The 72,089-nt window shown below is 49.3% G+C and overlaps 1 long non-coding RNA gene across 1 annotated transcript; it reads right to left on the reverse strand.

Annotated features, from left to right (window-relative positions):
• Window positions 1-34,680: 34,680 nt before the first annotated feature.
• Window positions 34,681-35,948, reverse strand: LOC144167923 (uncharacterized). The gene is made up of 2 exons (XR_013322148.1): window positions 35,826-35,948; window positions 34,681-35,027 (listed from the first exon to the last, which is right to left on the reverse strand). It is a non-coding gene; the product is annotated as an uncharacterized LOC144167923 (long non-coding RNA).
• Window positions 35,949-72,089: the final 36,141 nt, after the last annotated feature.

A 72,089-nucleotide genomic window follows, 5' to 3' on the forward strand; every position in this document is an offset into this window, starting at 1 on the left:
CAGGGCCTCCTTGGGGTGCGGGACCCACTGGAGGCCTGGGAAATGGACTTTTCGGCGGCGTCGAGGATGTGCGCCGTGATGAGTTGGGCGGCTTCCTCAACGTGTAGGTGTTTTATGGATGTGTGGTCTAGTTGAGATGTTTGTGTGAATGTGCTCCAGTTTGCTTGTGATTCATTAAACCTTTTATGGGAAGATGGACTGCTCGGGCCTATACCTATATACGTTAACGGGACACTGAAGTGATATGTAAACATTGCGGGATTACTAGCGCAAATTGTAGTCCGGAGTCCCCAGGCCATGTTTCGACCACTCTAGGCGCGTTAACGCGATTTTATTTAGTAGAATAATCAATTCGAAAATGCTGTCCTCCTCTCTTTACGCTCGCCCATTTTCTGTGGCGCTTTTCGTGTGACGTCAGGAGGGGATGAGCTGGCAATTGGCTGCGCCACGGCTGCGCTACTGCATGGCTCCCCGGCCGACAGAGTCAGTCGGCCCAGAGTTTCGTCCGCCGGCCGCCGGCGGGTCGTCGCAATCAAGGATGTTAAAAAAAATTGCTTGGTCGCAATTCGTTCGCTTAGTTGAAACGAAGCCAGGACACGTTTGTGAATGGAAGAATGTGCCTTTCTTTACTTGGTTTGTTTGTACACTGTATCTAGGTCCAAGTCAAGGTCGCTTCACACAAGCGCTGCACAAGCGCACATGCGACGCTTCGCTGACTTGTACGCCAGTAGGAAAATATAAGGCCTCTTGAAGGCGGGAGAAGAGTCAGCGAAATCAATATAGGTATTAAGGAAATAAAATCAACTGATATTTTAACCGTACAGCGTAAAACTAGGGCGCGGGAAGCACTTTTTTGCGCTGGGCGAACAAGCACAGCTGTCAGCAGCACGACTACGCATCTGCGAACGCTTTTCCGTCTACGAAATGCAATTGCTAGACGTGAGCTACTGTGGAAACTCGGGCGACGCTTACTGCACGATCGCAGTACAGCAAATAGTCACCTAAGCTGCTTGAAATGCCAAAACTAAATAAAAGTGTAAACCGGTTGTACAATATATACCCTATATTAGCAAGGCCGTCGCGTCCCGCTCCGTGGCTCAGCGGTCTGGGGCGCTAGGTATGTCACCGCAAATGTTTTGCGAGTCACGAGTTCGAATCCCCGCGGAAACGTGCTTTTTTTTTGTAAGTTAACTTTTTTGTTTTCCGCCGATGTTTTCTATATTGAGTTCACCTTTTTTTGGTCCGCAACGTTCATGGCTACACGAACTAGTTCACAAAACGCGCGCAGGCTGGAACTGGCGCGCTAGCGAGTTCTCGTTGGCGTGTTGTTGCCATAAGCACCGACTGCTTGCAGGCAGTGGGCACAGGCCAGAATGAACAGACCCTTGGCCTGGTGCGAACACGCTTTTTACGATACAGGCATGAGGGAGGCAAGCTCCAAATATGGGGGAAAAGCGCATGACATTTGGGCGTCTGCGGGTACGCGGAGGGCGTTCATGCACTGCGTAGGTCTCGGCTAGTGAATGCTACGACTACAAGCCGTCCTGGGAGGCTTATCTTGTGCATTTTACAGCCGACAACATGGCAGAAGCGCGGTACGATGATTACTGAGATATTGAGAATGCCCATCCAACAAAGCCATTGGTTATGTTTTACAGAACCGAAACCGAAACTTGTGTGATTGCTAACCTTGGGCATCGTCCAATCACGGCGCCCCTCCTCCCAACGTCACAGCCTTAGTTGGTGCGGCCGCCGCAAACCGCGCATGGTAGTTTTTCTTCTTTCGCAGTTTGTAAAATAATTACCGATTTGTCAACCGGATAAACGATGAAAAGTGTGCTAATTTGAGCCAGTCTACGCAGTGCAAGCAAAAACGGGAGCTTGACAAATTCACTTCAGTGTCCCTTTAATGAAGTGCGGAAATGGTCACTACCATATGGGTCTGTGGCCACACCCCACTCAAGACATGGAAAGAGAACTGCGGAACCAATTGCCAAGTCAAGATGCGAGTATGTATTGTGTCCTAAGTTATGGCATGTAGGCTGTTTTTTGTTGAAAAGGCATGCTCCGGAGGATGTAAGAAACTTCTCTATCAGGCAACCTCGGGCATCCGATCTGGAGGAGCCCCAAAGAGAGTTGTGCGCATTAAGGTCGCCTGTTAGTATGTATGGTTCGGGCAGCTGGTCAACCAGTGCCTCGAAATCAGAGCTCAGAAGTGTATGATCAGGAGGAATGTAAATGGAGCATACCGTTACCAACCTATTAAATATTATTGTTCGAATTGCTACAGCCTCAAGGATGGTGTTCAGAGTGACAGGGTGGCATGCTAATGATTTCCGGGCGATAATGGCCACACCTCCTGAAGAGTGGGTGGAGCCAACCCTGTCCTTTCTGAATACCATGTACGTATTTAAGAAATTTGTTTGTTTAGAATTGAGGTGGGTTTCCTGGAGACACATGATACTTGGCTGACTACTGGCATGCAGAATTTCATACACATCGTCAAGATTTTTAAGGAGGCCTCTGCAGTTTCATTGGATGATGTTTTCTGTTCCCATTATTTAAATTTAAGAATGACTGGAGTGTGTGTGTTCGTGTGTGTTCATGTGTCGTCTTTCGGGGGTGTTACTCTTGGATTAGGCTTTTTAGGCTTTTCTACTGGCTGTGCCGTCGGAGGCCGCTCCTTGCGCTGCGTTGCAGGCAGGAACGGCGCGACGTCCATTTCGTCATCAGATGTCCTGGGGGTGCCCGTCGAACCGGGCCCCCCGGACATGGTCCCCCTTCGGGAGCCCTTCGTTTGATCCGTCACCACCGCGGGCGTCGGGGACGCCAGAAGTGGCACGGGCGGTGCGGTGACGGTGAGAGCCGATGCGGGGCCCCCGATGTCCATCCCCTCGACACCCTCCAACGCACTGGAGGACGGGGAGGAAGCGGCGGGAGCGGCACCGGTCCCAACGGAAGAGGTTGGCACCACAACCGCTGCTGCCTCAGCAAGCGGCGTGGTGGCGGTTTGGGCTGCCTGAGGCAACCCAGGGGGTGGGGGGGGCCGGGAAGGGACCAGGTCAGACTCGCTGAACTGGGTCCCTGTGGAAACCAGACGCCGCTCCGCCCCCCGGCGAGCTGCGTCGGCGTATCTCCCCAGGGGGAATGAGGCGAACCTCTTTCGCGCCTCTGGGAAGGGGATGTCCTCAGTTACCTTGATGTTGATTATCTTTTTTTTCAGTTTGAAATTTTTCGCACTTGCGGGAGTAGGCTGCTTGCGCCCCCCCCCCCCCCCCCCCCCCCCCGCAGTTCACACAAGAGAGGGTGCCGGATGGACAGTTGTCGCTCGGATGGTCATGCGACGCGCATTTTGCACACGTCGTTCGGCCACGGAAAGAGTTTGTACCATGCCCGAACCTCTAGCACTTAAAACAGCGCCGCGGGTTCGGGATGTAGGGACGGATGGAGCAGCGGATAAAACCGGCACTTATGTGTTGTGTAAGAACTGCGCGGTAGAAAGTCAAGATAATGTGTTTGGTGGGAATCTCCTTGTCGTCTCTGCGGATAGTGATGCGTCTCACGGCAGTGACGCCCTGATCCTTCAAGCCGGCAAGGAGATCCGCATCCGTTTCGTTCAAGAGATCCGTCTCGGATATCACACCTTGCGAGCTGTTGAGGCTCCGATGGAGTGTGACCCTGATGTCTAGATCAGCCAGTCTAGTCTGAGCTAGAAGCTTCGTGGACTGCTGCTTGTCATTTACCTTGATTAGAAGTTCACCAGACCTTTGTTTTTTGCACTATATAATTTTCCTATTATGGCTTCAAGATATTTTGCGATCAAGAAGACTGGCTGATATGCAAGAGGGTATGTTGGATTGAGGGACTCCATGACAAGAAATCGAGAGTAATGATCTGGTTCAGGAAATGTCAAAGATGGCAATGAAGGAAAAGATACTTCGGTACGGCCCCTTTTCAGGGACCGATTACGGTTGGGGGGGGGGAGGTTGTAATTACCATAGGGCATAGTATAAAAGCAGGGAGACTGGGGTACTTTCTTCTTTGACCTTACCCTGGTAGTCAAAGAGGTCCCGGAGCTCCCTGCCTGGTAGACAGGAAGGGAGCCCATCGGCCGGAGCTTGACCAAGGCTCCGACGGCCACCGTTAGAGGTTTCTACCCTTCTTAAAAACACATCACCACGGTAGGTCACAGCTTATGTTGGGGGGCTCGGGGTCCGCGGTATCGCCAGTACCGTCACCAAGATTACTCAAGGTGCCCCGTGCGGGGTGGTAGTAGTAGTAGTAGAATCTTTTTTTTTTAAATGCAGAGCATTTCAGTAACTCACGATGTCACCCGCGTTGGCGTCCGTAGTCCGCACCGCACCCCTCCCTACTATATATAAAAAAGAAATACTATCCGGCGCCAGGTTTCGATCCCTCGACCCTGCGGGCGGAACGCGATGTGCATTGTGCGCTTACCACTGCGCCACAAAGCCAACACAGAATTGGAGGCTACGGACGCGCCTTATATCCTTGACTCATTCAAATTACTGCTGACGAGCGCTCTCTCGTCAGCAGTTGCCACAAGTGCAACAGCATTAACGTAACGCAGACTACTTAACGTCGTGCGCCCCCGGAAATGCTCTGCATTTGATCGTGCCCCTCGCGAGGGGGATGTTTCAATGCGTCTTCCTACTGGCCAGTACACTCGTCGCCATCTGTCGGATGTTGTGCGAACCCTTTGCGGCTGATGGCGCGCGATTTGAAACGACATTTGCATATGATCAAACTGAAAGGCTCTCCAAGAAAAACAAATACCATGGCCAGAGTTTCTGCAGTGGATGTAGTTTTTTGGTTCCTATTGGTCTCGTCTCCGGCACCCAAAGGTCGTTTTTGCAAATTTGTTGCTTATTAATTAAACACCACCCTCCTTTCAGTTACCATCCACAGTAGTAAGGATTTCGTTTGATATTATTTTCCCCAAAAATGCTAAGCTTCTCCCGCCTAACACAATAACATTCTCCTGGCTCAGCCGTGCGAATACCCATCCCACGTGGGCATTGAAACTGACGCTTCGAAAAAAGACGAAAAGGTTGGGGCGGGTATTTTCTCTCCGACTTTGAACTGTCCTTTTCATTGCGATTACCAGATTTCATCCCCATTTTTTTTTTAATTTACAGACACATTTATAGTTTATAGCAGGCTGGCTGCTGCGGACGCCGACGCACGGGTGACATCGGGAGTTATACCAGGAGGCGGACTCTTAGCCTTCAACCCAGCGTCCGGGCTAATTGCGACTCATGCGGCATATTCTCCCCTGGTGAGCCTGGGGAAACATTACTGCGTTGTTGTTGCCCTAGCAACGCCACCGCCATGTTGGCCTTGAAGGCGTTATAATTGCCATAGCAACAATGCGAGGGCGCGCAGTTTGCGTGGGGGAGAGGTAACGCTCTCCCCTCTCATGCCGGTTGGATTCCTTCCCCCTTCCCCGTGTCCCCCCCATTCCCACCCGGCAACCGCCGCCGCCACCACGCTGCCTCCAACGGGCAAGCCTCGCCGGCCTCGCTCCGCCGGCACGAAGCCACGCCGCTTGAGAAGTAACGACGCCAGCTCGAATATCACTTGAACACTTTATTCGCGTTACGTGCGCGAACGCGACGTGCGGCGAGAAACACCGATGACCAATACAACACAAAAAAGGTCGTCTGTCTTCAAGCACAGCACACGCACAACACGAGTCCTATCCTTCAGCTCAGCTTCACGTACGGCATACGAACGACGTTCTCACCTTTTGCTAACAGCACTCAGCCTTCGCGTTACGATTCATCCTGGTGTTCTTGGCGTCCCTTTTGTAGCACCGTAATATCCGAGGGAGCACATACTAGAAATCGCCCACTACAGAGACGCGCGTCGGCCTCGCTGCTCGCCGTGCGGAAGCAGCAACTGCGGTAACCGTTATCCGTTATCGCGCGTGCGCGCCCCCAGCGCGCCGGAGAGAAGCGGAAAGAAAAAAAAATGAGAGGAGGAGTGTTCCCCCAGCGCCACTGCCTCTAGGCGCGCAATAACAGAACCGAAACTAGAAAAAGTAGCGTTGGCCTGGTTACACAGGTTATAAAAATGCTCTGTATTTAAAAGGACAAAAACTTTCCATCACCACCGCTAAATAAAGTCATTGCCAGCCACAACTCAACAGTTATAAATGAACTGCTTTGCAATTTTGTTTGTCCTTCTTACTAGGCCATCGTTTAGCGACAATGGTAGACTCAAATAGGACAACATTCATGCATTTACTGTGTATTATTTGCTTTATTTTGATAAATATGTCAACATAATTTGTAACCGCGCATTTTACTTTTATTTTATTTGTGCTCAGAATTGTAGAAGTAGTAAACAAACGCATTTGAAACGCCTTTCTTTGGGTATGTTTGTACGATTTCAAACGCCATAACTCTGATTGGTACACGTGGAAGTACGTGAAGCAACACGGGTAGAGCAGAGCGCGAACGCCTCTAACCACAGAATGCGGGTATAGCTCGGTCAACCGTGGAACACGCGCAATTGGCCGAACGCGATGCAAGGGAGGGTAAACGGCGCGCTTTGTGAACACCCACTGATCAGAGTTCGGCCGCTACGGCGCTCTTCGCCGAGCTGAACCAACAATTAGACGAACGTGGAATAACCAACTGCCTAATTAGCATGGCTATCTTGGAATGTGGATCCGCAGCACGTTATGGGTCTGCTGGAAAGTCGTGTTTGGCATCGTGGCGATATCCTTGACCGCTAGTAGGCCTCCTGCGCTGCCCAGGGGGCGCTGCGCAAGCGGCTTCTGGGCAGTACTTCCGGGTAGTACAAAGCTGCGCGGGTCCCATATATGATCCCGTGTTGACAGAAGCAAAATGAGCTGGACGCTCCCGATTATTTTGCGACGTGGTCACCAGCTCGTCCCCGACGCGTCCGATCTGTTTCAGCGATCAACTTGGCATTAGGGGAAAAAGCTTTGCAGCGCTAAACACGTTTACAGCTCCGACGAAAGTGCCAGGACCGTGACGACGTCTGCTACTCGCAGGTTCACCGATCGGTGGTCGCACGAAGTGAAATTTTAAGTGAAATTTCTAGTTTAAACTAATACTCTAGGTGACAAAGTCTTCTCAAAAACAGCCGATAAAATAAGAAGAGTGACGCAATCGGCGATGATCGCGCTTTAAAAAAAAACTCCCAAGCATTTCCCCGAGGGTGAACATGGTTAAGTGCGAATGCACGGGGTGATGCTATGAGGGGGAGTTAAGTTAAAATCCGTTGGCATTCGCCCGTGAGCGCGCGCGAGCCGACCCACGGAGGTCTGGCAGCTTATCGCTGCATATATAGGGGTACGCCGCGCCGAGCGCGCCGAGCCAGGTGGCTGAGAGAGGAGGCGAGCGCAAGGGGAGAGGGACAGCGGCGCACGGCAGCTGCAGCCGAGCGAGGGGGAGAGGAGAGAGTGTGACGTCACGGTGGAGAGAGAGGCGCGCGGCAGCTGCTGGGGAGAGGAGGCGCGCTGTGACGTCATACCATGACGTCACGGCGCGAGGAGCGGTGAGGGGAGCGGCGTGCACCCGCGCAGCCACGGCGAGGAGGCGGAGCGAGTGCGGTCACGTGGTGAAGTGACGTCACCGCGCCGTTGCTACCGACGCTCCTCTCCGCTCCACGCCGTTGCTAGGGAGAGGAGGACTGCGGACGCCGCCGCCGCCGGCGGTGGAAGGTTTGGGGTCGCTTATAAAGTGCATTCGCACTTAAAAGTCAGGAGTCCGGCGGACCGCAGGCTCGCCTGCTGCGGTGCGCCGCTCGTAATCTTTTGTGTACCTGCACACTATGCGTGTACTTTCATTAAACAGTGCTCGTTTGCGTCGCCGTTACGAATACATGGTGCAGCGTTAGCTTGCCGTTTTGTTGCGTGTGTCACTGACAAAATTCCGCGACAGTCAGAAGCGTGAAATCTGTTTTGCGATTCCGAAATGAGTGGCCGTAAAACAAAGTGGTCGGGCTTTCCTTGTTTGCTCTCACTTTACTTAATTACGCTCTCGCAGCATGCATTCCCAGTTCGCACTTAATAGCCTAGAATGAGGGTCAGCAACGGCCGAGTTCCATGCAGCCGACACCGCGGAGGGCTGGACGGCAAATCGGGTGGGAGGGGGAGGGGGGCTTTGAATGCAAACAGAAAAAAATTAGCGAATTTCTAATAATATTTGACAATAATCTGGCGAAGTGTGAAGATGGGGGGGGGGGGGGCAATTCAACTGGAGGACGCCAATTATCTGTTCTTGTCTGGCTGTCTAACTCATTTGAAGTCGAAACTGGCGTGTCGGCGTTCAGATTCGACGACCCCTGCACTAGAAAACCAACACAGTCAGTGATGATCGTATGTAAATATTTGGGGCCCCGCGCCGTGTATGCGGCTGTGTTATGGGATGTTATAGAAGTAAACATCTCTGCAGGCAGCGGGCGTGTGATTTGGTGCATGTTTTGCGTCCTTTAATAGCGCTTAATTTGTTCATTTGGTGCTATTGCCCCACCTACTCGCTAGTATACATGTACCCTGCCGTTCGTAAATCGTGCGGCGTAAAACGTTACGCAAGAATCATTTAGTTTGCGAAAATACGAAACAAAATTTCCACTCATTTCAAAGGCGGTGCCAGGCCAGCAGTGTCAGCTGAGTCGGCTGCACAATTTTTGCGTTCGCTTGCATGCTCCCGCTGAAGCAACCTTTTGCAGTTACCTCAGGATATAGGATGAGCAGCGCTCCATGTTTATGCTACTCGTGAACTTTCCTTTGTCGACCGCACGTAAGAAGAAAAATGGGCCCATCTCCCCGCGAGGGGGACTCGAGTGAATGCGTCGCATAGGGGGTGGGTGTATTGCGTTAACGTTTAGTGTTTGGGGAGTTGGTGGTAGTGCATGCGTTGTATCAGCAGCTTCTTGACGTAGTTTGAATGAGTCAACGATATAAGGCGCGTTCGTAGCCTCCCATTCTGTGTCGGCTTTGTGGCGCAGTGGGTAGAGCACCATGTACATTGCGTTCCGCCCGCAGGGTCGAGGGATCGAAACCAGGCGCCGGATAGTGTTTTTTTTTGGAATTGGGTAAAAAGTGGTTTAATTCAGGGAAAGTCCTGATATGATAATGCCGTATGTGTTCTAGAATTTTGCACGATATACTAATTAGTGAAATAAGTCTGTAGTCCAAGGGGTTAGAATTGTTACCCTGCTTGGGTACTGGCACCACATATCCCGCCTCCCAATCACTGGGTAGGGTAGAGCATTGCAAGGACTGTGTGAAGATGTAAGACAAGATTATAGAAGAATACGTTACAGCGCCCTTTAAAAATTGAGCGGGAATTCCATCAGTTCCAGGTACTGAATTCGTCATATTATTAATGAGCGATTCAATTCCAAGCCAGTCAATAGCAATGAAATCCATTGGCGGGAAATACACATTGTAAGTGCTGGGGAAAACGGTACAAGGATTATTGCCAAATGAGACAGTAAATGCATCCTGTAAAGCTTTGCAACACTGGTTAGAAGGAATAGCAGTACCTTGTTCATGGCATAGGTTGTGTAGTTTTTGTTTAGAGCCATTAATTAAATTTCAGAATTTACGCGGGTTAGTTTGAAGCAAAGAAGGCAAGGTGGTTGCGAAAAACTTCGTTTTGTTCTCTTTAAGTGTCCGTTTGTACTCAAAAACAGCGATATTACAAGCGGATCATCTGTTTGCCGTATCTGTCAACACAGCGCGCCGGTACAGGCGCTTTTTCTTGTTGCGGAGCCTGTTTAAGTTGGAGGTAAACCACGGAGACTCGAAATTAGAAGGTATGGTACGGGCGCGTTTGAATTTGTCTATCAGTGATAATGCTTTGGTTTTGAATGCATTCCAGTTCTCTTCTACTGTGTGATTTTCTAAACTGCTGGTGAAAGAACCTATAAACGCTTCCAAGTTCTACATGGATGGCAGCAAAATCACCCCCTGCATAATCTGTTATTATCGTTGTGGTTTGTTCTTTACGACGAAATTTGGTACTATAAGTAAATCGGAGTACACAATGGTCACTTAGACTACTTAGGCAGGTCACACGTGAAATGGTGTCGGGGGTAGTGGTGAGGATTAGGTCAAGCGCATTGGAAGAAGTAGGCGTAACGCGTGTAGATTTTGTTAACAATTGGGTTAGGTTGATATCCTCACAAAGGCTAATGAACCTTGTGCCTTCAGATGAACGAGCCACAGGTGGGTTACTAGTTCCCTTCCAGGAAATATCCGCAAAGTTAAAATCACCAGGGACAAAGATTGGCGAGGCGAGATATCGAATGACTAAACTGTGTAACGCGTCGTACAATGTGTCGCAAAACGTGGATGAGGAATTTGGCGGGCGATAGCAAGAACATAAAACCACTTCTTTGTGGCCGAAACGAACGCCTGCGCAAACAAGCTAGAGATGGCATCTTATGGGAATGATATGAGAATGCAATTGTGCAGATCAAGACGCCACCGCCGACTCTTGTCTCGCGTTTGGATCTGTAATATCTGTGCTGTTTGAAAAATCTCACTATCTTTTACTTTGCTTGACAACCATGTATCCGTGAGAATTACAATGTCTGCGGCACAGTCATCGATTACGGAAGAAAGATCGTCGCGCTTTTTCAAAACGCATCGGACATTGGTCAATACAACTGACTCTTACGTTTACAGTACTACCAGCATTATTACGATGTGATTGCTAGACAGTCGAAGGGCTAATAGACGCTCCGAGAGAACTTGACACCTGGAAATCAGAAGGTTCAGTGACCTGGCTAATGTCGAACACTTTATCAGTCTTTGAACAGTAGGCGAAATATTTTGTTAATATGGAGCTTGTTATACCGGAGCGAGTATTGCTGACCGCTCGCTTTGCCGTAGTCCAGAAGCTTTTTTTTTTTTAATTGCGCGTAGATTTGCAAAACTCCTCCCCAATCCATATACCCGTACCTTTTAGTTTGCTTTTGCTAGAAAAAATTTGGTTTCTAACCTTTGAAGATAAAAATTTCACAGTTATAAGCTGGCATTTGGTTTCCATGTAATTGCCCAGTCTATGCGCCCATGCAATGCTGTCCGGGGGTATTTCAACCTCAAGTATGGAGGGCGCGAAATTTGTAATTGCTTCTTCAGATTCTACCCATGATTCTGTCTAAGTGTCAGCCAAACCATAAAATATCAGATTTTTCTGCGAGACCGATCCTCTTGGTCGTCTAATCGGGAATTCATCTCTAGGCTCTCGCTCTGCACGGCTTGCGCGACCGCTTGCTGAAGCTCAGTACTGTTAGACTTTTCAATCAGGCTAACACGGGATTCAACGTTAACTAGCCTCGTGGTGATGTCTTGAACACTTTTTTTTAGCTTTACTTGACCGGACTTAAGACCATACAGCGTGCGTTTTAACTCGTCATGACTCGAGTCAGCCTGCTTATTGATGTCCTTAACTACCGTCGCCAGCTCTTCTGATAGTGTGTTGCCGCTGATTTGCTTGTTAGGCCCAGGATTGAGCTCGACATCCCCACATAAGACTAATAGCTTCATAGTATCCACACAATCATAAATAATCATGCATAACACTGGTGGGCATGGGAAGAGAAACAGCCACAGATTGTTTGACCGTTTACAATGATAGGATGTAGCAGTGCCCACCTGTAAGATGAAATAAAACGAATTTTGGAGAGGCTGCATTTCTGCGTCTCTCCATGCCCATGCAGTATTCGGAACTATATATAAGAACAATATTGGGTAAAATAATACCTTACGTAGTTGAAAGTAATACGAATAGTATTAGGCAGATTCCCCAGAAAGTTTACATGCAGTCCACGCATGAGCATTCCGCCTTATTTTGCAGATCCCCAGGTGCATGGTCAAAATTAATCAGGAGTCCTCCTTTACGGAGCGCCTCACTTCCCAGGTGTAGCTTCGGCCCACAACCAATCAATTATTCCGCCTTAAGGCCCAACCACACGCACGCGTAAAACCGACGTTCTCGCGCAACGACGTGAACCGGCGTAAGCGCGTAAGGAACCGGCGCACTCCGGCGTACGCGGAATGCAATGGTACGCGCTTGTTACGCCCAAGTCAGAGCCCGCCAGATATCGACGCAAACTTTCGGGCGCACGGTGTTGACGTACACCTCTGGCGGTGATGTTATCGGCGGTCAGGTCGCATAACAAGACAGGGAATTGATAAATAAGCTAACTTCACTATTAATTATGCGATAAAACGAAGTAATTTGTAAAATACGGGGCCCAAACAACCGGACAAAACACGCGAAGCAACGAGCAACTTTGGGAGCAAGGCAGTTTTACGCAAATGTAGCGGAAGGGTTTTGTGCCTGCCAAGTATGCATACTAATCCTTAACGTTTTTTTAATGTCCCAAGAACTGTTTTAGTTGTTTTTGTATTAAATATACGTATTTTTGTGAGAATAGGCATTATTTGCTTTATTTGAGTTAAAATGTAATTGAACTAGTCGCCACAAAGCTGAGTCCGAAGTAGTCGAGCCACACTGCGCGACGGCGATATGTGGTTACTCGCCCTCTCCGACGTCGTTCGGCCGGCGTAAAGGCAGCGGCGTATGCCGCCGCAGGCGTACGTCGTTGCGCGAGTACGTCGGTTTTACCCGTGCATGTGGCTGGGCCTTTATTGGGTTACCACGTAGTGGTAACGTAGATAAACACGTCCACGGCTTCAATTACTTCGAACGCTTGGCGCTATAACACTAGGTTGTTGTCAGTTTTCAGTTTTGCCCACAAGCTTGTCGAACAGCGCCAGCTGCGAGTGCACTTCAAGAAGCCATAAAGACAAAATGCAGGTTTCGTTATACTGCGGAGCGCAAGGACGCACGTGTCGTTTCCCGGACACGGTGGCCGCTATTTTGATGGAGGCGCAAAACGAAAACGCCATTGTGTTCGCGATTTCGGCGCACGTTAAAGTTCCCCAGGCGGCCAAACTTAATCCCGAGCCCTCCACTATCCTCATCGCCTGTGTTGCGTCGGCGCGTTAAACCTAATAATCCAAATGCAAGTCTGGTTTACTCGAAAGAGTGTATCGTTGGGAGAACACTGACACCACTTCTACCGCAAGCTTCGCACAAACAAGCTATATAATGAGGAAAACAGAGAATAGGCGTACGACTAATCAGCTGCGTTGCCGCACTGAACCAATGACGCATTACGGGCGGCTTGCTGCTGCTGATGCCGACAAAATCCAACGCAAATTAATCAAGGAATACAAGCTTGCAAACCAAGCTCTTTGGCCTCAAATTTAGTGCATATTCATTTTATAGCAGTAATAATGCTGGGGTAAACAATGGGAGACATGAACGAACACGTAAACATAGAAGCGTTAGTGTGGCGCTATGACGGCCGGCGCTGAAACAGCCGTAGAGTGCGTTGAGCTTGTCTTACACGACAACGGCCAACTTACATAAGCAACACTGCCACTTACGTGACGTTGTTTGTCGACTCATACCCAATGTTTCACGAAACGATTATCATCAATCGTAGTAAAATACGGCAGGTAAACAACTGTGGTCAGAAGTAGAGTGCGAACAGCGACTGTTGAGCTGTATCGTTGCGCCATTTCTTCAGGCGGACGGTAACCAGGTTTTTTTTTATGCAGAGCATTTCAGTAACTCACGATGTCACCCGCGTTGACGTCCGTAGGCCGCACCGCACCCCTCCCTACTATATAAAAAAAATACTATCCGGCGCCCGCTTTCGATCCCTCGACCCTGCGGGCGGAACGCAATGTTCATGGTGCTCTACCCACTGCGCCATAAAAGCCGGCACAGATTGCGACGCTACGAACGCGCCTTATATCGTTGACTCATTCAAATTACTGCTGACGAGCGCTCTCTCGTCAGCAGTTGCCACAAGTGCAACAACATTAACGTAACGCAAACTACTTAATGTCGTGCGCCCCCGGAAATGCTCTGCATTTGATCGTGCCCCTCGCGAGGGGGATGTTTTTACGATATAGGCGAAAACAGCGGCCGCGCAAGAAAAAAAAAAAGAGCGCGTTCGAAATGCCGCAGAAAGGCTCCAGCCGCGCAAGAAACAAATTACACGTTCGAAGTGACGCAAAACAGCTCCAGCATACAAAATTAAAGCAAGCACAAGAAGAACAGAACTCCAACCGGCGCAGTTTCAGGCAGGGGGAGCACGAGCACTGAGAAGGCGGGAAATTCGAAATGCATTGGGTGGCAGCAGTGGGCAGATAACGGCGCTGCAGCCCATTATGGCGAATCACTGCTCTACACTTTCGACAGCTTTCACATTAAGTGGAACGGCTTTGGTGGTGGTGGTAGTTGTAGTAGTAGTATGATGATGGTTGGGTTTTTATGGCGCAAGGCCGACTAAGGGCAAAGAGCGCTACAGAAAAATTTATTTGATGAAGTGAAGTGGTTACCACAAAAAGGTAGGTAAAAAAACGTGTCAACCGAACATAGTAAAATCAGTTAAAGATAATGGTGATGGCTGGTGTATAGGGCCAGATTTGATTATGCGTGATAGGAAAGATGTTTAAAAACTTAACGTCTGAGAAATAATCAAACACACGTTTCACAGAAACACTGGCATCGTCACCTAGAAACAGCGATGGATGTAGTCGGATATATTGTCTGTAGAGTTCTCTGAAATGTTTGTGTCGTGTTGTGTGAAGTGCCTTACATTGTATGAGGATGTCGATCACGGATAGGGCCTCTCCGCACCTGCTGCACAGAGGTCTTGGAGATGCAGTGAGAAGGTGCGAGTGCGTTGCATGTGTGTGCCCTATCCGTAATCTGGCCAAGGCGACTTCAGAGTATCTATTGCGTGTGTCGGTGGTGTATGGTCCCAAGTGAGGTATTATTACGTGTAACTTGTTGTCTGTTTGTTCACTCCAGTGTGTTTGCCATGTTTTGCGAAGTGGTTGTCTGATGTGTGGTTTCACGTCGGTGTAGGGTAATGTGTTTATGTCTACTGTATTCAAGAGTGAAGCAGCAGCAGCCATTCGGTCCGCTGCTTCGTTCCCGGCTATACCACAGTGGCCAGGGACCCAGCAAAGAACCAGTTCAAATTTGCGTACATACACAGACATAATACCCTTCACGATCAGATTGACAACGTGGTTTTAAGAAGGCATAGTTGACGACAGTGCCCGCACAACACTGAGTGAATCTGTATAGATAATGGATTGTGGGATGTGACTTTGAAGGATATGATTAACAACAAGAAGTACACCATAAGCCTCTGTCGTAAAGATACTTGTATTACTGTTAAGAGTTCTAGTGACACTAAGGCCGGGCCCATGCGCCGCGCAGGACACCGAGGTGGAAGTTTTAGAGGCGTCCGTATAAAATTCAGAACATTGGTACTTTGCTGCAAATACAAGAAGTGCTGCAGAATTGCACATGTGGGAGCTCGGTTTTTATCTACATGTGTGAAAGATGTGTCGCATAAGACAGGGCGGAGATGCCATGGTGCTATAAAATCTGTTTGAGAACTTTGTATGGTGTCTAAAAAGGAGACAGAAAGCTCTGACGCTTCCTCTCTAACTCTGTAAGAGAAGGGCGCAGAGAACGATGGTCGGTTTAGGAGTAGTGCAGTCATAGACGTATCATAAAAAGCTGATTTAAAAGGATGGTGTGGCATAGATGAAATTTTAAAAGCAAAAAGGAGACCTGTGTATGCTCGCTGACGTTGTAGGTTCCACTTATTACACTCCACATAGAGGCTTTCGACCGGGCTAGTCCGGAAAGCGCCACATGCCAGCCGGAGCCCCAGATGAAGCACAGGGTCCAGCATTTTGAGGGATGTCTTACTTGCTGACCCATAAACAACACTTCCATAGTCCAATCGTGAACCTGTCAGGCTAGTAAAAACACGTAAAAGAAGTTGTTTGTCAGCACCATATGAAGAGTGGGAGAGAACCTTCAGTATATTCATAGCCTTTAAGCATTTATGTTTATGTTGTTTTATATGTGGAATGAACGAGAGCTTTTCGTCAAGGACTACACCTAAAAACGTGTGTTCATTTCTGACGGGAATTGAGACACCATTGAGTTTGATGTCTGGATCCGGCCGAATGCCACGCCTTTTCGAAAACAAAACACAAGTACACTTCACTGGATTAAATTTAAAACCGTTGCTATCTGCCCAGCCAGCTAGCTTGTTAACACCAAGCTGGACTTGGTGCTCGCAGATAGACAGGTTACAAGACTTAAAGGATAATTGCACGTCATCTACATAGATTGAGCAGGAAATGGTTGGTGGCAGCGCCTTCCGAAGAGAGTTCATTTTTACAATAAACAAAGAGCAACTCAAAACTCCACCTTGCGGCACACCGTTTTCCTGCACATGAACTCTAGAGAGTGCAGTTCCAACTCGCACGCGAAACGTTCTTTCAGAGAGGTAACTGGCAAGCGTGTTCCACATGTTACCCGACATACCAAAGGCCTTCAAATCGCTGAGGATGCCGTACCGCCAAGCAGTGTCGTACGCCTTTTCAAGATCAAAGAATACTGTTATACAGTACTGCTTATGGAGGAAAGCATCTTTAATATATGACTCTAACGCAACGAGTTGATCGTTAGTAGATCGCCCCGCCCAAAAGCCTGCCTGGAAGCTCTCGAGAAGACCATGGTACTCTAAGAAGTACACGAGTCTCCAGTTTATCATCTTCTCAAAGAACTTACACAGGCAGCTTGTCGGGGCAATGGGACGATAACTGGCGGGAGAGGAAGGGTCATTCCCTTCCTTTAGGACAGCTACTACTATGGCCTCCCTCCAAGAGCGTGGAATGTGCCCCGAAAGCCATATTTTGTTGTATAGGTGTAGGAGTGTTTCAAGGGTGTCTGAGTGTAAGAATTGTATCATTGTGTAAGTAATCTTATCTGCACCTGGAGCTGAAGGTTTACATGTGGTCAAAGCAGCCTTCAGCTCATAAATTGAAAAAGGAGAATTGTAAGAAGTGTGCTACTTGTTGCTATCACGCAGTGACTTCTTCTCCGCAGATGTTTTGCGTTTCATGAAAGTGTTTGTGTAGTGTGCTGAACTGGACACGTGTTTGAAGTGTTGTGTAAGTGTGTTAGCCTGGTCTTCCAGTGTGTCCCCTGTTGTACTAACCAGGGGCAGGCTGTGTGTCTGTTGTCCTTTTAGTTTTCGTATTCGTGTCCAGACTTTGTGTGTATCAGTGTATGAGTTGATGGAAGTGAGGAAGGTGCGCCAACTCTCCCTTTTCGCCTCACGACGCAATCGCTTCCCAAAAGCCTTTGCCCATTTAAAAGAAATGAGGTTATCTGACGTGGGGTACCGGCGAAGGACACCCCACGCCTTCTTCTGGGCCTCTCGCGCCCGCCTGCAGTCCTCGTTCCACCAGGGCCTCCTTGGGGTGCGGGACCCACTGGAGGCCTGGTAAATGGACTTTTCGGCGGCGTCGAGGATGTGCGCCGTGATGAGTTGGGCGGCTTCCTCAACGTGTAGGTGTTTTATGGATGTGTGGTGTAGTTGAGATGTTTGTGTGAATGTGCTCCAGTTTGCTTGTGATTCATTAAACCTTTTATGGGAAGATGGACTGCTCGGGCCTATACCTATATACGTTAATGAAGTGCGGAAATGGTCACTACCATATGGGTCTGTGCCCACACTCCACTCAAGACATGGAAAGAGAACTGCGGAACCAATTGCCAAGTCAAGATGCGAGTATGTATTGTGTCCTAAGTTATGGCATGTAGGCTGTTTTTTGTTGAAAAGGCATGCTCCGGAGGATGTAAGAAACTTCTCTGTCAGGCGACCTCGGGCATCCGATCTGGAGGAGCCCCAAAGAGAGTTGTGCGCATTAAGGTCGCCTGTTAGTATGTATGGTTCGGGCAGCTGGTCAACCAGTGCCTCGAAATCAGAGCTCAGAAGTGTATGATCAGGAGGAATGTAAATGGAGCATACCGTTACCAACCTATTAAATATTATTGTTCGAATTGCTACAGCCTCAAGGACAGTGTTCAGAGTGACAGGGTGGCATGCTAATGATTTCCGGGCGATAATGGCCACACCTCCTGAAGAGTGGGTGGAGCCAACCCTGTCTTTTCTGAATACCATGTACCTATTTAAAAAATTTGTTTGTTTAGAATTGAGGTGGGTTTCCTGGAGACACATGATACTTGGCTGACTAGTGGCATGCAGAATTTCATACACATCGTCAAGATTTTTAAGGAGGCCTCTGCAGTTTCATTGGATGATGTTTTCTGTTCCCATTATTTAAATTTAAGAATGACTGGAGTGTGTGCGTTCGTGTGTGTTCATGTGTCGTCTTTCGGGGCTGTTACTCTTGGATTAGGCTTTTTAGGCTTTTCTACTGGCTTGGCCGTCGGAGGCCGCTCCTTGCGCTGCGTTGCAGGCAGGAACGGCGCGACGTCCATTTCGTCATCCGATGTCCTGGGGGTTCCCGTCGAACCGGGCCCCCCGGACATGGTCCCCCTTCGGGAGCCCTTCGTTTGATCCGTCACTGCCGCGGGCGTCGGGGACGCCAGAAGTGGCACGGGCGGTGCGGTGACGGTGAGAGCCGATGCGGGGCCCCCGATGTCCATCCCCTCGACACCCTCCAACGCACTGGAGGACGGGGAGGAAGCGGCGGGAGCGGCACCGGTCCCAACGGAAGAGGTTGGCACCACAACCGCTGCTGCCTCAGCAAGCGGCGTGGTGGCGGTTTGGGCTGCCTGAGGCAACCCAGGGGGTGGGGGGGGGCGGGGGAGGGACCAGGTCAGACTCGCTGAACTGGGTCCCTGTGGAAACCAGACGCCGCTCCGCCCCCCGGCGAGCTGCGTCGGCGTATCTCCCCAGGGGGAAAGAGGCGAACCTCTTTCGCGCCTCTGGGAAGGGGATGTCCTCAGTTACCTTGATGTTGATTATCTTTTTTTTTCAGTTTGAAATTTTTCGCACTTGCGGGAGTAGGCTGCTTGCGCCCCCCCCCCCCCCACCCCGCAGTTCACACAAGAGAGGGTGCCGGATGGACAGTTGTCGCTCGGATGGTCATGCGACGCGCATTTTGCACACGTCGTTCGGCCACGGCAAGAGTTTGTACCATGCCCGAACCGCTAGCACTTAAAACAGCGCCGCGGGTTCGGGATGTAGGGACGGATGGAGCAGCGGATAAAACCGGCACTTATGTGTTGTGTAAGAACTGCGCGGTCGAAAGTCAAGATAATGTGTTTGGTGGGAATCTCCTTGTCGTCTCTGCGGATAGTGATGCGTCTCACGGCAGTGACGCCCTGATCCTTCAAGCCGGCAAGGAGATCCGCATCCGTTTCGTTCAAGAGATCCGTCTCGGATATCACACCTTGCGAGCTGTTGAGGCTCCGATGGGGTGTGACCCTGATGTCTAGATCAGCCAGTCTAGTCTGAGCTAGAAGCTTCGTGGACTGCTGCTTGTCATTTACTTCGATTAGAAGTTCACCAGACCTTTGTTTTTTGCACTATATAATTTTCCTATTATGGCTTCAAGATATTTTGCGATCAAGAAGACTGACTGATATGCAAGAGGGTATGTTGGATTGAGGGACTCCATGACAAGAAATCGAGAGTAATGATCTGGTTCAGGAAATGTCAAAGATGGCAATGAAGGAAAAGATACTTCGGTGCGGCCCCTTTTCAGGGACCGATCACGTTTGGGCGGAGGGGAGGTTGTAATTACCATAGGGCATAGTATAAAAGCAGGGAGACTGGGGTACTTTCTTTTTTGACCTTACCCTGGTAGTCAAAGAGGTCCCGGAGCTCCCTGCCTGGTAGACAGGCAGGGAGCCCATCGGCCGGAGCTTGACCAAGGCTCCGACGGCCACCGTTAGAGGTTTCTACCCTTCTTAAAAAAATTGCGCCAATCCACCCCGTGAATGTGGTTGGAAAGCAAAGCTGTAAACGATTAACCATGCGACCTCACTTAAATTCAGTCACATCGCTCTACAAATAGTAAAACCAGAGAGAAAAGAAATGCACTTAACCATACCATTTACTACTTCAAAGATATATTCTTGGTAAGGTTAAATCAATGCATGATGCATGAATGGTGTTTGGTTGAGTTGTATTAGTGTAGCACAAGAGTGGAAACTTTTTTATAAAATTGAAGTAGTATTAGTGTAGCACAAGAGTGGAAACTTTTTTATAAAATTAAAGTAAGCTCCAAACCGGTGTTAGGCTATCTGACTTCTCCGTCTCTGCGCCGCGGCCGGAGGCGACGAGATTTGCGGCAGAGAAGGAGGAGGAACGGCAGGAAGAAATACTTCTGTTTAGATTTCTGAACGGCCCAGAGTGCAGCCCTGGGGAGTGATTCCTTCTTCTGTGGGGCCCATATGCAGTCCGCGCGGCCTGTGTTCTGTCCACCCACTGAAGCTGGGTAGGTAGAGAGGGCCTGGAAAGCAGCATCTCCCATTGCTCTAGTTGGGTAGTTGACGGAAAGAGAGGAGGGTTCTCAGGGCTAAAGTCGCACACCCCGATTACGGGGCGGAGTGTTCCTATTTCTGAGCGAAATTTACATTCAGCGTCGTAGCGATTCGGATACATTAAGTGAAGACGCGTAGGCTATGAGATTGTATGAGCCGTAGGGTAGTTTGTTGTTCTCTGGAAAGGTCAGGGTAAGGCGAAGGTATGGTCCGTCTCAGAAGGCGATAATGCTGGGTTATCTCCCTGAACGTGACAAGCAGGTGACTGTCCTCGTACAGCTCCATAGCACGGGAGGTAAAAGCGCAGGCTTGTTGGGTGGGCGCATTTGTTGCCCTCCATTTAAGCGTGAGGGGGTGTCCAGATAAGCTGAATGGAACCGTTTGGGGAGTAGTTTTTTAGCACGCGCAGTGTAGGTCAGGACACCCAACCCGAATGGTAATTCCAGTAGGCTTGCTAGGAATCGGTTGCTACCCTCCGAACCCTGGTTGAGTGAGAGCCAAGGTGATGGCTGCCTCTTCTGCTACCGTCATTTCTTATGTCCTAAGCGAGGTACACGCAAGGAGGTTGCTTCTGGAGGTAGCCACGATGATGACATATTGCTGCCCTCGATGTTTGGAGGCGTCTGTGTAGATAACTGCATGATCCCCACCGGGGGTGGTGTTTAGCGCTTGATACCGTGCTTTTCGGTGACCCTCGTCATGTGAGGGGTTCATATTTCTAAGCAAAGGGAGCATCTTTAGTTTTAGTCGCGAAGAGTCTGGGAGTACGTCAAGCAGAGTGACATTCTGGGCTGCCCAGCCAATCTGGTGCGGTTACCGACCGAAGTTCTGAGTCGGACCTTCTGGTTAGAAAGATGTCTCAGCTCTTCCACCTTTTGGTGGAGCCCCGTGCTAAGCAGCCTCTGTGTGGACGCACTCATGAGAAGACCAATGGCCTGCTCGACCGCCTTTCTAATCATTATATAAAGCATCTCTATGTCTTCGTTGTCGAGAAGAAGACAGGGGGTTGACGTAAGTTACTCTCGAGATGACAAAATCTTCAATTAATCGAAAGGTACCGGATTCCTCTAGGCATCGCTTCTTGGTGGCAACTCGGCTGATCGTATGTATGATTTGATTAATGCTGTTTTTGAGGCGCCGCAAGGAAGCGTCACTCTTGGTGTTAGCCTCGAGATGTAGGCCCAGGATCTTGATGCTGGGGCTTGGAGTGATGGCCTGGCCATCAAGGAGTAGTTGAATGTATTCCTTGATTTGGCGTGAGGGTGGACGACAAGGATCTGTGATTTTTTTACGTGAACACTGGAGGCCACAAGCTTTAGCACATTGGCGTACTAGAAGTAAGATGCCATGCATTGGTGTGAGCTTCCTGTAATTTTTGTAACTCTTAGCTCATGAGCAAGGTGCGCACAGGGCCGCTTGACGGACGTGAGTGGTCGCGTGACGCTTTCAGGTGGCATTCAGCGAGAACGCAGGGGCTAAACCCGTAGATGTGCGTGGTGAGTACACCACCTATCTTCCCCGTCTTCGCGTGGGCTCGTAGCTAAATCGGTAAGACAACGGGCTCTCGCTTTGTTAGTCGATTAGTTCCAGGTTCGATTCCTGGCGGTGCCAGTAAATTCTTTTATTTGTTCACTGGAGTTTTCTGGTGACACCAACGGTCGCGAAAGAACCCTTGGGGGGTAGAGGTAGAAAGCTTTGCTTTAAAACACATCACCAGGGTAGGTCACAGCTTATGTTGGGGGGCTCGGGGTCCGCGGTATCGCCAGTACCATCACCAAGATTACTCAAGGTGCCCCGTGCGGGGTGGTAGTAGTAGTAGCAGAAACTTTTTTTTAAATGCACAGCATTTCAGTAACTCACGATGTCACCCGCGTTGGCGTCCGTAGTCCGCACCGCACCCCTCCCTACTATATAAAAAAAAGAAATACTACCCGGCGCCAGGTTTCGATCCCTCGACCCTGCGGGCGGAACGCGATGTACATTGTGCGCTAACCACTGCGCCACAAAGCCAACACAGAATTAGAGGCTACGGACGCACCTTATATCCTTGACTCATTCAAATTACTGCTGACGAGCGCTCTCTCGTCAGCAGTTGCCACAAGTGCAACAGCATTACCGTAACGCAGACTACTTAACGTCGTGCGCCCCCGGAAATGCTCTGCATTTGATCGTGCCCCTCGCGAGGGGGATGTTTCAATGCGTCTTCCTACTGGCCAGTACACTCGTCGCCATCTGTCGGATGTTGTGCGAACCCTTTGCGGCTGATGGCGCGCGATTTGAAACGACATTTGCATATGATCAAACTGAAAGGCTCTCCAAGAAAAACAAATACCATGGCCAGAGTTTCTGCAGTGGATGTAGTTTTTAAAGCAAAGCTTTCTACCTCTACCCCCCAAGGGTTCTTTCGCGACCGTTGGTGTCACCAGAAAACTCCAGCGAACAAATAAAAGAATTGACTGGCACCGCCGGGAATCGAACCTGGAACTAATAGACTAACAAAGCGAGAGCCCGTTGTCTTACCGATTCAGCTACGAGCCCACGCGAACACAGGAAGACAAACGGTGTACTCACCAAGCACATCTACGGGTTTACCCCCTGACTTCTCGCTGAATACCACGTGAAAGCGTCACACGACCACTCACGCCCGTCTAGCGGCCCTGTGCGCACCTTGCTCATGTGCTAAGAGTTACAAAAATTAAAGGAAGCTCACACTAATCCATGGCATCCCACTTTGAGTACGCCAATGTGCTAAAGCCTGTGGCCTCCAGTGTTCACATAAAAAATCACAGCTCCTTGTCATCTGCCCTCACGCCAAATCAAGGAATACATTCAAATACTCCTTGATGACCAGGCCATCACTCCAAACCCCAGCATCAAGATCCTGGGCTTACATTTCCAGGCCAACACCAAGAGTGACGTCTACTTGCAGCGCCTCAAAAACAGCATTAATCTAATCATACTCATGATCAGGCGAGTTGCCACCAGGAAGCGAGGCCTAAAAGAATCCGGTACCTTTCGATTAATTGAAGCTTTTGTCCTCTCGAGAGTTACTTACGACAAACCCCTATCTTCTTCTCGACGAGGAAGACATAGAGATGCTTTATATAATGATTAGAAAGGCGGTTGAGCATCCCATAGGTCTTCTCATGAGTGCGTCCACACTGAGGCTGCTTAGCACGGGCTCCACAACACGGTGGAAGAGCTGATAGAAGGCCATCTTTCTAACCAGAAGGTCCGACTCAGAACTGCGGTGGGTAACCGCATGCTTCACCAGATTGGCTGGGGAGCCCAGAATGTCACTCCGCTTGACGTACTCCCAGACTCTTGGCGACTAAAACTAAAGATGCTCCCTTTGCTTAGATATATGAACCACTCACATGACGAAAGTCAACGAAAAGCACGGGCTCAAGCGCTAAACACCATCCTCGGTGGGGCTCATGGAATTATCTACACAGACTTCTTCTAACATCGAGGGCAGCAACACGCCATCATCGTGGCTACCTCCAGAGCCAAACTCCTTGCGTGTACCTCGCTTAAGACCCAACAAATGACGGCAGCAGAAGGGGCAGCCATCACCTTGGCTCTCACTCAACCAGGGGTTCAGAGGGTAGTCACCGATTCCCAGCAAGCCTACTGGAATTACCAGTCGGGTTGGGTGTCCTGACCTGTACTGTGCGTGCTAAAAAACCACTCCCCAAACGGTTCCATTCAGCTCATCTGGACACCGCCTCACACTTCAATGGAGGGCAACAAATACGCCCACCTAACAAGCCTGCGCTTTTACCTCCCGTGCTATGGAGCTGCACGAGGACAGTGACCCGCTTGTCACGTCCAGGGAGATAATCCAGCATTATCGCCTTCTGAGACAGACCGTACCTTCGCCTTACCCTGACCTTTCCAGAGAACAACAAACTACCCTACGGCTCATACATTCCGGGCTCCTTCCCACAGCCTACGGGTCATCACGTAATGCATCCGAATCGCTACGACGCAGAATGTAAATTTTTCTCAGAAGTAGGAATACTCCGCCCCGTAATCGGGGTGTGCGACTTTATCCCTGAGCACCCCCCTCTCTTTCCGTCAACTACCCAAGTAGAGCAATGGGAGATGGTACCGTCCAGGCCCTCTCTACCTACCCAGCTTCAGCGGGTGGACAGAACACAGGCCGCGCGAACTGCATACGGGCCCCACAGAAGAAGGAACCACTCCCCAGGGCAGCACTCTGGGCCGTTCAGAAATCTGAAAAGAAGTATTCCTTCTTCCTCCTCCTTCTCAGCCACAAGTCTCGTCGCCTCCGTCAGCGGCGCAGAGACGACGAAGTCAGATCGTCTAACACCGGGTTGGAGCTTACTTTGATTTTATAAAAAAAAGTTTCCATTCTTGCTACACCAATACAACTCAACCAAACACCGTTCATGCATCATGCATTGATTTAACCTTACCAAGAATATCTCTTTGAAGTAATAAATGGTGTGGTTAAGTGCATTTCACTTCTCTCTGATTTTACTATTTGTGGAGGGATATGAGTGATTTTAAGTGACGTCGCATGAGTAATCGTTATGGGTGCCGTTTACAGCTTTGCTTTCCAACCACATTCACGGGGTGGATTGGCGCGATTTTTTTTGGTTCCTATTGGTCTCGTCTCCGGCACCCAAAGGTCGTTTTTGCAAATTTGTTGCTTATTAATTAAACACCACCCTCCTTTCAGTTACCATCCACAGTAGTAAGGATTTCGTTTGATATTATTTTCCCCAAAAATGCTAAGCTTCTCCCGCCTAACACAATAACATTCTCCTGGCTCAGCCGTGCGAATACCCATCCCACGTGGGCATTGAAACTGACGCTTCGAAAAAAGACGAAAAGGTTGGGGCGGGTATTATCTCTCCGACTTTGAACTGTCCTTTTCATTGCGATTACCAGATTTCATCCCCATTTTTTTTTTAATTTACAGACACATTTATAGTTTATAGCACGCTGGCTGCTGCGGACGCCGACGCACGGGTGACATCGGGAGTTATACCGGTTATAAAAATGCTCTGTATTTAAAAGGACAAAAACTTTCCATTACCACCGCTAAATAAAGTCATTGCCAGCCACAAGTCAACAGTTATAAATGAACTGCTTTGCAATTTTGTTTGTCCTTCTTACTAGGCCATCGTTTAGCGACAATGGTAGACTCAAATAGGACAACATTCATGCATTTACTGTGTATTAGTTGCTTTATTTTGATAAATATGTCAACATAATTTGTAACCGCGCATTTTACTGTTATTTTATTTGTGCTCAGAATTGTAGAAGTAGTAAACAAACGCATTTGAAACGCCTTTCTTTGGGTATGTTTATACGATTTCAAACGCCATAACTCTGGTTTGTACACGTGGAAGTACGTGAAGCAACACGGGTAGAGCAGAGCGCGAACGCCTCTAACCACAGAATGCGGGTATAGCTCGGTCAACCGTGGAACACGCGCAATTGGCCGAACGCGATGCAAGGGAGGGTAAACGGCGCGCTTTGTGAACACCCACTGATCAGAGTTCGGCCGCTACGGCGCTCTTCGCCGAGGTGAACCAACAATTAGACGAACGTGGAATAACCAACTGCCTAATTAGCATGGCTATCTTGGAATGTGGATCCGCAGCACGTTATGGGTCTGCTAGAAAGTCGTGTTTGGCATCGTGGCGATATCCTTGACCGCTAGTAGGCCTCCTGCGCTGCCCAGGGGGCGCTGCGCAAGCGGCTTCTGGGCAGTACTTCCGGGTAGTACAAAGCTGCGCGGGTCCCATAGAATCCCTTGTTGACAGAAGCAAAATGAGCTGGACGCTCCCGATTATTTTGCGACGTGGTCACCAGCTCGTCCCCGACGCGTCCGATCTATTTCAGCGATCAACTTGGCATTAGGGGAAAAAGCTTTGCAGCGCTAAACACGTTTACAGCGCCGACGAAAGTGCCAGGACCGTGGCGACGTCTGCTACTCGCAGGTTCACCGATCGGTGGTCGCACGAAGTGAAATTTTAAGTGAAATTTCTAGTTTAAACTAATACTCTAGGTGACAAAGTCTTCTCAAAAACAGCCGATAAAATAAGAAGAGTGACGCAATCGGCGATGATCGCGCTTTAAAAAAAACTCCCAAGCATTTCCCCGAGGGTGAACATGGTTAAGTGCGAATGCACGGGGTGATGCTATGAGGGGGAGTAAAGTTAAAATCCGTTGGCATTCGCCTGTGAGCGCGCGCGAGCCGACCCACGGAGGTCTGGCAGTTTATCGCTGCATATATAGGGGGGTACGCCGCGCCGAGCGCGCCGAGCCAGGTGGCTGAGAGAGGAGGCGAGCGCAATGGGAGAGGGACAGAGCGCACGGCAGCTGCAGCCGAGCGAGGGGGAGAGGAGAGAGTGTGACGTCACGGTGGAGAGAGAGGCGCGCGGCAGCTGCTGGGGAGAGGAGGCGCGCTGTGACGTCATACCATGACGTCACGGCGCGAGGAGCGGTGAGGGGAGCGGCGCGCACCCGCGCAGCCACGGCGAGGAGGCGGAGCGAGCGCGGTCACGTGGTGAAGTGACGTCACCGCGCCGTTGCTACCGACGCTCCTCTCCGCTCCACGCCGTTGCTAGGGAGAGGAGGACTGCGGACGCCGCCGCCGCCGGCGGTTTGGGGTCGTTTATGGGGTCGCTTATGGGTTCGCTTATACGGTCGCTTATGGGGTCGCGATATGGGGTCGCTTAAGGTTTGGGGTCTCTTATAAAGTGGATTCGCACTTAAAAGTCAGGAGTCCGGCGGACCGCAGGCTCGCCTGCTGCGGTGCGCCGCTCGTAATCTTTTGTGTACCTGCACACTATGCGTGTACTTTCATTAAACAGTGCTCGTTTGCGTCGCCGTTACGAATACATGGTGCAGCGTTAGCTTGCCGTTTTGTTGCGTGTGTCACTGACAATATTCCGCGACCGTCAGAAGCGTGAAATCTGTTTTGCGATTCCGAAATGAGTGGCCGTAAAACAAAGTGGTCGGGCTTTCCTTGTTTGCTCTCACTTTACTTAATTACGCTCTCGCAGCATGCATTCCCAGTTCGCACTTAATAGCCTAGAATGAGGGTCAGCAACGGCCGAGTTCCATGCAGCCGACACCGCGGAGGGCTGGACGGCAAATCGGGTGGGAGGGGGAGGGGGGCTTTGAATGCAAACAGAAAAAAATTAGCGAATTTTATAATAATATTTGACAATAATCTGGCGAAGTGTGAAGATGGGGGGGGGGGGCAATTCAACTGGAGGACGCCAATTATCTGTTCTTGTCTGGCTGTCTAACTCATTTGAAGTCGAAACTGGCGTGTCGGCGTTCAGATTCGACGACCCCTGCACTAGAAAACCAACACAGTCAGTGATGATCGTATGTAAATATTTGGGGCCCCGCGCCGTGTATGCGGCTGTGTTATGGGATGTTATAGAAGTAAACATCTCTGCAGGCAGCGGGCGTGTGATTTGGTGCATGTTTTGCGTCCTTTAATAGCGCTTAATTTGTTCATTTGGTGCTATTGCCCCACCTACTCGCTAGTATACATGTACCCTGCCGTTCGTAAATCGTGCGGCGTAAAACGTTACGCAAGAATCATTTAGTTTGCGAAAATACGAAACAAAATTTCCACTCATTTCAAAGGCGGTGCCAGGCCAGCAGTGTCAGCTGAGTCGGCTGCACAATTCTTGCGTTCGCTTGCATGCTCCCGCTGAAGCAACCTTTTGCAGTTACCTCAGGATATAGGATGAGCAGCGCTCCATGTTTATGCTACTCGTGAACTTTCCTTTGTCGACCGCACGTAAGAAGAAAAATGGGCCCATCTCCCCGCGAGGGGGACTCGAGTGAATGCGTCGCATAGGGGGTGGGTGTATTGCGTTAACGTTTAGTGTTTGGGGAGTTGGTGGTAGTGCATGCGTTGTATCAGCAGCTTCTTGACGTAGTTTGAATGAGTCAAGGATATAAGGCGCGTTCGTAGCCTCCCATTCTGTGTCGGCTTTGTGGCGCAGTGGGTAGAGCACCATGTACATTGCGTTCCGCCCGCAGGGTCGAGGGATCGAAACCAGGCGCCGGATAGTGTTTTTTTTTATATAGTGTAGGGGGAGGAGTGCGGACTACGACTACGGACGTCAATGCGGGTGACATCGTGAGTTACTGAAATGCTCTGCATTTAAAAATATCAGTAAAATAATGGCTGCCCCATCCGAAAATATCGTTTTTCTGTTAGCTATATGTCTACCCGACAATCAGTATGTTCTTACACTATTTCAGTCCGCCTCCGTCTTTATCTTTGCAAAAATGCAGCAAGTATGAAGCGAGCGACACGTTGAACGATATCCCCAGTGCTCCACAGAACTAGCGCCCCGTCGCGGCTAAGATGTAAGCGAAACGGCCCTTGAAGCCCAACAGGCAAGCTGACAAACACACGTCCTAGAAGTGGGTGCAGCGTTCGCGACTCGCGAGCAGTGACTTAAGGCGAGATGTCCGCCAGCACGCGCCACATAGCGGATCAGTGCCTGAACTAAGCGTCCCTACCCTTCCCATTTAAAAGCGCGCGACGCGTCAGGCAATCTTAATACCGGCGGCGTTGGCCAAACAAACAAAAAAGGTGTTGCATTTTCCAGCCGCACCATTCTATAGGTGCATTTTTTCACGCAGATTGATTGATTGATTGATTGATTGATTGATTGATTGATTGATTGATTGATTGATTGATTGATTGATTGGTTGGTTGGTTGGTTGGTTGATTGATTGATTGATTGATTGATTGATTGATTGATTGATTGATTGATTGATTGATTGATTGATTGATTGATTGATTGATTGATTGATTGATTGATTGATTGATTGATTGATTGATTGTAGGGTTTCACACGCCGACGCAACGCAGGCGATGAGGCGGGCCGTAGTACAAGTCGGGTGAGCTTTCCGAACGTTTCAGTGCCGCACAAGTACCGAGTCCTACTAGGCCGGGGAATCATTTGCACCAATAGGAGCCCGGTGCCACCGAAGCCCAGGGACACACACGGTTACCTCCACATCCCCGGTGTACGCCCAACTCGGTAACCGCTTGTGGCAGGGCAACCGACGGGCTCTTTCACCCGCCGGCAATGCGATGTCGGGGATAGCCAGGTTGCCTCGCCAGATAGCCAAGGACCAGGAACCCCTAGCAAGGGTAAAGGAAATTTTCAGGAGTAAATCCCCTTTCAAGTGTCCTCACTCGACTAGGGACACGTGTACCAATTAGACACCCGGTGGGTGTCTTGGGGTGCGCGGATTCGAACTCGGAACCTTTCTTATACGAGGCGAGTGCTGTATACTTCGCTGCGGTCAAGCCATCACTGCGGTCACCCTGTGATTGGTGCATGGTTTCTACTGAAGAGAGATAGACAGCAAAGTTTACTGACTGGGGATATGGGTCAAGAAGAATTTAAGTCCTGATGTAGGGGGGCGGGCAAGGGATGAAGGTCCGCCTCTCCAGGACGTCTTCTTCTTGATTTAAGTGGGCTAGCTCGTGGTGACCGTAGCCCGGTGCCTCTCGGCGACCTATTTCAGAATCTCCACGAGGCATACCTGTAGGTCTGGGTTGGGGCTGCAAACTGAGGCCTCTAGCCTTTCCTCAAAAGAAATTTTGGGGAAAGCGTCCTGGGGCGTTCCCGGACGATTGGGCCAGATTGGCATGGGCACTACATAAGGGACACGCCGATGCTGTGTAAAGGCTGGGGTGGATACAGGTCATAAAGGCCAGATTGGGAAGACTTCCCTTTGGAGTTGGGGCCAGACGTGACTTTGCTCTAATGTGAGGGATTTATCTTCGGTAGATCCGGCAGGAAATAAGGTAATAGCAGAGTCCTTCAATGCTTTACTGGTCACGAAACTGCTCCGTAACTCAATGGGAGAGCTTCATATGCTGCGTTTGGCCGCCGCGCCGTGGCGCCACCCTCTCACTGAGGTCACTCCTCGGGCGGCGTTGCGCTGGCTCGAACGGCGGAGCCGCGGCGAGTTGTATTTGTTTTGTGCGGAAAAAAATGTAGCGTGCATATCGCGCTCTTGTGATGCGACTTAAGTAGTGCAACGACGATGCCGAACATGTGTTGCGTCCCGGGATGTCGTTCCTTGTACAACGATACCACAGAAAATGTTTCCTTGTTCTGTTGACCGAGCGACGGGCAGCTGTGTGATAAATGGAGGGGCGCCATTCCAAGGCAAGCAACGGGAGATTTCAGCTTCGATTATAAGTGTGCCGCAGTGTGTGGAAATGCACTGTGTGTGAGGATGGAATAACCAATGTACCCTTTTGAGAGCATCGTGGACCTAGAATTGTACAAGGCTATCTTAAAGCCGGATTTTTGCCATATCAGTCAGTTTGTAGCGGTGCTTCGTTACCTGTTTGCAAACTTGTATTACCTTGCGCTCATGCTCGCGTGTAAAAAATCTTTGGGACGTCCTTGTGCTTTTACTTTTCATATTTCCGCGAGTTATCCCTTAGGGTTCGTTTTGTTTGTTTTGTAACCGCGCGTGGCCGATTCCGGTTTCTTATCTGGCGTTTCAACCGGAGCGACCGTTTGCCCTTTTAAATGCAGAGCATTTCAGTAACTCACGATGTCACCCGCGTTGTCTCGTCGTAGTCCGCACCGTCGTTGTCCACACCCCTCCCCCTACACTATATAAAGGAAAATACTATCCGGCGCCAGGTTTCGATCCCTCGACCCTGCGGGCGGAACGCAATGTACATGGTGCTCTACCCACTGCGCCACAAAGCCGACACCGAATGGGACGCTACGAACGCGCCTTATATCGTTGACTCATTCAAATTACTGCTGACGAGCGCTTTCTCGTCAGCAGTTGCCACAAGTGCAACAACATTAACGTAACGCAAACTACTTAACGTCGTGCGCCCCCGGAAATGCTCTGCATTTGATCGTGCCCCTCGCGAGGGGGGTGTTTCACTGCGTCGCCATGTGAACATTTCTTCAAGGTGGACTGAGCCGGACTGAGCAATGACTAGGATTGGCTCGCTGTGGCTACTTTCGGTGCACAATCCGTAAGACGACGAGAGCCTGAAAGTCGGTCAAGCGCGATACATGTTTCGCTGTCCCCTTTCCTACTCATCCCTGCCCACGTCAAGAGGTGGTGGTGCATTGGACCGCGTGTTCGCTAGAGGGACTGCGACGTTGAGCGTTTCCTGCAGCGTCACGTATTTCTCGACGCCCTCGCCACTGCTTCGCTCTACGTCCACTCCCAACTATGCGTGGGATCCACTATTTTGGTTGGTTTGTCCTATCATACATAAGCTTAAAGAAGTGCCCAGGTTATAGAAAGCTGTAATTTTATTCTTCGCATACAGCGCGTACGCGTAAAACTGCTAGTTCGCGTTCAATGCCCTGCGTTGAATACGTGCTCAATTCCCTGCAAACTGGCCTCCAATGTTTTGTCGTACGTCCCGTCCGGCAATATTGTTTGATATGGAAAGGTTGCCACCTTGTTGCTAACTTGATTTTTTGTTTCTTCGACACTGTTCTCGATCCTGTTTCCATGGATCTGAAATTAATAACGTTCCAAGAGTAATGCATGCACAGCAAACGCCGCGCAACTCACTTTATCGACGTTCATCTGTTCAAGTCACACTGCGGACTGCTTCTTCCCCGTTTGTGTTTCATTCTAGTCTTTTGTAGTGCACGAGATCCCTAGGTCACTGCGTTCAGAAAAGCTTTGCGTCGTTCTTGGCTACGTGGCAATTTTCTGTTTCCTCCGTGTGCTGCACATCGCAGCGCGAAAAAATAAATTTTTGTGCGCCTGACCACGCTCTTTTGTGTCCCTTCGTAACATTGAATTTTTTTGTTGCGTGTGATAAAATCAGTTTCATTGTTCTTTTTTCGCTTCCTGTTTTTGCAAGGATTGCAAAGCGTGGAAGCAGAAAGACACACAGTAACATATATCTCTTCGTGTTTTGATCCTTCGCGTTTCTGCAGCGTTTTTAGATATTCTCAAGTATGTACCCACTCATCGAAACGACAGCACTATTGGGCTATCTCTTTTAGCGTTCTGTACATTCCAGAGCAATCAACGGATTCATTAAGCGTAGTCTGAACGACGCGTACTTGGTTTCTTTCAGTTTTTTTATTGTATTATCGGTAGGCCCGCAGCAGTCCGCGACTACACAGCTACCGTATGTGTGGTATTTACAACTTTGCTTTACGAAAATAAGCAATATAGATTTAAAAATCCGTAAACACGACGGCGCAGCGCTTGTGCCAGAGCACACAGAAGCCGTTGCCGTTCGCGGCCGAAGTCTACGGTAACTTTCTTCGAAAAATAAAACCCCATTGAAGGCAGGTGATAACCACAATAACTAAACTATTCATCACTAACTACTACGAAAAAAAAACACTTAATCAGCGCACAGACACCAAAAGCAGCGAGCGTTTGCACGCCAAGAGCTGGCCAATACGCCGCACGCGCGGCGGCTGGATGACCTTCATGCGGCGGTGGCGCCTGTAGTGGCGCGCGCGGTCCCTATATGAAGCGAGCGCCGAAGTTTTGTGACCAGTAAAGCATTGAAGGACTCTGGGTAATAGTAATATCGTAGTAACCGATCAGACGGTGTCGCGCGGACCGGGCTCCGTAATAGCGATACGGGCTCGGCCCAGCCCGAATAGTAAGCCTCGGGCTACTTAATAGGCCGCCTCGTTTCCCTCGAGTCCGTACTGCGCGGGGGTCCAGATCAGTTGCACAGGAAATTGCGGGGAGTTCCTGCGTAAACTGTTTTTAGATGCGACGCTCAGAGCATCTCTTGTCGGCGGCCCTGTCCTTCCTGCGTGCGTCCGTTGTTGTCCGCGTGCGTCCGTTGTCGTCCGCAGCCACTCTCCCCTCTCCTCTCCGATAGCGAGCACTCTCTCGCGAGGGGCATTGGATTGGATTCGATTGGCTTGGCTTGGATTGGATTAAAGTGGATTGTGTTGGATTGTGTTGCGTCATAGCCGTGGCACTCTCTCTCTCCGCGGTCTCCTCTCCTTTGGGCGCGCTGCGCATATAACCGGTGTGCCGCTCTCCGGCGGCCTTTCGGTCGACGGTTGCTCTCCGCTTGCGCTTGAACCCCCCTCAGCGTCTCATCACACCAGGGTTCCCGCGAGGGGAGGTGGGCGTTTTTTTTTTTTTTTTGCATACAGCGGCAGCCTGAGTCGACATACTAACCTTAGTTTTAGGTACCTGCCAATATAACGTCACGAAACATAAAATGGGGCGGGAGAATTGAACTTTTGGCTTAAATGGTTTAATTTCCCAGTGAATAAAGCCTCTTTCGCTGCCGGGGAAGCATTCAGCGTACTATAAAACATCAAATCTTTTAAATAAAACAAACTTGCATTTTGTCTTCAGGCTTCTTCAGTAACCAAGATCTTGTTACTTTATATCCCTGAATTATAGAAGGCGTCAACCCTCCTAGAAGTTTTTTTGAACAATTTTTAAGCACTTGTTTACGCCAGAACTGCTTTGAAAAGTGTTGCTCCCCTTGAGCATTTGTCAACAAAAACAAAACTATTTGCAAAATTTATTGCTAGTATTTCAAAGGTTGAGTATAAAGGAGGAGGCCTCACGTTGTAAGTGAGGACTATAAAGCAGTCTTCTACAAAATGACCGCATCAATGAACGAATGGTTCCAAAGCAGCGTACGAGGCAGCGTAAGATCAGATTCAAATCAAACCATTTATTTTTCCAGAGGTAATTCAGAAGAAGGCCGGACCAAATAATCGAAGCTACCCAAGCAGCAGAAATTGCCAAGCCCAAGCATGGCAATTCATCAGTGGCCAATGTGTCCGAGCTTGGCAATACCTCGGCCGCCAATATTGGCTGGTGTTTGGGAAAGGTGACAAGCCAACAATTGGACAAGCCCTGGATGGCCAATATTGGACAACGCTTGGCAAAGTATCTTGTTATGATAATGCCAATGGGTGGACCCCACGCTATTTTCATGCACATTTTTGGCTTTGTGGCCAGTCCTTATGACCAATGCTTATTTTATGAGTTGCCTCGCGGCCCGATTTCTGCTTTATACATGCCAGTATACAGGAAATTATTAAACGAGTGCGCATTATTTATTTAATGCGCACTCGTTAAATAATTTCCTGTACAATGGCATGTATAAAACAGAAATGGAACCGCGAGGCACAATAAGCAAACTGCATCAACTTTGCGAAGCAATTATAGATAAGTGACTTGCCAAAAACAATTGAGCAACACAACACACCGGGTCTCTCTGTGTAGCTTTTTTATTATGCACATCAAATATACGAGAAACCTGGCTTAACAGTGGCAAGAATACGAACACAAACATGAAAGCAAACACAAACACAACAGTCGAGAAAAAAATTTAAAAAGCGCTGCTCATGAAGCGCGAACCAATTATCATTCGTTTAACTGCTTGAGATGCCTACAAAACAGAAGCATTCAGGTAAATGAAAACAGGACCCTCATTCACGTTAATTCGCCGACGTGCCAAGATCACAATATGTTGTTGAACAGCACTATAGCCCAGCTTGGAAAGCTTGTCACTGCTGCACCCGCCACTTGTCCACGGGAAACACCTGTGCGTCGTAGCGCCTGTAATAAGTAAAAAAAAATAGTTCACTATAATGCAAAATTCACGCTGCTTACTAAATACAGCACCTATACAAGCCTTACCACATGTCCGTGTGAAAATATTCAGCCTAAAGTTCTAGCTTGTTAACACTCGCTATGAAACATAAAACGTACTGCACTATTCATTTTTCAATACTGCGTTTTACGGTAGCAGTTACTTGGCTCGTTCTTGAGAAAACAGTCCGGAATTTCACCGAAAATGGGCTTCACTCGTATTGCAGTCGCGCAAGGTAATATAAAAAGTACAATAGACAAAGCAACACGCCAGCGGTTCCGTGAAATTTTGTTGTGCCTTCGCTCACTTCTGCCCCGTCAGACGCGCAAGACGCGAACGGAACCGACGGAGCGACGGAGAAGCCCAGCGGTAGTGCAATTACTTTGTCGCTCGACAATACCTTTACGTTGCCCAAGAAAATAATGAAATGAAAGCTTCATTAATAGGTAGAGTTTAATTAAGCCAGCTTAATACATCCGCAACTCTTATACTGCACACGAGTCTTGCTTCAACGCATGCTGAACGTCGAGAACCTGCAGTCCATGGGAGCACGGCTGCTTGTTCGGAAAACACAAAGCCGGAAAAAGGATAGCTAGAACTGGCGTCACACAATTGGAAGCACATGTATGTGACCACTTTTTTCTTCGCAAGAACCAACAACACTAAGCAGCACTCGCGAGCGCCAGTTATAAACGACAGCTGAAGTTTTGGCGGGAACGAGCGCGAGCACTCCCGCACCGCGAAAAAATGAAATAGTGACTTACGTTTTCAGCGGCGGCCGTAGCAGGCAAACGATGTTATTACACCAGTCAGGTATACTCCACACAGCCACCGACACCAAAACGCACCTCACAGACACGTAGAGGAGTACTACCAGTACTACCGCAGTTTCAATGCCACAAAAGAGACGGAGCCGTCGGTGCAACGCGCCGGTCCACAGGCCCCGCCGCGGGTTCAAAGAACGCGCAAAGGCACAACGCTGAAGTAGTTCGACGTTCACCGTTGCGTTAGGACACACAAATGACCAATTCCTACTGAACGTTTAACACTCTCTCTCACGCTGTTTTGAATAAGCTGCACGTTAGTTTAAGTACGCTTTGTTTCGTGGCACGGTGCTGTGGCTCTTTAGGTAACTACTTTTTGCTGCGTTTTGGCCTGTTCACTGCGCTCTAACCGTCGTAATCTGTCATGTTGGGGAACCGCCGCCACCGCCGCGGGCAACGACCGCAGTGCTGCCCTCGAGTGGTGCTGCTTGCGCGCCGGGTGCGCATGTATACACGCAAAATAACGCACACGAGTGCTCTACAGTGAGACTTCATGCAACAATATGCAACAACAGGCAAGGCTGTCGGCATTTACATCTGCCAATACTTTTTATTTAAATGTGCTACTTGACACAAGCGTGAAAATGATTTGGAACTACTTTTTTAAATGCAGAGCATTTCAGTAACTCACGATGTCACCCGCGTTGGCGTCCGTAGTCCGCACGCTCACTGCGCATTCGCGTCGAGTCGAGGCGATAGCGAACTCTCTCGCGAGGGGCATTGGATTGGATTCGAACACACTCTCGTGAGGGGCATTGGATTGGATTCGATTGGATTGGCTTGGATTGGCTTGGCTTGGCTTGGATTGGATTGGATTCGATTTGGATTGGATTGGATTAAAGTGGATTGTGTTGGATTGTGTTGCGTCATACCCGCGGCACGTTGCGTCATAGCCGCGGCAGACGCGCTGGGGCCGGCGCATGTGCTGTACTCTCTCTTCCGCGGTTTCCTCTCCTTCTAGCGCGGCGCATATAACCGGTGTGCCGTTCTCCGGCGAAGCAACATCCGCGCTTGGCTCAAACACCTAGAGTCCACGCCGCTTTACAAGTACGCCAACGTCGTCGACTGGGACCGGCTTACGCAGTCCCCTCAACGTAAATAAGCGGCGGAGCGCGCGTTCGGAATTCAGTTAAGGGCGTCCATGCTTGGCTTTCGCTTGACGTGACGCTTTGCTTGACTCGAGTAGATGCGACGCATTTACTCGAGTTCCCCCCGTGGGAAGATGCGGGCGGCTTTTGATGTGCGCTGCGCGTGAAAACAAATTCAAAAACACGCAAACTTCAGTAATATTTTGAGTGAACTTGAGTGGTCATTCAACTAACAAGAAAATGCCAAGACGTGCGTAAAGGCACTCATAAATACATGCGTCACATATAGGCTACTACTCTTCATAAAATTTTATGATCAAAAATTACGTCTGAATGAGCGCGCTGTCCAGTGTGATTTTTTGCAGGCCGGTCGTATAGCGCTCGTTGTCCACGAATGGCTTTTGCGTACAGGCCGGCGTCTGGCCAATCTATCGGCTGTCCAGTGTGATTTTTTGCGCACCGGCCAATGCGTGTCCTCAAGGCCGGTCGTATAGCGCTCGTTGTCCACGAATGGCCTTTGCGTACAGGCCGGCGTCTGGCCAAGCTATCGGAAGCCAAAGGGAAGCCAAGGGGCGTCCAATGATTGGCTATCGGCCAATGCTGCTTAGGTAGTCCACCTGACGTAGTGATAGGTGACAACGTGACCTTATTTAAAGGGACCGTGCAGACGAAATACAAGTTCGTTTTATTCGAAAGAGTGGGTGTTTTACAGAGCCCCCCAGCATTTGTCCGGCTGCAGGTGCTGCTTTATTATCTGAAAAATCAATCAATTTAAGGTAAAATTTTGATTCTCCCCCCAAATTCTGTGTTTCGTGACATTTGCTATGACGTGAGAACGACACGTCTTCCAGCAATTGTTAGTACGCCGTTTAGTCTGCAGCGGACTGGGAACGTCTTGTTTACCGTCAGTCCTCCTAGATGGCGCCACAGTACAGCGCAGGACCTCTGTCCGCTTTTGCTTTGTTTCTGACCGTATGTGCCCCTGACTTGTTTTTGTTACGGTTGGAAGTAATCGTTTCGTGAAACATTAGGTATGTTCGAAAAACACGGTCACGTAAGACAACGTCGCTTACGCTGATCGGCCAGTATCGTGTGATGCAACCCCAATGCGCCGGACTGCTGTGCAGCTATAACAAGCAGAGTGCGTGCAAGAACACAATTTTGGTGCAGTTTCTCTCAAACTCGTTTATTTGACACTTCTATGTACAAACATGCTTAGAAAAAAAGAATATTCTCGAACAAACAAGGGAAGTGCGAAAACTTGGTTGTCCCCGATCGGGGACTGTGGGACTCAACGGGTGTGAAATTCCAAGAAGCAGTTGCGGTTTTGCAGGCACAGAAATATACCGCACTTCAAGCACTTCACTCTTGATTTTCCACTGCAGCCTGGATTTCGGCACCTGTTGTGGGATCCAAGCTTTTGTTGCTCGGGAAAATGCCCCATCATGTCATACCGAACATCATTAGGGGGGAGAGCAGTGACCTTGCCTCTCTTTGTTGCACTTGCTTGCGCATCTTCCTCGTCACTGTCGACTTCGGCCTCTCTCAACCTTTTGAATCGTGGCGCCGTTTCTGCTTTGATCAAAGCAATGGCAATGTCCATTTTGAACGTCAAGAGGTCAAGCCTTTGCTGCTTCGGTGTCGCACTTTGCTCACAAAGCCTCTGGTACTCAATCCACCCATTTCAGCAGGCCATGTCGAGGAATTGTGCAAACACGCGAACCGTCCACTTTTTTGTTCGCATCGAGATGCGATAGTACGAAACAAAACGGTCAATCAAGTCGACTCCCCCCATGAATTGATTGTACTCCGCTACAGCATCCGGTTGCGGCACTTTGACCTTCTTTTTCTCGTCTTTCGACCATCTCTGGCAGCTTCCTTCTGGTGCAACGCCAAATGCAGTGGACAAAACTAGGGCGGATTTGTTGTCTTTCCATTTCACAAGGCACATTTTGCCGTCACTGCGTACTTTGCAGTCTGAGTCTTCGCGCTTCATGTCCCGGTCTTGTGACATTACAAGTGCCACACCTCCAGTCCGGTTGGCCATCACTGTTCCGGTCAGAAAGATGCTTTTTTCGACCAGGCGCTCAGCAATCTTCACACCTGTGAAATAGCGATCGGTAAATAGGAAAGTATCTCGATCCCTATTCAGCGTTTCAACAAGCTTCTTGATGATACTTCCTCCAAGTCCAAACTCCCGCATGTCTTCCACATTGACTGTACCCTTGCCAGCATAGATAGCAAAGTCCAGAACCAAGCCATCTGGGGATGCCATTACGAAGTTTTTGAGACCCACGGGATTTGGCTTGGAAGGAACGCATTGCCGCACAGGGCATCTTCCGGTAAAAGGAACCATTTGTTCATCGATCGACACCTCACGAGACCGAGGTAACTCCAGGCAGGCATTTCTGAACGAGGTCAGAATGGGCTTTACCAGAACGAGCCTGTTTTCCTCCCGCTCTTTCGGAGTGATCGAAAGCTTATTCACAAAGTGAACGTAACTCCTCAGCTCAAAAAACCTGTTTCGGGGCATCGCTTGCGCAACCAAGTCTACTCTAAACATCCGCGACCAGTAAAGTCTGACCCTCGGAAGCTTGAGAATCCCCATGACAATGTGGATACCCACAAAAATCTTCAGTTCTTTGGCGTCCGTTTGAACAGACTTCCCTCTTACTTGCACAGAGTACAGGTTCGTCTGAAATGCACATTCCTCCCAGAATTCTTCAGGAAAGTATTTCAAGAAATACTTCAATGGAGTGTCGGGGTTTTCGCATTCTTGACTGAGCACTTCGTCTTCTATTGTCAAGGCAGGAAACCTAAATGAAAAGTAAAGACGACGCATTCATACGCAAAGTTTTATCCTGTTACACTCCAATTGCCTTTTTTTTCAACCTATGGCTAGTATAGAAAGGCAAAAATACTTACGTTCCGCTGCTCCACTTCAGTGCAGTGTGTCCTCCTCGTCGTACGGGATTTGTGTCCTCGGGGCTGTCATCCATTTCTGACTCCGAATCGCAATCTTCTTGAAGATCTTTAGCGACACTGTCGATGTCTTCAGAATCTGATAGATCGGCATCACTTTCGTCAAGAAGAGCGTGGATCTCGTCGTCCGTCAAGTACCTCGCTGAAAGCGACAAAGTAGTAATTAGGACCCACTGTCCCCGTTCGGGGACACAGATTTTATTTCCGCCTCACAAAAAACTTCAGCAATGTACGCCGCGCAAAGCTAACTCAAACTGTGCGGGAACACTTGAAATAGCTCTAAAATTTTCCAATTGCAATTTAGGCGAAAAATGTCGAGGAAAATTAAAAGTACTTTCGACGAGGTCGGCAGTGTGCGCTGTGCGTGGGAGATTCCATTTTGAAGCGCGCTTTGCTCGGATTTCGCTTAAGGTCCCTAAAATTTCTTTCAGGGACCTTAATTTCGCTGGACTAGGAGCGCCACCTCTCGGAGGTTAGACAAAGCAGTACCTACTGAGGCGGCAAATTCAAACTTTGAGTTAAAATGCGCGCTTGCTGAATCTTTGCACCCAATCGGCCTACTGTCCCCGATCGGGGACGTAGGGACTGAAGAGGGTAGGAACAGCTGTGCGCAGTGGTACTTCTATGTTTACGTGTAGTTTCGTAACTTGCGTTGATTACCCAACCGCTATTACTGCTATAAAATGAATATGTATTACATTTAAGCAAAAAAAATAGCGCGTTCTGAAAGCTTATACGCCCTGCCTAACTTGTTTTTGCTTTTGCCTGCCTCAGCCAATCTCACAGCTCCGCATATTACGTCATAGCTTCTAGTGCGGGAAATGAGCTAGGGAGTCGCATGGCCATTCCCCCCTTTTCCTAATTATGTAGCTTATTTGAGTGAAGTTTGCGTTAAAAGTGGTGTCACTATGATTCTGGTGAGACAATCTTTCGGATGAACCAATCTTGTGTTTGGCTCATCCGAAAAAATATTCATCCCAAACATTCATCCCGTTTTCTGCGGCGTGCACTTGCAGCTGCCCATCAAGGACCACTGCACAAAGGACGCCAGTCGGCTTTCCAGTAGGTCCATGTCGAGGTCTGTTCGATGCAGCAGCACGGTGTTGAAGGTCAGGTTGACGGCCATGGCGCCGGATGTGCAGGGTAGACGAACTTGTCTTGCCGCTTCGCACAAACGCCACCAAGAATACCACGAAACTTAAGCCTGCTGCACGCTAAGGCCACGGAGCAAGAATATATAGGGGCGAAACGCCCCATTGCGGCAACCGCGGACAAGCGACCGGATATGGACGAAATGATAGCGGCCGCAATTCATACCGTGGCTGTGCAATGAAATGCCGAATTGTGGCGGCCGCGCAGTTCTTAACCTATCACGAGCGCTTGTGCCGCGCTGGAAAGCCTCGTGCGATTCCCCTCCTGTTTTGTTTTTGCCCCGTGACAACGCAAGGTCATCAAGTGCGATCTCTACTACTCTGCTCCGTGCCTCATAGCGCGAAGTGGCTTCGGCGACGAACAAAACACAAACTTTTCTTGAATATGCAGCGATTAACCACTGCATACCCCACGGGAAATCTTGGGTACAAACGGAAGAGCCCGCCTGCACATTTATCTCATGCGTGCTTGTACCTTGCCTTGAGCTGTTAGATTAAGTTGGCTTTTCCGCATGCCGCTTAAGCTGTGTAATAAAGCCACACAGGGATAAACTTGTAAGAAACTTTTCTGATGCAAAGCAGCTCATTCGTGGTGTTTAAGTAACGCTTAAGAACTTAAGGCACATTTTTTTTTGCAATGAGATTTTAAAAGTTTTACACCCCTTATCCTGCCCGGCTTTTTTTGTTATTACAGGCGGTTTCAGTATGTAGACACAGGAAAATGAAGCATGTGTGACAAATTACGCCTGCTGGTGGACCTTCCTTTCCTTTTTTTCTTGTCATAAATTAATTCATTCATATATAAATCTTTTATCAGCCGCATAATGTCACAGGTAATGCAGCTGATGCAATGCTTTTTTTCATCACGGTTTGTATTGTGCATTGAACGTTTCTTACCAAGCTCCGAAGACTCCTCTGGGCAATTTAACGTCACGAATGGTAAAAAAAATTGTCTGCGGAAGCAATGCCCATCTTCTCATTCTTGTCATTTCCTAGTTTATGAGAGCTGCTGTAGCCAACCATTGTATGTTACATTTATAAACAACAAAATGCAGGGAAAACACCGTCTCCAAGCAGGAGGACAGCTATCAATAAGAATTTGCTTTCAGTTTCAAATGTGGTGTGTTCCCCAATTGGCAGGGCAACGGCTATTATTTCCAAGCAACATAAGATGCCCATAATTTTGCTCAAGTATATATTTATTTATTTGAATACCCTAAAGGCCCCGAGAGGCATTACATAGGGGGGGATACTATCCATACAATGCATATGTCAACACGCATAAAAAAGACCGCACTGAGAGAACAGACAACTGGGCAAAAGAAACATTCGTAAAAAAAAAGGAAGGAAAAAAAAGAAGAAGAACAAGAAGCGACACGGAGTTACCACACAGCGCATCTCATACCCGCAGTACATTCCAATGCCAAGAAGTACACATGGCAGCCGAATATCAACGCTGCACTGGCACACAAGATACAACAGGGCACACAAGAAGTATCACTCGGAACTTTCCACATTCAGAAATTTGCGCAGAGCAGATTGGAAGTTAGACGGGTCATACACCGCTACAATCTCGCGGGGTAGCTCGTTCCACTCGCTTACGGATAGCAGAAAAGGGGAATTTTGGTACTTTTTGGTTCTTGCGAATATGGGCGAGACTTTACGATCATGGTCAGTGCGATTGGACACATAATGGGCTGGAAAAATATGAGCACACGAAAAAGATGTAATACCATGATAAAGAGAGTGAAAAAAGGTCAAACGGAAGAATTTACGACGAGTGCTAAGGTCTGGAAGATTAAGAATCTGTTTTAATGCCGATACACTTTGGTATGGCGAGTACGAGCGCAGAATGAACCGGGCAGCCTTATTTTGAATGGACTCGATACAGTCGGACAGAATAGCTGTGTGAGGGTTCCAAATAATAGAAGCATAGTCGAGGGTTGTACGGATGAGGGAAATGTATGCTCCAAGTCTGGTGACATGGTTTGCAAGATATAAACGGCGCTTCAGAAAGCCAAGTTTTTTTAGTGCCTTGTTTGTTATGTGCTCAATATGCATGGTCCAGTTTAAATCAGGAGTAAATATCACACCTAGATACTTGAAAGAATGGGTTCGTTCAATTGTTGAACTGCATAACGTGTATTGATGAAATGGAGTATTTAGCTTCGAAGAAAATGTCATTACCTTAGTTTTCTCGGTATTAATTTCCATTTTCCACACGTGGCACCATTCTGCGAGGGTATTTATATCACTTTGTAAAATAGCTATGTCATCGGTGGTAGTGATCTGCCTATAAATTATACAATCATCGGCAAATAGCCGTATTGTTGATGTTATATTGTTCGCAATGTCATTAATATATATCAGGAATAATAAAGGCCCTAAAACTGATCCTTGAGGTACTCCTGACCTAACACAACAAACTCATAGACTCATAGGCGGTCACATGCGGATAAAATTATTCTGGGCTATCTTCATTCGTTCACTGCAACTCGTCCGCGGTCATAGTTGTCATGCAGGGTGTGATGCTTAGCATGATGAAAATCGGAATACGTCTACTTTGTTGGACTCATAATGCGTCTAATCACAATATGTCTACTCATGAATGCCTAAATAACTAATCATTCAGAAAAAATAGCTTAAAACGAGCTGAAAAAAACGAAGCCTCCTGCCCATTTCACCCTAATAAAAAGAAGAGAAGATGAAACTGCTATTTTACATTGTTTGCAGGTTATTCACAAATAAGTCTCCTGCAAAGGGTTCAAGACAGGCTGTTATTTCTTGCACTTTCAAGGAGGCATCAACGCTGCTATTGTTTTGCAGTATAACGCAAATTTTATTACGTCACTTCCTCACCTTCAATTGGCATTGTTCCTTCTGGGTGACCTGTAAACCCAAAGCACAAAAATATACAGGTCAAAACTCAGTACTTTTGTTTTGTTCTTTTTCGTTTTGTGTTAATATTTTTTTCCTATGGCACAATGCCATTCTCGAAACCAACTTTCCTGAACAAACCGATTGAGCACAATTTTTCTTCGATTATGCACTTCGATTAGTTCGATAATCCAATAGTTCGATATAGCCGAACCCGCTTATAACGAGCTGATCGTTACGAGTTCGCAATCAGCGGGAGCCCTGCCCCCTACCCAACTCCACCATCCCCGCATGCAGAAACGAACAGTAAAGTAGCCATTACCACACCCAAAATAATCCATCTATTGCAAGTAATAAAGCTACTTTCTGCCCCAATTGTCTACTTTGCAAAAAAAAAAAAAAGCGGTGATTTTTGTTTTCACTTTCGTTTTGGCGGCTTCAACTAGCATAGCATTCTCTACACGAAATATTGTTTGCACTAGTTCGAGTCCGCGTCCTCAAAAATCGAAGAAGCATTGGCGGAGCACATCGACTGCCGAAAGCGCTTCATTACAAGCGTCGGACGGCTTTCACTTGTGACATCATCGGGAACATTGGCGAGCTCTTCCCACAGTTCACCAATGCTGCTGTCTTGGTCCGAACTCGCTGACTGTGCGGGTTTCATCGTTAGTCCCGCGCGTCCGAAACAGTTACGGAAAGTGTCGGGCGTCACGTCGCTCCGTGCGAGGCGCAATGTCTCAGTCGCGGCTCTTGCTCCGTGGTCGCGGCCAATCCACATCTCAATCGCCGCTTCGAGACCATGCATTTCGGCGGCCATTCTAGGCGCACAGAGTTCGATATATCCAATGTGAACTTCGTTATAAGGAATAAGTTTCCCATGTGTTTCCGTAACTGAAATATTTTGGTTCGATATGTGGCATAATTCGCTCTATCCGGGTTCGTTATAGCCGGGTTTGACTAAATTACATGAAATGGGTGCACAATACTTTTTGAGTGTATATAAATGTGGCTTAGAAATTTCTTTATGTTTTCAAGCAGCCAGTTTTCAATGCAAGTCACAGAAAATGGGGCCAAATTCCGTTGCTGCAGAACCGCACGTGACCACACCATATGAGGTGTTGTCGAATGTTTTAAAAATCGTATGTTAGCCCCTCAGGGACCACATCACATGTAGTGACTACCACTATCTTTGCCTCAGCATTATAAATTGATGGGAACCTTTCTCATGCTCGGTTAAAAGTGATTTCCTTTTTTGTTGTTGTTTTGTGCGGTGCGCAGTAAGCGCTACTTTTTTGTAGGGAAAAGGAACTGCCACCCAAAGAAACTCGCTTCTGTTAAAAAAGGGCACTTCATAAGATAAGAATCATATACTACACAATGGGAACATATAAATGTTAAAATGCAAAAATCGAAGAGCCATATACCCAAAGAACCAATAAAATGTTCCACTGGGTGGATTGGTTCACAATACACAAATAAAGGAGTGCTTCAAGGAGAAAGGATGCGAAATCCTCTCAATGCGAAAGCTGCCGGAAGTGCAGAGCAGTGGTTCGCCATAATGCGCTGTAGCGCCGTTATCCGCTCACTGCTGCCACCTAATGCAATTCAAATTTCCCGCCTTGTCAGTGCTCGCGCGCCCCCTGCGTGAAAGAACGCCAGCCGGCATTATGTCCTTTTTGTGTTTTGCTTTCCTCCCTTACATGCCGGCGTTGTACTGCCACTTTTCTTCGCTTACTATCGTAAAAACCAACCCAAGGAGCGTTCCGAACTAAATGAAAGCGGGTGCTGCCCGTTAATTACATATATTTTGGCTCAAATGTACCTGCAGTTTTCTTTGCGCTAAAAATACGGGGAGATGTATGACAAGCACCAGCGGTTCACGAGTTTCGAACAGCTGTGAACATTTAAACCGCTTTGTTTTCGAAGCATCTGGCTCTCTGCGGGACGCCCTACGACGGTACGCCGGGCTCTATATATATACTTGGGTCCGTTATCTCGCTGCGCCGCCTGATCTGGGCAGACGCTTGGCATCGAGCGTTACACTGAGCTACGACGACAACGCGAGCTCCTGACCTAAAGTTCTCTGCACTTAAAAGGGCAAGAGTGGCTTTCTGGTCTTTTTCACTACAACCTGAAACGATGTTTTGGCTCTGAGGATTAAGTACACTATTAATACGGTACTAGAAAGCGTCCAAGCAGCATCGCTGACATCCTAGCCCCCTCTCCTGCCGTTACTGATAGTTTTATATATTTTACTTTTAGATGCAGAGCATCTGATTCACTCGCCTTGTCCCTCCGGCGTCGTCGTCGTCGTCGGCGTTGTCCACCCCTCCCCCATTCTCCTCGCCGCGCCAGCTGCGCTCTCCGCCGCTCACCCCCTCTCCTCTCCGATAGCGAACACTCTCTGGCGAGGGGCATTGGATTGGATTGGATTGGATTGGATTGGCTTGGCTTGGATTGGATTGGATTGGATTTGGATTGGATTGGATTAAAGTGGATTGTGTTGGATTGTGTTGCGTCATAGCCGCAGCACGTTGCGTCATAGCCGCGGCAGACGCGCTGGGGCCGGCGCATGTGCAGTACTCTCTCTTCCGCGATTTCCTCTCCTTCGGGCGCGCTGCGCATATAATCGGTGTGCCGTTCTCCGGCGAAGCAACATCATCGCTTGGCTCAAACACCTAGAGTCCACGCCGCTTTACAAGTACGCCAACGTCGTCATCGACTGGGACCGGCTTACGCAGTCCCCTCAACGTTATGCGCGCTATAAAACGCGGTACCTTCGCCGCTGCGCCTATGCGTCGCATCTACACAGGGGTTCCCGCGAGGGGAGGTGGGAGTTTTTGGATCAAAGGAGTGTTTGTCCTTGTGCGTTACCCCACTTGTAACAATGCATGCAACGACCTTAACCAAGGCGAGGGGAGACGCGTTGAAGGCATCAAATAGGTGTCCGCACCGTTCAGTTGCATGGGGTGGCTGTTTAAATGAACTAGATACCTCGCAACATACATGCATGCTCGCGCAACAGCTCGCTTAGAGTTGCTTATCGAGAAACTCTAGGTGAGCTAGAGAAGCTGGTGAAAGAAAAAAAAAGCAGCATCTCCACTCCGCGGATGATGGCGAGGGTGCGGTGTAGGGGGACTCGGAATGACATCCAAGTTGCGCCCCGAGTGACATCTGATTTGCGCCCCAACCATCATTCGATATGAGCCGTGAGTTGCACCTTGATTATTCCCTAAATCGATTGATGGTGGTGTGCGCACGTATGGACTCGGACGGACATTGGGAGGTCCCAATGTACTTCGCACAGTTACAGGTGAGCGAGTAAGCCGTTTGACTCTCTGGTACTAAGTCACGGTCGTAGCCCAGTGGGTAAGACGACTGACACTAACCCTGTCTGGTCTATCAGACACAGGCTCTGATCCTGCCAGTGCCTGTGCGATTTTTTGCGATTGTAAAGGCTGTGCGCACGGACGGGGACGGACATTGTGAGGTCTTAAGGTACTCCGCACCTAATATAAGCGCGCCGGTCGATGCGAGTATCTTGCTAAACATCAGTAAAGCAAGCGCTATGGAAAACCAACGCCCAGTGATACGTACCTTTAGATTGGGCAAGTCTTGAGCCACTTCGGCGTGTTGACGCCTCGATCAGGAAGTTCGCACGCAAGCTTGACGGTACTGGCGCAAATCTTGTGTATCGGTCCGGCCCGGTATTCAAGACGTGCGCTTTATTGCCGTGATTTGGTTCATCAAGATTGATGGGATCGATCTATGGATGGGTCCGTTGGTCAGTCAAAACTCATAAGCGGTGAAAAGCAGCCATGCCGCCCCTTCGAACGCCTGAGTGTACGTAAAAACATAAAAAAAGTGTTTATGGGAGCGCGAATACATGGCGCCATATCGGTGGTGTGTATAAAAATCTCCGGTGGGACTTCACTACGTAGTACATATAACATCGTCTTTTGTTAACGAAAGATGGCCACGCAATTTTCGGTGTCTATAAAGGAGAGTCCACCATATCCCCACTAATATTCATGCAGGGAGACCGTTGACAGCCTTCACAAGCGGTGTGACCTGTGCTTGGCGTAGGTCATCGCACTGTATCCTGCGTGACACAGGGAAGCAGGCGCCTATACGGGACTCCTGCGATTCTCAGCTTATGGGCTTTTATTTCGCACTCATCCAAAGCGAGCTAGTAGAATTGTTTACCCAAGAGATTACCCCGTTTTGCGGGCTCCAAACACTTCGAGACGTTGCGCCGTGCACGGTTTACCACGAAACGATTTTTTCGTGTGTGTTTAGGAACGCCCGCGTTTTAGCAAAAATTGGGAGGAGCTCCGTGGCGCCACGGCACCGTGTTACGTCTCTTCCCGCGGCACACGTAGAGCCCTGTGTAAATAGAGGTCATAAAAGCAATATATACCCCTGCGTTATTCAGGAGAGCTAGCCTACCTCTGATAACTTGCTCAACGCCATTCTGAACCGAATTACAGTTCTCTCTCTCTCTTTCTCTCTCTCTCTCTCTGACACACACACACACACACACACACACACACACACACACCCACAAGCACACGCGCACGCGCACGCGCACGCGCATGCACGCACGCGCCCACACGCACGCACACACACGCATGCGCACGCGCACGCACACGCACACGCGTGGACGAACGCACGCGCACGCGCGCACGCACGTATGTGTGCGCGCGTTAGTCAATTACGTGTGTCAATAGTTTCAGTCAATTGTGTGTTAGTTGTGTCAATTACGTGTGTCAATAGTGTGCTAATCAATTATACGTTAGTCAATAGTTAGTCAATTACGGGTGTACGTGCGCGTGCGCGCGCGCGCGCGCGCATGTGTATGTGTGTGTGTATCTGTGGTGCGTGCGTGCGTGCGTGCGTGCGCGCGCGCGCACACGCCCTCCCGCATTCACGCACCACAGACACAAACACACACACAAACACACACATACAGACACGCGCGCGCGCATGTGCACCCGCACGCACACAAGCAATTCACTAACTATCCCACACAACAACGTGAACGGTGGAATCACAGTGGAGGTAATTAAAAAAGAGTAACCAGCGTGTTGACTCTAAGCTGGCATTCAGGAGGCGGAACACAGTCCTGTTTATTGGCAGCCGATTTTGTATGCCGCTCTTCTCTGTGTGACATCATAAGAAAAGCACAAGAGAGTGGCCCCTGAATCACGAATGTTCCGTAAGTATTTCTTATTACCTAGCTTAGTTGTTTAAAGCCTGCGTCAAATTAAAAATCAAGGTTGAATCTTTTCGTCATGTTCCCTTCCCAAAAGCGAAATATCCCATCGTTTCGAAGCCGGAATGATAGGAACCCGAGCGGTATCCAAAGATTTATTGCTCACTTGCTCCGTTGTCATGGCATCTTGCATATAACTCAACTAGGCGAAATTGAAGATACTCTGTTCCAAATTATATATTCTTGAATTGAAAGAATCTTTTACAACGGCGCTCTCCTTTGCGTATAAGCAACATTCGGATGCCTTCAAGCAATGAAACTGGAGCCACTGGCCGCCAGCGCCTAGAAAAAGAAATAATTAAAGCCGGACGAGAACGAGCTGGCGCGAGCAATAAAGTCGATCACATCTAATAATATAATGGGTCTGTTTTCATCAACTTCTGTAAGCTACGAGATTCGAACCCGTCGAAGCTCCGTTCGAATCCCACCTGTCCTTCGCCAGTGATCGGGAATGAAAGATGTAAAGTATTCTGCATTAGAGCACTTTGAAGAGTCATAGTGCGACCACAATATGATATTCTCTGTCTCTATCTATCTATATCTCTCTCTTTCTCTCACTCCTCGCGTGCAGAGCAGTTAATTCCAGAATGCCAATATTTACGCAGGAAATACCTGAAGATCTATTGCACCGTCGCTCTGGCCTCGCTGTTTACCAGCGCAATGTCTTCTGTCTTGAGCCGCACCCAAAATCGTGCCAACTCGTTCCTCGTCGACTATTTCCGCAGGCAAGTAGTCTGTACTTTGCTTCACCGCATTTTAGTTGAACATTTCAGAGGAGCTCAGAACTGCAGAAAGTTAGGGCTGTTATTGTTGCAAAGATTTATTGAGATAAAGGAAATGGAGATGGGGAAAAGAAAGGGTTAAGCGGTGGGTTGCCATCCTAGTCCAGCAGGCCACGTACTTTCGTACCCGCACTATACAGAGAGATCCGGGACTCTTGGTGGCCCGGCCGGCTTCGGCGCAGCAAGCTCTCCGACCTCTCCACGGAGGAGGGAAAGGAAGAAAGCGGGACCGTGTAATCCAAAGTGCGACGTGCGGGAGCAGTCTAGTGGTACGTGGTTCGTGAGATCCTGTAACGTGAGGGCGATGATAGTAAGTGTGGATTTGCAGTCAGGGTCAGGTCCACTGTCGAAAGAGAGGGGTGGGGAGGGGGTGCATGACCTCAGGTCGCAGAACGGTGTGTCGTATCCCCCTTCTGGAAATGCCCCGTATATGAGGTCGCAGGCGGTGGCATAAGGGATGTATGGGCAGGCATCCGTACTATATTAGTCTGGGGCAGCTCAGGCCATTGTGAGAGTTTTTTCGCTACGGAAGTCGATATATCCTGAAGCAAAGAGCCGGCAGGCCACTTGCGAGTTGGTCAGTACGGTGATGCAGGAGGAAGGGTCGTGTGTTAATGCCGGGGCAATGGCTGCTTCTTCAGTATCAGGCGAATTGTATGGCAGAACTACACTACGGGTGTCTGAAACTAAGGGTACGTCGCACGGTTTCCTGAAAGGGAAAGGACTTGAAGCAATGACAGTCTCCAGTTCCGCAACAAAATGTGTTAAATAAGCTATAATTCAAAGGAATTATGAATTTTAGGCAAGCCTATACTTTTAAGATGTGCATTCCCCCGCAAATAATGTCAGACTACCATCTGATAGCCTACGTACAAATAGCCATGTGTACGTTGCCTTTTCAAAAATATATTTTTATTATGGGCATACACTTTTTCTTCTTGCTATTTTCAACTGATAAAACTCGTTTTGGAGGCTCCGGCCGGCAGCCAGACATTCTTGAGGGCCGAACTTCCTTTACATCGCCCTTGAAATTTGTTTTCTTCCAGGCAAAACACCTTGGATGTGGTGAACCGCTGCACCTGCGGTACATCCTTCACTGCGCAAAAAAAAAAAAAAATGGGCGGTAGCCGTTCGAACCTGAAACGGGGAAAGTGGGTGGTGAAACAACAACTAAAAAAATTGCGCCAATCCACCCCGTGAATGTGGTTGGAAAGCAAAGCTGTAAACGATTAACCATGCGACGTCACTTAAATTCAGTCACATCGCTCTACAAATAGTAAAACCAGAGAGAAAAGAAATGCACTTAACCACACCATTTATTACTTCAAAGAGATATTCTTGGTAAGGTTAAATCAATGCATGATGCATGAACGGTGTTTGATTGAGTTGTATTAGTGTAGCACAAGAGTGGAAACTTTTTTATAAAATTAAAGTAAGCTCCAAACCGGCGTTAGGCGATCTGACTTCTCCGTCTCTGCGCCGCGGCCGGAGGCGACGAGGTTTCCGGCAAAGAATGAGGAGGAGCGGGAGGAAGAAATACTTCTGTTCAGATTTCTGAACGGCCCAGAGTGCAGCCCTGGGGAGTGATTCCTTCTTCTGTGGGGCCCATATGCAGTCCGCGCGGCCTGTGTTCGGTCCCCCCACTGAAGCTGGGTAGGTAGAGAGGGCCTGGACAGCAGCATCTCCCATTGCTCTAGTTGGGTAGTTGACGGAAAGAGAGGAGGGTTCTAAGGGCTAAAGTCGCACACCCCGATTACGGGGCGGAGTGTTCCTACTTCTGAGCGAAATTTACATTCAGCGTCGTAGCGATTCGGATACATTAAGTGAAGACGCGTAGGCTATGAGATTGTATGAGCCGTTGGGTAGTTTGTTGTTCTCTGGAAAGGTCAGGGTAAGGCGAAGGTATGGTCTGTCTCAGAAGGCGATAATGCTGGGTTATCTCCCTGAACGTGACAAGCAGGTGACTGTCCTCGTGCAGCTCCATAACACGGGAGGTAAAAGCGCAGGCTTGTTGGGTGGGCGCATTTGTTGCCCTCCAATTAAGCGTGAGGGGGTGTCCAGATAAGCTGAATGGAACCGTTTGGGGAGTAGTTTTTTAGCACGCGCAGTGTAGGTCAGGACACCCAACCCGACTGGTAATTCCAGCAGGCTTGCTAGGAATCGGTGACTACCCTCCGAACCCTGGTTGAGTTAGAGCCAAGGTGATGGCTGCCTCTTCTGCTACCGTCATTTCTTATGTCCTAAGCGAGGTACACGCAAGGAGGTTGGTTCCGGAGGTAGCCACGATGATGGCGCATTGCTGCCCTCGATGATGATTATGATTTTGGGTTTAATGGCGCAAGGCCGACAAAGGCAAAGAGCGCCATGACAATGATGAAAGAGATTAGAAAGATTTGTAAAGGAAGAACTAGTTTAAAAAACTTTACTCAGGGGGTTGGTGTATAGGGCCATAATTAAAGTATAGTGAGTAGACTAAGATGTTTGGAGGCGTCTGTGTAGATAACTGCATGATCCCCACCGGGGGTGGTGTTTAGCGCTTGATCCCGTGCTTTTCGGTGACCCTCGTCATGTGAGGGGTTCATATTTCTAAGCAAAGGGAGTATCTTTAGTTTTAGTCGCGAAGAGTCTGGGAGTACGTCAAGCACAGTGTTGTACGGAACGGCGTTACAAGGAACGGCGTTCCTGGAACTAGTTCCTTTTTGGAGGAACGGAGGAACGCCACCGTTCCATTAAGGGTCGGTGGAACTGTAACAGTAACTCGTTACGTTTTTGAAGGAATGGCAGGTACGGCGTTCCTGCCGTTACATCGCTAGGATTTGGCTGTTTTTGATGCCAAGGCTCGAGTACAAAAATCCACAAAGCGCTACTGCATTTCTCTTCCTATAAGATGGTCAATTTGCCCACCCTTCAGCCGTACGTGCTTCCTCGAAGGTCAAAGGCAGAAGAATAACCACGCAGCAGGCCGCAGCTTGTGTTTGCTTTCATGCTGGTTCCTTGCGCGGCGTTCGACGGGTAGCCGCGAGAATGCTTTTCACCCTTCACCGTTTGTCTGGGGAGGCCAGAATGCGCGTCTGGCCGATAGAATTCTTCCCTGGCGGGGAAAGAATAGAGAGTTTTAGCAGTCCGTCCGTTCTGTCGTATGCGTTGTTACTCGGTTGACCGGGACCCGGCTGGGCACTTGGGCATTCGTCGCGGTAGGGGAATTAGTTCCGCGGGCCTGCCTTCGCCATGTCCGTGCCTCCGCACCCTTCCTACTCGCCCTTCCGCGCGCTCAAGAGCAGACCGGTCCCGGCCAACCCGGTAACAACGTAGCCAACGAAACTGACGGACTGCTAAACGGGGTCCGGACATTTCGGTGTCGGACATTTCGGTCCAGCACGTTTCGGTGTGGACATTTCTGTGCACGGACATTTTGGTGCACGACGTCTTGACCCAGCCATTTTGAGTGAGAGGATGTCCCAGGCGTTCTTTGAACATTTTAGCTTTAATATTGTAATTTCGTGACTTGATATGATTTTACGTTCGAGACTTGTGCTGGCGCCGCCGTTCATGGAAACGAACGCTAAACCCTGGCGGAGCATTGCCACGTGAAACCCAATTTCTGTAGCAGGTGGTAAAAATTAACGTTGTTATTTTGGATCCGTTCAACCATTTTTCTGTTATTTTAACATTCATGTGAACAAAAATAATACTTTAGGTGTTACCAAAGCGCTTTCCTTTCACTTCACCCATCGGTGCAAGACGCTGCTGCTTTTAGTCTATTCCTCCCCCGCTCCCCCGAGGAAAACTTCCGCAAAAAAACAACAAAAAAACGAGTTCGATTAGGCGCGTGTGCATTTCGGTTTAATTAATCTCTCAATCAATATCGCCTTCGTTGCATTCGGTGTCAGTTCTACCTTAAACTAACAAACCAGCCATCGCACTTACGGTGGCGTTACTTAGGGGAGGGGAAAGCTGAGCCCCGCCGGCAATCATCCCCCTAAGTAGAGAGAGAGGGGTGTCACTTGTGCTTCACCATTGCGTCGACTGGACTTCGAAAACTTGAAGGCGACTGTTGCCGCTCTCGTCACACTAGCCTATTCATTTTTTTTTGCTCCTTATAATGGGAGGAAGTGATGTATGCCTGGGGTGTCCATGATATGCGCGACTTGATGAGTTAATTCATAAGGGGGCGACTGAAGGCGCAGAAAGAGCGATTCCTGGAGTGGGGGCGCCGTCGATATGACCGCGACGCACGGAAGGGCGTAGCCAGCAAACGATAGTGGCCATTGTGTTCTCAGCGGCTTTTTGGGTGGCTTTTTGTGTCACATTATAGAGGTTTTGTGCGCCCATGGTGAATGTAAAGCTTTTTCTATGTTTTAAACGCGAAGTGTGCTATGTAATTGTTATGAATGTATCACCCAATTCCTGCAAAAGCCTCCACTAAGAGGCTAGCAGTATGTTCTAAATAAAAAATAAAAAATCACTGCGGTGACGCTTCGGAGACAACGAACTCCACCACGCATGTAGGAGTTTCAGGGGAAACCGAAAATAATGTGGCTGAAAAAGAAATCTGGTCGAGATTCGAGCGTACAGGCGGGAGGTGGGAGGGGGGGGGGGCTCTAGAACAAAGAATTAAAATGTGGTAAATGAAGGCTTGTAAACATTAAACGAAGGTTGGTTGTCCCGAACACAATGGCTGGATTTTGTATGCACAACCGCTACGCGCTTACAGCATTTAGGGCATTACAACCTGCGGCTGTTTTCCAAAATGCCCGTTTTTTCTCCCCGACAATATCCTAGACCAGTGTTCGCGAATTCATTTTAGCAAGGCAGCCCAGCCTACGTAATACTCTTCATAATGTTTTCTTCATTCTGATGGGCTAGCTAATGTTTGTTACTTTTTGGATATTGAAAGTGTGCATGTAATTTTTGTAATTTGAGGGTGTAATTTAAAAAAATACAAAAGAGGCGGTAGACCATCGTAAGCACGGGTAATTGTCTTAGCTAAAAAAGATCGAATATAAATTACAACCTCTCATAAATGAAAAAAAAAACGTGTGCTAAAGAATTCAATCGCCTGCATAACAGGTGCCCCAGGAAGAGGTATTAAACAAAAGTATAGAAATGTAGAATTTCTAAAAATACCTGGCAAAGATCGAACATGGCATCAATCAAAAAAATAAATTCACTGCTCCAGATTGTTGTCCATAACCCACGTTAAGCGGAAATAAAAATATAACGGCTGTCGCAAACAGGCAAGCTCCGGATAATTTGGTGGCCGAAATGGACACCGACATTTCCGCACCGAAATATCCGGCACCGAAATGTCCCCGAGCCGTCTGGAGTTTGTCCAGTGCTCCCTGAAAAAGTTCGCCTAGGGGCGTTTCTTTTGATTATCTTTATCTCCACGTAATCTGCTGCCGGTGGTGTTAATATTCTTATAATATACGTAGTTCGATGTGAGTTTTAAATGTCTCACTTAATTTCTACCAAGGATTATCCGACACTATATTTTAATTTAAAAACCTAATTTTAACGTCAATGTAACCACACGTTCCAACTTTCGAAGTGGAACTGGAACGCGTTCCTTTCGCAATAAAGGAACTTGTAACGGGAACTCGTTTCAAAACTGGCAAGGAACGAGGAACGAGCTTTCGTTCCTATTTTAGAGGAACGTGTACAACACTGGTCAAGCAGAGTGACATTCGGGGCTGCCCAGCCAATCTGGTGCGGTTACCCACCGAAGTTCTGAGTCGGACCTTCTTGTCAGAAAGATGGCCTTCTCTCAGCTCTTCCACCTTTTGGTGGAGCCCCGTGCTAAGCAGCCTCTGTGTGGACGCACTCATGAGAAGACCAATGGCCTGCTCGACCGCCTTTCTAATCATTATATAAAGCATCTCTATGTCTTCGTTGTCGAGAAGAAGACAGGAGGTTGACGTAAGTTACTCTCGAGATGACAAAATCTTCAATTAATCGAAAGGTACCGGATTCCTCTAGGCATCGCTTCTTGGTGGCAACTCGGCTGATCGTATGTATAATTTGATTAATGCTGTTTTTGAGGCGCTGCAAGGAAGCGTCACTCTTGGTGTTAGCCTCGATATGTAGGCCCAGGATCTTGATGCTGGGGCTTGGAGTGATGGCCTGGCCATCAAGGAGTAGTTGAATGTATTCCTTGATTTGGCGTGAGGACGGACGACAAAGAGCTTAGAATTTTTACGTGAACACTGGAGGCCACAAGCTTTAGCACATTGGCGTACTAGAAGTAAGATGCCATGCATTGGTGTGAGCTTCCTGTAATTTTTGTAACTCTTAGCTCATGAGCAAGGTGCGCACAGGGCCGCTTGACGGACGTGAGTGATCGCGTGACGCTTTCAGGTGGCATTCAGCGAGAACGCAGGGGCTAAACCCGTAGATGTGCTTGGTGAGTACACCACCTATCTGCCCCGTTTTCGCGTGGGCTCGTAGCTAAATCGGTAAGACAACGGGCTCTCGCTTTGTTAGTCGATTAGTTCCAGGTTCGATTCCTTGCGGTGCCAGTAAATTCTTTTAAAGCAAAGCTTTCTACCTCTACACCCCAAGGGTTCTTTCGCGACCGTTGGTGTCACCAGAAAACTCCAGTGAACAAATAAAAGAATTTACTGGCACCGCCAGGAATCGAACCTGGAACTAATCGACGAACAAAGCGAGAGCCCGTTGTCTTACCGATTTAGCTACGAGCCCACGCGAAGACGGGGAAGATAGGTGGTGTACTCACCAAGCACACCAAGCTACAGGTTTAGCCCCTGCGTTCTCGCTGAATGCCACATGAAAGCGTCACGCGACCACTCACGTCCGTCAAGCGGCCCTGTGCGCACCTTGCTCATGAGCTAAGAGTTACAAAAGCCGCCCGCATCTTCCCACGGGGGGAACTCGAGTAAATGCGTCGCATCTACTCGAGGCAAGCAAAGCATCACGTCAAGCGAAAGCCAAGCAAAGACGCCCTTGACTGAATTCCGAACGCGCGCTCAGCCGCTTATATACGTTGAAGGGACTGCGTAAGCCGGTCCCAGTCGACGACGTTGGCGTACTTGTAAAGCGGCGAGGACCCTAGGTGTTTGAGCCAAGCGCGGATGTTGCTTCGCCGGAGAACGGCACACTGGTTATATGCGCAGCGCGCCCGAAGGAGAGGAAACCGCGGAAGAGAGAGTACTGCACATGCGCCGGCCCCAGCGCGTCTGCCGCGGCTATGACGCAACGTGCCGCGGCTATGACGCAACACAATCCACTTTAATTCAATCCAATCCAATCCAAATCCAATCCAAGCCAAGCCAATCCAAGCCAATCCAATCCAAGCCAATCCAATCGAATCCAATCTAATGCCCTCGCGAGAGAGTGTTCGAATCCAATCCAATGCCCCTCGCGAGAGAGTGTTCGCTTTCGCCTCGACTCGACGCGCATGCGCAGTGAGCGTGCGGACTACGGACGCCAACGCGGGTGACATCGTGAGTTACTTAAATGCTCTGCATTTAAAATTACAGGAAGCTCACACCAATGCATGGCATCTTAATTCTAGTACGCCAATGTGCTAAAGCTTGTGATCTCCAGTGTTCACGTAAAAAATCACAGATCCTTGTCGTCCGCCCTCACGCCAAATCAAGGAATACATTCAACTACTCCTTGATGGCCAGGCCATCACTCCAAGCCCCAGCATCAAGATCCTGGGCCTACATCGCGAGGCTAACACCAAGAGTGACGCTTCCTTGCAGCGCCTCAAAAACAGCATTAATCAACTCATACATACGATCAGCCGAGTTGCCACCAAGAAGCGATGCCTAGGGGAATCCGGTACCTTTCGATTAATTGAAGATTTTGTCATCTCGAGAGTAACTTACGTCAACCCCCTGTCTTCTTCTCGACAACGAAGACATAGAGATGCTTTATATAATGATTAGAAAGGCGGTCGAGCAGGCCATTGGTCTTCTCATGAGTGCGTCCACACAGAGGCTGCTTAGCACGGGGCTCCACCAAAAGGTGGAAGAGCTGAGAGAAGGCCATCTTTCTAACAAGAAGGTCCGACTCAGAACTTCGGTGGGTAACCGCACCAGATTGGCTGGGCAGCCCAGAATGTCACTCTGCTTGACGTACTCCCAGACTCTTCGCGACTAAAACTAAAGCTTATCTGGACACCCCCTCACGCTTAAATGGAGGGCAACAAATGCGCCCACCCAACAAGCCTGCGCTTTTACCTCCCGTGCTATGGAGCTGCACGAGGACAGTCACCTGCTTGTCACGTTCAGGGAGATAACCCAGCATTATCGCCTTCTGAGACAGACCATACCTTCGCCTTACCCTGACCTTTCCAGAGAACAACAAACTACCCTACGTCTCATACAATCTCATAGCCTACGCGTCTTCACTTAATGTATCCGAATCGCTACGACGCTGAATGTAAATTTCGCTCAGAAGTAGGAACACTCCGCCCCGTAATCGGGGTGTGCGACTTTAGCCCTGAGAACCCTCCTCTCTTTCCGTCAACTACCCAACTAGAGCAATGAGAGATGCTGCTGTCCAGGCCCTCTCTACCTACCCAGCTTCAGTGGGTGGACAGAACACAGGCCGCGCGGACTGCATATGGGCCCCACAGAAGAAGGAATCACTCCCCAGGGCTGCACTCTGGGCCGTTCCGAAATCTGAACAGAAGTATTTCTTCCTCCCGCTCCTCCTCCTTCTCTGCCGCAAATCTCGTCGCCTCCGGCCGCGGCGCAGAGACGGAGAAGTCAGATCGCCTAACACCGGTTTGGAGCTTACTTTAATTTTATAAAAAAGTTTCCACTCTTCTGCTACACTAATACAACTCAACCAAACACCGTTCATGCATCATGCATTGATTTAACCTTACCAAGAATATCTCTTTAAAGTAATAAATGGTGTGGTTAAGTGCATTTCTTTTCTCTCTGGTTTTACTATTTGTTAAGCGATGTGACTGAATTTAAGTGACGTCGCATGGTTAATCGTTTACAGCTTTGCTTTCCAACCACATTCACGGGGTGGATTGGCGCAATTTTTATTTGTTCACTGGAGTTTTCTGGTGACACCAACGGTCGCGAAAGAACCCTTTGGGTGTTGAGGTAGAAAGCTTTGCTTTAAAATTACGGCGGATGCTCCGAACTTTCTCAAAATGTGAAGACGAAAGCCCAGTTGGCGTTCTGTTCATTTGCTGTTGAACTTTCCGTTCAACTTCCATGCGGTTCTCGCTGGCCCGCTGCCGAAGCTTTATCCGTGGCTGCTTCCTCCTGAGGGCGGTTACTACGAGACGCATTTCGATCTTCTCAGGCCTCTTCCGCCGCAGTGCACTTTATTGGTCTTCCCCGCCCGCAGCCACGGAGCACAAATATATTAGGTTTTTTTTTTTACATATGGGTCAAATCCACAAACCGGAACTAGGTCACAGAAAAGTGCAGTGGCAAGAAAAAAAATTGCGCCAATCCACCCCGTGAATGTGGTTGGAAAGCAAAGCTGTAAACGATTAACCATGCGACGTCACTGAAATTCAGTCACATCGCTCTACAAATAGTAAAACCAGAGAGAAAAGAAATGCACTTAACCACACCATTTATTACTTTAAAGAGATATTCTTGGTAAGGTTAAATCAATGCATGATGCATGAATGGTGTTTGGTTGAGTTGTATTAGTGTAGCACAAGAGTGGAAACTTTTTTATAAAATTAAAGTAAGCTCCAAACCGGTGTTAGGCGATCTGACTTCTCCGTCTCTGCGCCGCGTCCGGAGGTGACGAGATTTGCGGCAGAGAAGGAGGAGGAACGGGAGGAAGAAATACTTCTGTTCAGATTTCTGAACGGCCCAGAGTGCAGCCCTGGGGAGTGATTCCTTCTTCTGTGGGGCCCATATGCAGTCCGCGCGGCCTGTGTTCTGTCCACCCACTGAAGCTGGGTAGGTAGAGAGGGCCTGGACAGCAGCATCTCTCATTGCTCTAGTTGGGTATTTGACGGAAAGAGAGGAGGGTTCTCAGGGCTAAAGTCGCACACCCCGATTACGGGGCGGCGTGTTCCTACTTCTGAGCGAAATTTACATTCAGCGTCGTAGCGATTCGGATACATTAAGTGAAGACGCGTAGGCTATGAGATTGTATGAGACGTAGGGTAGTTTGTTGTTCTCTGGAAAGGTCAGGGTAAGGCGAAGGTATGGTCTGTCTCAGAAGGCGATAATGCTGGGTTATCTCCCTGAACGTGACAAGCAGGTGACTGTCCTCGTGCAGCTCCATAGCACGGGAGGTAAAAACGCAGGCTTGTTGGGTGGGCGCATTTGTTGCCCTCCATTTAAGCGTGAGGGGGTGTCCAGATAAGCTTTAGTTTTAGTCGCGAAGAGTCTGGGAGTACGTCAAGCAGAGTGACATTCTGGGCTGCCCAGCCAATCTGGTGCGGTTACCCACCGAAGTTCTCAGTCGGACCTTCTTGTTAGAAAGATGGCCTTCTCTCAGCTCTTCCACCTTTTGGTGGAGCCCCGTGCTAAGCAGCCTCTGTGTGGACGCACTCATGAGAAGACCAATGGCCTGCTCGACCGCCTTTCTAATCATTATATAAAGCATCTCTATGTCTTCGTTGTCGAGAAGAAGACAGGGGGTTGACGTAAGTTACTCTCGAGATGACAAAATCTTCAATTAATCGAAAGCTACCGGATTCCCCTAGGCATCGCTTCTTGGTGGCAACTCGGCTGATCGTATGTATGATTTGATTAATGCTGTTTTTGAGGCGCTGCAAGGAAGCGTCACTCTTGGTGTTAGCCTCGCGATGTAGGCCCAGGATCTTGATGCTGGGGTGTGGAGTGATGGCCTGATCATCAAGGAGTATTTGAATGTATTCCTTGATTTGGCATGAGGGCGGACGACAAGGAGCTGTGATTTTTTACGTGAACACTGGAGGCCACAGGCTTTAGCACATTGGGCTAAACCCGTAGCTTGGTGTGCTTGGTGAGTACACCACCTATCTTCCCCGTCTTCGCGTGGGCTCGTAGCTAAATCGGTAAGACAACGGGCTCTCGCTTTGTTAGTCGATTAGTTCCAGGTTCGATTCCTGGCGGTGCCAGTAAAGTCTTTTATTTGTTCACTGGAGTTTTCTGGTGACACCAACGGTCGCGAAAGAACCCTTGGGGTGTATAGGTAGAAAGCTTTGCTTTAAAACTAAGCAACTTTCTCAGAGCGTATTTGGTAGCGGAAATGACCAGGGATCAAAGTGAGCCAAATCCACTTGCCCTTGCTTTTGGCTTGACTGTTAAGACTGTTTTGAGGGGTGTTTCCGGAAGTTTGTATTGCTTTTCGGAGCTGGCTTATCACGTACATGGACGGCAATTAAGAGGTTCGCGAAAGATCTGTTCCCAGGCGTCGTCGACAAAGTTAACAGAAGTGGAGGAAATGAAAGTGAGAGAGGCGAAGCAATAATTTCATCCCGTCCACCCCGCCTATACGGGGTAAATCTGGCTCTTTGTTTTACTGCAATTTTTACCATTTTATTACTTAACTAAATAGCCGCTTCTTACAAACCCTGGCCGATTCCCCCCGCCCCCCCTATGAGGGTACGAGCCACCTCATTAAGGTGAAGGAGAAGAAGATATGGCTAGCCTTCTTGTTAAGCGGTTTGGAAATTTATGGCAAGGCAATGAAGAGCTTGCTTACTCTGTGTGTCTTCAGGCGTGCCCAAGAAAATGATCCTGCGGAAGAATTCGAAAAGAGCTCTTGTGCTGCCAAGAGGATTCGCCTGCTCTTCACGTATAGTTATAGGGTTCTCGAAGCCCTGTTGCATGCGGTTAATAACGTTTCCGCCAAAACATCATCTAGCATTCTTGAAAGTCAATTTAACTGAAGTTTTCGTAGGAACGCCGCATCAGATTGAGTGTTTAAATTCAATACGAGCCAAAATGAAAGGTATCACTCTAATATTAATTAGCCAAACCCGCCGCCTATTTTTCTATTACTTGTGAACATACACTTCGCCTAGCTATAATGTAAAACATATATATATATATATATATATATATATATATATATATATATATATATATATATATATATATATATATATATATATATATATATATATATAATAGCTCTGATAGCGTTACATTTCGGTCGGGTAAAAAAACGTTCTCTATTCTCTCAAATTTTGCGTAATTTTGAGGCGAAACACCAATTTCGGCGGGCGGCGCGGGTGAGAGGCGAGATAATGTCGCAATGTAAACCAATGCGGACTACAAAACGTCGTAGCTGCGACGGCGCAGGAGAGGGCAGTGGAACCTGATGGACGAAAGGATAGCAGCCACAATTCAATACGAGGCTGCGCAGTGAAATGCCGTGCGGCGGCCGCGCAGTACCTTCTCCCGCAAACACTGCTGCTAGCTTAACCTAGGGCAAGCGTTTTAGATGCAAAGCATTTCTTAGTCGATCCTCCGTCGTCCGGCGTCCGGCGTCCACGCCTCTCCTCCTCTCCACACCACCTGTGATAACACCACTCCCCCCTCCTCTCCACACCACCTTTGCGCTAGCGCGCGCTGCTCCTCCTATACCCTCTCCACACCAGCTGTCCAATCACGCGCATGCGCGCTGCTCATCCTCTCCACTCCCTCTGCTCTGGGAATAAACCGCGCTCCGCTCAGTTGCTTCTTCGGTACTGCGCCGTCCGATGACTGGAAATGGACGCCAACGATTCCGTCAGCGAACTGGCTGGCACACTTTCAACTAGCTCCAGCCAGCACACTGTCAGAACCGCGAGCACCTCTGAACACAAGGCTGCACAGAGGAGAGCTCGCGACGCCGAACGTGAAGGCCGAACCACACGACGGACCGAGTCTGCGGGACTCACGGTTCGCCGCGGCCCGATCCAAAGCAGAGCACATCCACACGGCGGGCCGGCTGAGCGGACTGCGAATGGCCAACCGTCTGAACTCGCAAGCTAGAAGGTCGAACACAGGCGCCGTTTGGCCGCGACAACATGTTGTAACGCACAAGCCTGCACGAAACGTTTCATCCCCACAATAATAGCCACCCGCATGCAAGCCGGGCGGGCGCGATCACGCAGCCGCTGCCGTGTTCGCACGAAGGCGACACGACGAGCGGCGACGGCGGGGCGATCATGGCTGCAATCCGCGCTCGCTGGAACCGAACTGTTCCCGTAAATTGAGGTCCACATGCGTAAAACAAAGTGATAATGATAGCTAGCATCGCACTAGTAAGAGTCATAGGACTCGCTGGTAAAAGCGCGAATGAAGTATGCGTCGCGATTATACGCCTCGAGCGCGGCCTGTAGGGGCGCCACTGAAATCCCCTTAGCGGCCCGTTTCAAAAGCAGCCGCGGGAGTCCGCGCCCCGCTCCCCAGTGCCGCCGCTGCTTTTGCGGCACATTCATGCCTGAGATTTACCCTTTGGGGGCGCTTGAAATCTATGTTTATGTGGAGCAGTCACTCTGTTCGCAAATAAAGTGTGTTTACGAGAGTGTAAATGTTTCTGACACGATCTTTGTGTGGTATAGTGGGTCTGTTTAAGCGCCAGGTGTGTGTCACAGGCCAGCGTCGCGGAAGCGGCGTATGATGGAGCCGATTGTAATTACACTGACCTGAATTTACTAGCCGTGTCTCCGTAACCACCGGTTCCGCAGATGTTCATGCTACGGCTATACACTACGGTTTTGTGCGCTTACATAATCAGCGGAGCACTCATACCTGATCGCACGCCAGTTAAGTTTGCCAATTATACCCCTATATTGACCACCACCATTTACAAGCTAGTCTGTGTTAATTTTGGGAATATTTAAAGGGACACTGAAGTGATATGTAAACATTGCGGGATTACTAGCGCAAATTGTAGCCCGGAGTCCCCAGGCCATGTTTCGACCACTCTGGGCGCGTTTACGCGATTTTATTTAGTAGAGAGAGAGAGAGAGACAAAACTTTTTATTGAACTAAGGTGGGGTGGTTCCTCATTTCAGGTAACCATGTGCTGTCCCTGCTCGACTGGCCCTCTCGACCAGCAGAAGTTGATCTTGAGGGAGGGAGCTGGACAGCAGTATCTCCCACTGCTCCGGGGTAGGGGAAGGAAAAGGGGCTGGCAGGTCTGGGTTCTTGACACACTCCCATATTATGTGCCGTAGAGTGCCTGGTTGAGTACAGAATTTACATTGTGCGTCGAATTGTGTAGGAAATAACAGATGCATCCTGACTGGATGTGGAAACGTATTTGTCTGTATTAGTCTGAGTGTGGTTTCTTGGTTCCTTGAGAGCTGTGGGTGTGGTGCCGGGAATGTTCTTCTACTGAGCCTGTAGTGTTGAGTAATTTCGTGGAAGGTTCTGAGTGGCGTGGGTTCCGGTGTCTCCTCCGCGGCCTGGTGGGCGAGATCTCGGGCCATGAGATGGGCGTGTTCGTTGCCTCTCATGAAGGAGTGGGCCGGTGTCCACACAATTGCCACCTTCCTGTCCGGCGTCTTGCTTTTCAGGATGCGTAGCGTCACAGGTGACACCCATCCCGACATGAAGCTGCGGCATGCCTCTTGTGAGTCTGTGACAATGGTCGTGGTGTTGGTTTGCGTGAGGGCGAGAGCGATGGCAAGTTCTTCAGTTTCTTTGGCTGTGGCTCTTGGAATGGATGCACTGGTCAAATGCTTACACCCGTCCGTCACCACGGCCACCATGGCTCTTTTACCGTTGTAGTGGGCTGCGTCGGTGTAGGTCGTCGTCGGGACTCGGGAGTAAATCTGATTCAGCGTTTTTGCGCGTGCTTCTCTGCGACCTTGATGGTAGTTCGGGTGCATGTTTCTAGGTATCGGGTGGACTATTATGGATTTGCGCCACAATTCCGGGATCGCCTGCGACTGGGGCTGGTCTCGTGGAACCCACTGAAGTTTGGTCAGTACACTGCGGCCCGTTCGTGTACGAGCGAGCCGTGCCCTTTGATTTGACAAGTGGCCCTCAACGAGTTCCGATACAGTATTGTGCAGCCCCATACGTAGTAACTTGTCTGTGGATGCGCTCATGGGTAATCTTAGGGCTTGCTTAAGTGACTTGCGTATGAGCACGTCGATCTTCTCCTGTTCCGTTCTACTCAGGATGACGTATGGAGTCACGTAGGTTATTCGTGAGAGGACGAACGCTTGGATAAGCCTGAGCGTGTCGCTCTCTTTCATGCCTCTGTGTCGGTTCGTGACCCTGCGTACCATATGCGTGACCTGTTCGATGGTCTTGGTGAGTTGCTCTACCAATGCGTTGTTCTTGCCGTCCGCCTGGATGAGCAGACCCAGAATCCTGATTGATTTGCTTGGCTTGATGTCGTGCCCATCGAGGGTGATTTGGATGTTGTCGACATCTTTATTTGTTCGGCGTCTCCTCACCACGAGAAGCTCAGACTTCTGTGGCGAGCACGACAGCCCACATCTATTTGCGTACTCATTTACAGCGTCGGCGGCGAGCTGGAGTGTGTCCTGCAACCCTCCTAGGGAATCGGGGCCCGTCCACAGGGTCACGTCGTCCGCGTACAGGGCATGCCTTAAGTTAGGTATTCTTCTCAGCTGCTCTGGGAGATCCAGGAGTGCGATGTTGAAGAGTAATGGGGAGAGGACTGAGCCTTGGGGAGTCCCTCTACTCCCGAGAGTGATGGGATTAGAGGTGACGCCCCCGATCTTGAGTATGGCTTTGCGGTTGGAAAGAAAATCAACAATGTAGTTGTAGGTCCTCTCCCCGCATCCTGTTTTGGCCAAGTTTTGAAGGATCGCCTCGTGTGCCACGTTATCGAAGGCTCCTTTCAAGTCCATAGTGAGGATAGCCCTCGGGGAGTGACGCGTGGCAGGGACGAGGACCTCCTCCTTCAGTTGGATGAGCACGTCTTGTGTCCCGAGATGTTTCCTGAAGCCAAACATTGTGTCCGGCATTTGTTGTGTTGCATCAAGGTGGTTTTGTAGCCTTTTCAGTATAATTCTTTCCATAATTTTGCCAATACAGGATGTTAGCGATATCGGTCGCAGGTTCTCAATGTGTGGCGATTTGCCCGGCTTCGGGATGAAGCGAACCTCAGCCATCTTCCATTGATCCGGGAGTTTTCCTTTCATCCAGAAGGTGTTAAAATGACTAAGCAGGATTTCCATGGTGGGGTCATCTAGGTTGGCAATAAGCTTGTTTGTAATTTGGTCTGGGCCCGGGGCAGTGTTCCGCTTGCTGTCTGCTATTGCCTCTCGCAGCTCGTACAGTTGGATCTCCTTGTCTAGCTCGGGGTTGGGATTTCCTTTGTAGGGAGGGGGAGAAAAGCCTCCATGTGTCTGGAGGTACTTCTTCTCCAGCTCCTCCAGAAGTTCGGCGCTGGTTCCAGAATAGGCGTTGAGGGTGCGTATTAGGTCCCTGTTAGACGCCCCTTTGCTTTTCAGAGGGTCGATTAAGTGTCTAATTAGTTGCCATGTTTTCTTTGTGGTCAATGTGCCTTGTAGGCCATCGCAGACTTGTAACCAATTATCTTTGCATAGTGCTGCTGCATAATCTTCAGCCTGTTTGTTTATGAGGGATATACGCTTCCGGAGCTTTTTATTGTGTCTTTGCCGCTTCCACCTTCTTGTGAGGCTGTGTCGCGCTTCCCATATGTGGAGGAGTTTTGCGTCCACATAAGGTATCCTGTAAGAGGTATCAACAGTTTGAGTGTGTGCTTGGGCATCTCTAAGAGCCGCCTGCGTCAGTTCTTCATAGGATAGTTCAGAGTCGAGGTCCTGTGAGACCCTGGCCTGGCGGAAACCATCCCAGTTCGTGATACGGGCTGATCCAATACGAGCCTTGTAATTTTTGTCCTTGATTAACAGATGGATTATGTCATGGTCAGATCCAAGATTTTCCTGCGTATTAGTCCAGGTAATATCTAGAGGTCCCGCTAACAAGGTAAGGTCGGGACTAGTATCTCTGGATACGCTGGTGCCAGTTCTAGTAGGTGTGTCGGGGTCGTTGAGCAGCGTTAGATGATCTTGCTGGATGGATTGTACTATAGCTTTCCCCTTTTTGGAGTTGTGAGAGTACCCCCATAATTGGTGTGGGGCGTTAAAATCTCCCATGATTATGAGGGGTGAGTTCCTTGCTAATAATAGGGCTTCCTGGATAACGTCTTGTATTCCAGGCTGTGTACGCGATGGCCGGCAATACATGTTAAGTATAAACAAATTGGATTTCTTCTTTGCTGACGGAGATAGAATTTCGACGAGCGTATGCGCGCAGTCTTTCTGTGGAGTGAGGTGTTGAGTCGCCGCAACGCAACCTTTGACGAGAATCGCTGTAGACTTTCCTGTAGGATCGGCATATGTGATGTAACCTGGCAGACGAGGGGTACTATTAGTTTCCTGTAATGCAATTATTTCTGGTTGAGGGTCAAGGTAGGAGACGTACTGTTGAAGTTCGCCCTTCTTGTTTTTTATACCACGGCAGTTCCATTGGAGAACCACTGTGGCGTTTGTTTTATTTCATGTGGCCGTCATGTTGAATGGTTGAGTCCTTGTTTTCGACCGGAGATTCCCGTAAGTATGGGGAGAGCCTGCGACTGCTGCGTGGGTTCGCGGTTTCGAGGCGGTCTATGCGGATGCTGTGACGCTCTCCTTCTTGCTTAAGGGCCTGTACATCCTGCTTCAATACTTGTACGTCTTGGTGTAGTCTCTGTAGGTCCTGTCGTAGGGCATTATACTGCGCATCTATGTTTTTAGTCAATGTCTCCATTACAGTAGTTATGGCCGACTGAAACCACTGGGGTTGGGCGACTTGCAAGGCATCTGATGTCTGGACTTGATTTGCTGCGGGACGCTCGAGTGTCGTGCTTTGTGGATCATTCATTGTTGGTGGTGGTGGGGGAGCTGTGTCCATTTGTGTTGATTGTTCTGGGTCAGGGCGATTGGGTTTCTTTCGTTTGTCTGAAACGTTTCCCGTTTGGGAGTTCTCAATTCTTTCAAGTCTGGCTTGGAGTGCTGCTAGTTGTGCTCTGAGTTGGGTGCATTCTTGGCACGGAGTAAGTGATGGTTCGTGTGGTGGAGGGTGGTTAGGGTTACTGGGAGCAGTGGGAGACGCAACATGTGCCCAGCTCACCTGCTTGTTAGTGGTCATGTCAGGCTTGAGCACATTGTTCCGGGAGGTAGACTTGGACCTGGAGCCCGTGCTGCTGCGCCTCCGCCGGGTAGGGGTACTAGAGCGGTCCCTGGGCCGCCCACGTTGCAGTGTAGAGCCTTTACTCGTGGCTTGCTCCTCCGCCTGGCGCCTGGCTTGCTCTCTCCGTCGAAGGATGTAAGGCTCACGGAAGCGTTTCGGGCAGCCCTGAGTCGCCGTCAGGTGGGAGCCGCCGCAGAGGGTGCACAGTGGCTCACAGGTGTGGCTCTGTTTAGGTTCTCGGAGGCCGCACTGGTGGCACACGTTGAGGTTTGGCTGTGGGCACGCTGTGGATCGATGTCCGGTTTCGTGGCATAAGGTACACACGGGGACTGTCTTCTTGTACAGCGAACAGGGATACTCCGCGCCGAACAAGGTTACAAAGTACGGGACCTTGAGTCCGGCAAAGGTGAGTACCACCACATTAGATTGGCCAAGCCTGCGACAGGCGTATATTTCGCACTGGCTTTGGTCAAGGTTGGCAAGGATCTCGGCTTCGGAAAAGCGCAGGGGCACTCCCCGAATCAGTCCCTTGGATGAATCATCGGGCGCTAGTCCATACAGGCTGACGGCATGGGTAGTATCGGCGATCCTGAGTTGTCTCACGTTGCTTAGAGCCTTGGCTGCATCTGAGGACGGTGTGCTGATCGTGACTATATTTTGCACGGCATCTAAGCGAACCTTGAGGTTAGCCTGGCGCCAGGTGAAGTTTATCGTGTTCAACAGAGCCAGGGAAATTTCGGCCATTTCTACGTTCGCGAGCTTGAGGCCGCCTTGTGGGCGCAAGACCAATTTAAAGTCATCTTGGGGCAGGGGTCTGGGCCTGGGGGTGGCCTTGCGTATAAGCGGCGAAGACGGAGTTGAGGACGCGGCGGTCAGGCCTACCTCATTGTTTGTCTTGCGCAGTCGTCTCCGCTGGGCCTTGGTGACGACGTTGATCCAGTCTGAATTGTTACCGGAGTAGACTTCTGCATTGTCACCTTCGCTGGAGTCGTGCAGCATCGTGTTTTCGTCCGCTTCGCTTGAGTTGGAACTAGGGGACTCCGCGGCGCGGCCCCCGTCGCCAGGCGAGCCCTGCATGGAACACAATCGGGCGAGGCCTAACCGCTGGGATTAGGGCTAGCGTGCTCGTCCAGGAAAGAGTCGGGAATTCGTCGAGAGTGCACCAGCTGGTCACAAACAAGCGTCCATAGGTGCACTGCGGCGAGATGAGTCCGCTGGCCGCGTCGAAAATTTATTTAGTAGAAAAATTAATTCGAAAATGCTGTCCTCCTCTCTTTACGCTCGCCCATTTTCTGTGGCGTTTTCGTGTGACGTCAGGAGGTGCCGAGCTCGCAATTGGCTGCGCTACTGCACGGCTCCCCGGCCTTCAGACAGAGTCAGTCGGCCCAGCGTTTCGTCCGCCGGCCGCCGACGGGTCGTCGCAATTCCTTCACTCAGTTGAAACGAAGCCAGGACACGTTTGTGAATGGAAGAATGTGCCTTTCTTTACTTGGTTTGTTTGTACACTGTATCTAGCTCCAAGTCAAGGTCGCTTCACACAAGCGCTGCACAAGCGCACATGCGACGCTTCGCTGACTGGTACGCCAGTAGGAAAATATAAGGCCTCTTGAAGGCGGGAGAAGAGTCAGCGAAGTCAATATAGGTACTAAGGAGATAAAATCAACTGATATTTTTACCGTACAGCGTAAAACTAGGGTGCGGGAAGCACTTTTTTGTGCTGGGCGAACAACCACAGCGGTCAGTTGCTAGACGTGAGCTATTGTGGAAACTCGGGGGACGCTTACTGCACGAGCGCAATACAACAAATAGTCACCTAAGCTGCTTGAAATGCCAAAACTAAATAAAAGTGTAAACGTGTTGTACAATATATACCTTATATAACCAAGGTCAGCTGAGCCGGTCTCCTGGCCTAGAGGTCTGGGGCGCTAGGTGTGTTGTCGCAAGTGTTTTGCAAGTCACGAGTCCCCGCGAGTACGTGCTTTTTTTTTGTAAGTTAACTTTTTCGTTTTCTGCCGATGTTTTCTACATTGAGTTCACCTTTTTTTGGGGCCGCAACGTTCATGGCTCCACGAACTAGTTCAGTCTCCGGGGCATCAGGGTCTGAGAGGTAAGGAGGCCGCGCACGCGGCTGCCCGAGCGCTTACCCACCGGGCGCCTCACCCATGCTCTCCCGGCTCGGAGATTAGCAAGCCACTGCTGCGGTTTAGAGAAATCGTAAAACATTACTGCGATAACCGCCGGCTTTACCCAGCCCCTGCAAAGGGTCTGAGCAAGGCCGATGAGCGAATACTGCGGCGCCTGCAGACGAACACATTTATGTGCCCTGCAGTAGCAAAGCATTTCGATCCTAAAACAGATGGGCGGTGTCGGCACTGTGGGGAGGTGTCCGACAACTTCCGCATGGTGTGGGCATGCAAGCGCAACCTTGCGTTATCCCACAACCCTTCCCCTACCAGAGAGGCATGGCAGGCGGCCCTGCTCAATTGCTCGGGGCTGGAGTTTCAAAGGGCTCTAGTTCGACGGGCGAGAGTGGCGGCCTTGACCAATGGGGTCCCGGAATAGGGACTGCACCTGTTCGGAGCGCCACAGGCCCTAACTCTCTTCTATTCTGATCAAAAATAAAGTTTCACTCCTCCTCCTCCTCCAGAACGCGCGCAGGCTGGCACTGGCGCGCTAGCGAGTTCTCGTTGGCGTGCTGTTGCCATAAGCACCGACTGCTTGCGGGCAGTGGGCACAGGCCAGAATGAACAGACCCTTGGCCTGGTGCGAACACGCTTTTTACGGTACAGGCATGAGTGAGGCACTCCAAATATGGGGGAAAAGCGCATGACATTTGGGCGTCTGCGGGTACGCGGAGGGCGTCCATGCACTGCGTAGGCCTCGGCTAGTGAATGCTACCATTCCAAGCCGTCCTGGGAGGCTTATCTTTATGCATTTTTACAGCTGACAACATGGCAGAAGCGCGGTACGATGATTACTGAGTTATTAAGAATGCCCATCCAACATCTCCAACAGTTGTGTTTTTCAGAACCGAAACCGAAACCGAAACTTGTTTGGTTGCTCACCTTGGGCATCGTCCAATCACGGGGCCCGCTCCTCCTAACGTCACAGCTTTAGTTGGCGCGGCCGCCGCAAACCGCGCATGGTAGTTTTTCTTCTTTCGCGCTTTCTAAAATATTTATCGATTTGTCAACCGGATAAACGATGAAAAGTGTGCTAATTTGAGCCAGTCTACGCAGTCCAAGCAAAAACGGGAGCTTGACAAATTCACTTCAGTGTCCCTTTAACAAAAGTACGATGGACAATGAATAATTATACTCGGTGATCAGCACACGACAGAGTCGTCTTGTCGTGAGGTGAGCGCCCGCAAACATTCATCTGCTACATATATACTCTGCGAGCAGCGCGGAAAAATATAATCCGCGTCCGCGACTAAATGCTTCTTCGAAATATCGTCATATGACACAGGGGGCCTGCAGAATAAAGCAGAAACTGAAATCAGAAGGCCTTATCACATACCACACTCTTCCAACGACACCTTTCATCGTTTGTTGAACAGCCTACCCTGTATACTTCCAAAAATGCGTCCGCCGTACGATCGGCTCTTCGTTGAAGTAGAAAAACAAAATGAAAGTAAACGAGAAATGTGTGTGTGGGATTACTAAAACGTTCATTGCTTGATTCCGCTCCGAATTTGTACACAGCGTCCCCCTCCCCCCCCCCCCCCTTACCGATGACTCGCGAAATAGCACTGCATTTCCCGTATAGTTGGTCTTGTGAACCCTACCTGGCTTAAGTTTCGATGAACGTCTTTAGCATGTCAGAAGCTGCACTGTTTTTTTTTTTTCATTTCCGTTAGAGCTATGATGTTTCTTAATTCCGCACTTGCACAGCATTTATTTTTCCGTGGTTTCATTACCTCCCCTTGGT

Source organism: Haemaphysalis longicornis, unplaced genomic scaffold, assembly GCF_048455015.1.
Source record: "Haemaphysalis longicornis isolate Haplotype H1 unplaced genomic scaffold, Haemaphysalis longicornis Haplotype H1 scaffold_1, whole genome shotgun sequence".
Classification (NCBI taxonomy): Eukaryota; Metazoa; Arthropoda; class Arachnida; order Ixodida; family Ixodidae; genus Haemaphysalis; species Haemaphysalis longicornis.